The 72,089-nt window shown below is 40.4% G+C and overlaps 2 protein-coding genes and 1 long non-coding RNA gene across 8 annotated transcripts; all 3 read left to right on the top strand.

Moving 5' to 3' along the window:
* The first annotated feature begins 214 nt into the window (after positions 1–214).
* Positions 215–835, top strand: LOC103695764 (uncharacterized). Its single transcript, XM_008777173.4, has one exon. It carries the CDS (start codon positions 215–217, stop codon positions 833–835), a length of 621 nt encoding a protein of 206 aa, XP_008775395.4.
* Positions 836–4,306: 3,471 nt separating this feature from the next.
* Positions 4,307–5,213, top strand: LOC149751076 (uncharacterized). The gene is made up of 2 exons (XR_016398926.1): positions 4,307–4,528; positions 5,125–5,213. It is a non-coding gene; the product is annotated as an uncharacterized LOC149751076 (long non-coding RNA).
* A 52,906-nt stretch (positions 5,214–58,119) lies between these two features.
* On the top strand, positions 58,120–61,937 carry LOC103718272 (uncharacterized). 6 transcript variants are annotated; one of them, XM_088712254.2, is made up of 8 exons: positions 58,120–58,815; positions 59,356–59,795; positions 59,893–60,107; positions 60,219–60,446; positions 60,537–60,629; positions 60,859–60,963; positions 61,057–61,475; positions 61,620–61,937. In XM_088712254.2, exons 3-7 carry the CDS (start codon positions 60,051–60,053, stop codon positions 61,306–61,308), a joined length of 735 nt encoding a protein of 244 aa, XP_088568380.2. In that variant the 5' UTR covers positions 58,120–58,815; positions 59,356–59,795; positions 59,893–60,050; the 3' UTR covers positions 61,309–61,475; positions 61,620–61,937. The 6 variants fall into 6 exon arrangements, with proteins under 6 accessions (XP_088568380.2, XP_089784299.1, XP_088568378.2 ...); XM_088712253.2 differs by having other exon boundaries at positions 58,512–58,815; positions 59,536–59,795; XM_089928173.1 differs by having other exon boundaries at positions 58,273–58,815; positions 59,356–60,107.
* The last annotated feature ends 10,152 nt before the right edge of the window (positions 61,938–72,089 follow it).

The raw sequence follows: 72,089 nt of genomic DNA, 5'->3' as shown, positions 1-72,089 counted from the left end.
GTGGGCCAAGTGAGGAGAGTGAGAGTGAGGAGGAGAGAGAGAGTGACTCGGGATGTGCGCCTAGGTGCGCCAATTCTCGTGCGGTGGGTGGGGACTTCTCCCAAATGCCTGGTGTGAGAGAAGGGGGGTCCACGTTGTCCGGGTTGGTGCTTTAGGAATCGTGCTACCGGTGGAGCATTTCAACAAACACGAGGTACTGTGGAGGATGGCAACGATGGGCCCTGCGGAGCCGGAGAAGATGGTGGCGAGCTCGGGTGACAAAGGGGAGCGAATCCTTCCAAAAGCACCCGAGAAGGGCCGGACATGGACAAATGTGGTAAAGGGCTCGTTGAGGATGCCGACATGGACCAATCACCAAATCACGACGGCGGAGCTGGATGCCCTGAAACGGCGCTTCACGGATGTGGTGGAGATCTCACCAGAGAAGATGGAGGTGGCCAGGGCGGCGTGGCATAATACCACGGTGATCATGCGTAGCCTGGGTCGTCGCATGCCAATGGAATGGATTAGTCGGAAGTTGCGGGTGGTTGGAAAACTCGACTATGATGTCGAGGAGTTCATGATGGCGGACGAGACCTTTGCGTTTCGTTTTCGGTGTGAGAAGGATCGGGAGGCGGCCATGGAAGGTGGACCCTGGCTGGTGGCTGGTCAGCTCCTGGCTATGGAGCGCTGGCGGCCAAACTTCGTTCCAGGGACCAATCAGTTGTGCCGGATGATAGTTTGGCTTCGGTTGCCAAGTTTACCGATAGAGTACTGGACAAAGGAGATGATCTGGGGTATCGTAGTGAAGGCCGGACGACCTTTGGCGCTGGACAAGGTCACCGACCATGGCTGAAAACTTGGATTCGCCCGTGTCAAGGTTGAGGTGGATGCGGGCATGCCGATCCGGCAGGGACTTTCATCCAGGTAGGATCTGACCTATATTGGTAGGCTTTTCGCTACAAAAACCTACCTGGTTTTTGCTACAAGTGTGCCCGGCTGGGGCACGGAGAGAGGGAATTCCCTTTTTCTCCCACGGCTCTGGCAATGCTTGGAGATCTGGGAGATCAGTGCTCCCAGCAAACTGAGACGGAGGAGCCCCTCCAGGAGCCGACATCTAAGTCGAAGAAGGGGGATGGTTTGGGGAGTCGGCTTCCCTTTGGCCCGTGGCTGACAACAACCAAGGTATGACAGCCGAAGGCGAACAAGCCGATGAAGAAGGCCACCATGACGAAGGTCGTCCAAACAACGCCGGTGCAGGATCATCCCCCTGAGTCGGGGCCGAGGTCTCCTATTGCTGCGCCGAACCTCCCTATGTCGCCCACGGACATGGATGGATGGCAAAAGCCCACTAATTTGGCTAGGAGAAGGTCGCCGAAGATGAAGGCAATGGGTGCACCGGTGATGGACACCGAGATGACTCAACTCGGTGTGGTGTTGGGGTCTGACCCAGAATCCGTAAAAGGGTCGGGCTCGACCATGTGTTTGGGCCAGCAAGGCGGAACCGAGCCGGGATGGGCCAAGCCAATCTCGGGCTTGCCCCTAACCAACGGGTCGGGCCATGGGGTAAAGGGCCAAGCTGTTGAAACTGGGCTGGCCCATGGATAGGGCCCCAGCCCATTGAAATGGGCCAGAAGCCCAGCTAAGTCGAACAGGGCATCGGGAGCGGGTAGGGCTGAGTTGACTCAGCTGCCCCGATCGGCTCATCGTCTTCCTTCGAAGACCCATGCCTACACTGGAGGGAGGAAGGTCGGAGGCACTTCCGGAGTGCCTCCCTTGAGGATGATAGTGGTATTTTGATGATTAATACAATGATTAAGAATATGTTACAAGTTAATTCGATACATCATTAATAAGTCTTGTCACTCTCGATACATTAGTATAATGAGATTAAGATGTATTTCAATGATTATTAATGAGATAAAATTTGTGATAGGAAAGGGATAGTGAATTCTAAATTTTAATTCGGCAAAGTTTCAAGTGAAACATACTCTTAAGTGGACAATAGTAGTTTTCATTGTTTGGAGTATGTAGCACTACCATGACATATATTCAAAATTGTTTAAAGGTTATTTCATTGATTATATGGATGAATCTAACCTTAAGTTGCAGCAAAGTGTGGATTGAGTCGACCCCAAGATTGATTGAGTCGACCCCGGCACATCAAGAAACCATCTCGCACACTTCTGCAAAAATGGCACGGATAAACAGTACTTGGGTCGACCCAAGCAAAGGATGAGTCGACCCAATCCTCAAGCCTCAAGAAAACAGTTCTCTGGAAACCCTGAGAGGGTCGACCCAAATGAAACTTGAGTCGACCCAAACTTGAGTCGACCCCAAGTTAACATGAGTTGACCCGAAGGCAATGACATTCAAAAATAGGTTCTCTGGAAACCCTGAGAGGGTCGACCCAAGTAGAAGTTGAGTCGATCCAACTGAACCTTGAGTCGACCCAAAAAATGTTGAGTCGACCCAAGTGAAGGAAGGCTGAAATACAAGGTTCTGTGGTTTCTGAGAGGGTCGACCCCAATGATGCTTGAGTCGACCCAAGTAAAAGTTGGGTCGACCCCAGTAAAAGTTAAGTCGACCCAAGCACGGGCAAAAGCATAACGGCTAGTTCTGCAGAAGTACTTTCAGACCTCCCAACAGTGAGTAACGGCTAGTTTTTGAATTCTAACCATTAAGGCTTGTCCAATGGATGAAGAAAACTATTTAAAGTGACACTATTCATCAGAGGAAACATCCTTTTGCAAAATATCAAAGCTTACACAAGAAAGACAAGTGCCCTAATCTTCTTCATCCAAGTGCTTCATTCAAGAGTCAAAAAGAAGTGGTTGAGCAGATTCCAAGAGATATTAAGAGCTCCATCCACCCTTGAAGAGTGAAGCATTCTTGACAAATAAGAGAGAAGTCTCATCAAGCGATAACTATTCTCTAAATTCTTCTTTGTAGCTTATATATGTTATATTTGCTCATCTAGGAGCTTCAACTTTCTTCTTTCTTTTTATTAATCACCTTATAAAGGTTTGTTGGTGAGCCCGCAAAACCAACAGTATAGGTTTATTGGTGAACCCGTAAAACCAATTGTGAAGGTTCGTTGGTGAGCCCGTAAAACCAACATAGGTTCTTGGTGATCCCGGAAAACCAAAATGTAAAGATTTTTGGATTGTGAGCCCGTAAAACAATCCAACTGTAATCCGCGGGATTATAGTGAATTCCCAAGGGGTCGCTTGGGGAGTGGACGTAGGTGCTTAGGAGAGCACCGAACCACTATACTTCTTGTATGTTTGTATTGTGCATTGTTCTAATTTCACTCACTCATCAATTGACAGAAGTAAGATAGTAAAAATTAAGAGAAACCAATTCAGCCCCCCCTCTTGGCTTGTCACCTTGGGCAACAAGTGGTATCAGAGCAAGGTGCTCATATAGTATTTGTTGATCTCACAATCAAGAGGCAAAGATCATGACAACCCAAGTGGGATGTTCTATGAGTGAGGGGCAATCCACAAATAGACCTCCTCTATTTAATGGCACTAATTACACATACTGGAAAGCTAGGATGAGGATATTCATTCAAGCTCTAGACTATGAATTGTGGTATATTATAATTAGAGGACCTCACACACCCATAATTAGTATAGAGGGCACTATCATTTCCAAACCAGAAATGGATTGGAATGAGAATGATAGAAGACTAGCACAATTAAATGCTAAAGCAATAAATGTACTTTACTGCTCACTAGATGTAAGTGAATTCAATAGAATATCTACATGCATCTCCGTAAAAGAAATTTGGGATAAACTTGAGGTCACACATGAAGGAACTAATCAAGTTAAGGAGTCAAAGATAAACATATTAGTACATAAGTATGAGTTGTTTAAAATGAAATCCACTGAGTCCATAACTGAAATGTTTACTCGTTTCACGAAAATCATAAATGGGCTAAAGAGTCTAGGAAAGTCTTATACTAACTCTGAATTGGTGCGAAAAATTCTCAGGTCTCTACCAAGAGTTTGGGAGGCCAAGGTAACCGCAATTCAGGAAGCAAAGGACCTCAATACACTGCAATTAGAGGAACTTCTAGGATCACTTATGACCCATGAGTTGACCATGAGGCAAAATTCAGAAGATGAGGTCAAGAGAAGAAAGACCATTGCCCTAAAGTCTACCACTCCAAAACAAGAAACTGAATCGGAAGAATCTGATGATGATGATGAACTTGATGAAGAAAGAATGGCTATGCTTGGAAGAAAATTCAGAAAATTTATGAGAGGTAAGAAGAGATTTCATAAAAAAAAACCCTTCTTCAAAGGTAGCTCAAGCAAAGAAAAGGGTAAGGACAAAGAGAAAGAAAAGAAAACACCAATTTGTTATGAGTGTAACAAGCCCGGGCATTTTAAGATAGATTACCCGGAATTAAAGTGGATGGCAAGAAAACTTAAGAAGAAGAACTTCATGGCTGAATGGAGTGAAAGTGAGGAGTCAAGTTCGGAAGAGGAAGATCATCAAGAGACGGCCCAAATCTGCCATATGGCCAATGACGATGAGGTAGATTCTGAACTTGAATGTGATTTTACTGTTGATGAATTACATGATTCATTTTTAGAACTCATGGAAGAACACAAAAAACTGATCAATAAAAATAAAGTTCTAAAAGAAGAAAATCAATCTCTTATCAAAGATAAGCTGAAACTATCTAATAATTATGAAACATTAAGTAGGAGACTCACAAATGAAACCAAGAATTTAATTGATGAAAATGTCAAGTTAAAAGAAGATGCTGAAAAATATAAATCCTTAGTAGACAAGTTTACACTTAGCTCAACCAAATTAAATATGATTCTTGATAGTCAAAAAGCTGTATATGATAAAGCTGGATTAGGATATAAAATAAATAGAAAACAAAAATACTTAAAGAGCATATTTGTAAAAGCTAAAAATGAAAATATAACTTGCCATTGTTGCAATAAATTAGGACATAAAGCATATGAATGTAACTATAGAAAGTCTAGCTACAACAAATTGAGTAACAATTATAGGCTTAAATCCAAGAAAGTTTGGGTTCCAAAAGGAACATCAAGTACTAACCTAAAGGACCCAACATAGTTTGGGTACCTAAAGCTCATTCTTGATCTTGATTGCAGGGGTGTCTTGCAGCTAATAAGGTGGATAAACGATGGTATCTAGATAGCGGCTGTTCAAGACACATGACCGGTGACGTAGACCAATTTGTTACCTTGGAGTCTAAGAAGGGTGGAGTAGTAACCTATGGAGACAATAGAAAAGGGTATATCATTGGAAAGGATAAAATTTTCATTACTCCATCTACCTTCATAGAAAATATCTTATTAATTAATAGTTTGAAACATAACCTACTTAGCATAAGTCAATTTTGTGATAAAGGGTTTAAAGTCACATTTGAAGCATCAGTATGCATAATCACAAATCCTAAAGATAATAGCATTGTACTTATAGGACAAAGGCAAAGAAATATTTACATGGTAGATCTTCATGAATTAGGCAAGAAAAATGGATTATGTTTAATTACTAATGAAGAAAAGAAAAATGAAACAAGTTGGCTTTGGCATCGTAGACTAGGACATGCTAGTATGGATTTAATATCAAAACTAGTCAAGAAGGAATTAATAAAAGATGTGCCAAAATTGATCTTTGAAAAGGACAAAATTTGTGGACTATGCTCATTAAGAAAACAAACAAAATCATCCTTCAAATCAAAGAATATAGTATCAACAACTAGGCCTTTTGAACTCATACATATGGATCTATTTGGACCCACTAGAACTGCGAGTCTAGGAGGGAAGAAGTATGGACTAGTTATAGTAGATGATTTTTCAAGATATACATGGGTTTCATTTTTGGCACATAAGAATGAAGCATTTTCAGCATTCTTGAAATATTATAATAATATCATAAATAAAAAGAAGCTCACTTTAATAGCAATTCGAAATGATCATGGAACTGAATTTGAAAATCAACACTTTGAAGAATTTTGTAATGAAAATGATATCTCACATCAATTTTCAGCACCTAGAACGCCTCAACAAAATGGGGTTGTTGAAAGGAAAAATAGGACCATGGCAGAAATGGCACGCACGATGTTGTGCGAGTCAAATCTTCCAAAGTACTTTTGGGCTGAAGCTATAAGCACTGCTTGCCATATTCTAAATCGGGTTTTAATACAACCTATAACCAAGAAAACTCCTTATGAACTTTGGAAGAATAAGAAACCAACCGCTAAATATCTTAGAGTATTTGGATGTAGATGTTTCATTTTAAACAATGGCAAGGAGGATCTAAGTAAATTTGATGCCAAGTCAGATGAAGGTATCTTCTTAGGATACTCCACATCTAGCAGGGCATACAGAGTGTTTAATAAAAGAACTCTTGCAGTCGAAGAGTCAGTTAATATCATATTTAATGAGTCTGATAGTGAGTCTGCTAGAAAAGAAAATATCCTTGATGATGATGCAGGAATTATTAACTTTGAAAAATTGAATCTTGATGACGTGCCAAATCAAGATAAGGAAAATGATCGCGTGCCACCACAATCTCAAGACTTGCCAAAGGAATAGAGGTATGCATATGGACATCCTAAAGACTTAATCATTGGTGATCCATCTCAAGGGGTAAGAACTCGATCCTCTCTCAGAAATTTAAATTATTATCTTGCTTTTGTTTCACAGTTAGAACTTAAGACTTATGAAGAAGCTGAAAAAGACACCAATTGGATAATGCTATACAAGAAGAATTAAATCAATTCAAAAGAAGTAATGTATGAACATTAACTGAGAGACCAAAGCATAACTCTGTAATTGGAACAAAATGGGTCTTTAGAAATAAATTAGATGAAAATGGGGTAGTTATAAGAAATAAAGCTAGACTTGTAGCTAAGGGATACAATCAAGAAGAAGGAATAGACTTTGAGGAAACATTTGCTCTCGTGGCTAGATTAGAGGCTATTAGGTTACTTCTAGCTTTTGCATGTTTCATGGATTTCAAGTTGTATCAAATGGATGTAAAAAGTGCCTTCTTAAACGGTTTTATAGAGAAAGAGGTATATGTAGAGCAACCTCCTGGTTTTGAAAATCATGAATTGCCAAATCATGTGTTTAGACTACATAAGGCATTATATGGACTAAAACAAGCACCTAGGGCTTGGTATGATCGACTAAGCAAATTTCTACTGAATAATGATTTTAGTATAGGAAATGTAGACAAAACACTTTTTCTTAAAAGAGAAGACAAAAATCTGCTAGTGGTACAAATATATGTAGATGACATAATTTTTGGTGCCACAGATGACAATCTTTGCAAAGAGTTTGCTAATTTAATGCAAGGAGAATTCGAGATGAGTTTAATGGGAGAACTAAATTTCTTTCTCGGGTTACAAATCAAACAAACTAAAGAAGGTGTCTTCATTCATCAAACTAAGTATACAAAGAAAATATTAAAGAAGTTTGGGAATGAAAATCACAAGAGAGTAGGCACCCCAATGAATCCCACTAGTAAGCTAGACAAAGATGAGAAAGGAAAAAGTATTGATATGAAACTTTATAGAGGATTAATTGGATCCTTGCTCTACCTTACTGCTAGTAGACCAGACATAGTGTTTAGTGTGGGAATATGTGCTAGATACCAATCAGATCCTAAGGAGTTACATTTAAGTGCTGTTAAAAGAATCCTTAGATATTTGAGAGGGACTACGAACATAGGATTATGGTACTCAAGAGACTCCTGTCTAGAATTGCTTGCCTACTCTGATGCAGATTTTGCTGGATGCAAATTAGATAGGAAGAGCACTAGTGGAACATGTCAATTTTTAGGAAATAATTTGGTATCATGGTTTAGCAAAAAGTAGAATTCAGTAGCACTGTCAACGGCTGAAGCCGAATATATAGCCGCCGGCAGTTGCTGTGCTCAAGTATTATGGCTTAAGCAACAACTAGAGGACTATGGAATTAAACTAGATAATATTCCTATAAAGTGTGATAATACTAGTGCCATCAACCTTACTAAAAATCCGGTTCAGCACTCTAAAGCCAAACACATTGAAATAAGATATCATTTTATTAGAGATCATGTGCAAAATGGAAACATTTGTATTGAGCATATATGTATTGAGAAACAATTAGCTGACATATTCACAAAACCTTTGAGTGAAGATAGATTTTGCATGCTAAGGAGGGAATTAGGCATATGTGATCCTTTTGATTGAGGAGATATAAAAAGGAGAAAGCTGTATCATGATACTCTCCTCCCATTTCTAAAAACCCATGAAACATTAGTCAAACTAGTTATCTATAGATTTCTAACTCATGTATCATTGTCCCAGTAAGAATTTGTAAGGATTGGAAGAAAGAAAAATTTTTAAAAAGGAAAAAAGAAGAGAAAGAAAAATTTCTGAACTTGGGTCGCCCCAACCCAGAATGGGGTCGACCCAACGTTGAGTCGACCCAAGAAAAATCTAGGGTCAACCCAACGACGGGACCCCACTGTTAAAAGGGGGGACTCGTGAGCTATCTAGGGCACTGTATTCTCTTTGTCCTCTTCCGAAAACCCTATTCTCCACTCTCAAATCTCTTCCAATCATCTCCAAACAGTAGATTAGAAGAAATGGGACCCAAGAGAGCCGTAGCCAAGCGATCCGGGAGGGTTTCACGGACCATCCGTGCGGATAGAGCTGCTACAGAGCCTTCTACAGTGCCTCCACAAGGTGAGACACGTGTAGAGCCTCCTCCTCCTCCCTCCCCTTCAGTCCAACTTGTGAAATTTGCGGGGAGACCGGTTACCACGAGGAGAAGGATCCACTCCGAGTTTTTGGATCAAGAAGAGTTCCGTTTGGGGGAATGGATCCGAAGGCAAGGATGAGAGTATCTTTGCTCCCTAGATGTGGTGATCTATCTAGGATTGGTTCGTGAGTTCTATGCTTTCCTGAAAACTGGAATGGGAGGGCTTATATCTGAAGTCCGAGGGGTAAGGGTTAGGGTTTCAGAAGAGAGTTTGAGTGAGTTGCTTCATCTCCCCTGCGAAGGAGCAACTCCAGAAAAGCCCGAAAATAAGTTGAGAGCCTTGCAGTTGATTCTTGAGAATGAAGACTTTGATTATTCAGAAATGTAATAGAAAGCTCTCTTTCAGCTGAAATGAGGTTGTTGCGCAACTTCATAGGTCGGATTTTGTTTCCGAAAAGCGGAAGATTTGATCTCATTTCTGAGCGAGACCTGGTCGTCATGGAGCACATTATTCAGGGCATTCCCCTGAACCTTCCAACTATGATACTCAAGCAGATGAGAAAGGTCATATGCAATTCCAGAGTCTCCCTGCCTTATGGTATGATACTCACCCTGATCTTCCGACAGCATGATATATCAGTAGAGGGAGAGATCTCCTGGCATCTACTATTCACTGACACATACACTGCATGATCCCTTATTCGCATGGGCTATGAGAAGGTGAACGGGCAGTGGGTACCTGCAGGAGCTGGGATTCAGGGTGATGCACCAAAGATTGGAGACCCCATCCCTGAGGATCAGGAGCCTACGGATCATCCTACAGCACCTTCAGAGGCTGGACCTTCGTCATCTGTTCCTGCGGGATACACAGATGAGTTTTGAAGTAGGATGACTGAGCTTATGTCAGCTCAGGCGAGGACTATCACTGATGGACTGATGAGCAGATTGGATATTATGACTGTTGAGATTAGCGATCTTAGAGAGCAGATAGGAGCTCTATGGAGAGAGAGAGAGAGAGGTTCATGGACCATCTGTGCCCCAGGCAGCTGAGTCAGAGATTTCGGCACAGAGTCATCCAGCACACCGAGCTCCATGCCAGACTCAGTCCCATCAGGCTCGACCTCCCCTCGCCACTTATGCTAGGAGGATGAGGACTAGATCACAGCCATTAGATACCCCCTAGGCTGATATTAGCATTATGATTAGAGCCTAGGATATGTATCTAGTTCTCATATGTATTTTGTGTTGATCATGTATTTTGTACTTTGATTGAGGAACATTGTATTTATTTTGTTTTGGCATTATTGTACTACAATGTTTATTTTGATCAATGAAACTGAAATGTTTGTTAATTATTGTGTCTACTTATCTATTCCCATGCACCTATTTGATGATAACAAAAAGGGAGAGAAGCAAGGAAAGAGAAATAAGTTGACAAACAAGTTGAAAATTATAATAGAAAAGGGTATACATTTAAGGGGGAGCAATTTGTAACAATGAAAATGTTAAAGTCTAAGATTTAAATCGAATTTCAGAATTTGGCACATAGAATTTTAGAATTTGGCACATACCTTTCACACCTCGATACATAATCTGAAACTCATGCTTTATCTCAAATTTTTGAAGTTTCATCTTTAATGAAATACAAAAAAAAGGGGGAGTAATTCAAAAGATCAAATTGGAAACATTTGGATGAAATAGGGGGAGACTTCACTCTCAAATTTGAAAAGCTGAAATTCGGCAACTTGAGCCTTTCTAAAACTAATTTTAAGATAAGTATCAATAGGCTCATACTCAATATTTTGTAATCCTCAAAAAGGGAGAGATTGAGGATGATAGTGGGATTTTGATGATTAATACAATGATTAAGAGTATGTTACAAGTTAATTCGATACATCATTAATAAGTCTGTCACTCTCGATACATTAGTATAATGAGATTAAGATGTATTTCAATGATTATTAATGAGATAAAATTTGTGATAGAAAAGGGATAGTGAATTCTAAATTCTAATTCAGCAAAGTTTCAAGTGAAACATACTCTTAAGTGGATAATAGTAATTTTCATTGTTTGGAGTATGTAGCACTACCATGACATATATTCAAAATTGTTTAAAGATTATTTCATTGATTATATGGATGAATCTAACCTTAAGTTGTAGCAAAGTGTGGATTGAGTCGACCCCAAGATTGATTGAGTCGACCCTAAGATTGATTGAGTCGACCCCGGTACATCAAGAAACCATCTGGCACACTTCTGCAAAAATGGTACGGATGAACAGTACTTGGGTCGACTCAAGCAAAGGATGAGTCGACCCAATCCTCAAGCCTCAAGAAAACAGTTCTCTGAAAACCCTGAGAGGGTCGACCCAAACTTGAGTCGACTCCAAGTTAACATGAGTCGACCCAAAGGCAATGACATTCAAAAATAGGTTCTCTGGAAACCCTGAGAGGGTCGACCCAAGTGAAAGTTGAGTCGACCCAACTGAACCTTGAGTCGACCCAAAAAATATTGAGTCGACCCAAGTGAAGGAAGGCTGAAATACAAAGTTCTGTGGTTTCTGAGAGGGTCGACCCCAATGATGCTTGAGTCGACCCAAGTGAAAGTTAGGTCGACCCCAGTAAAAGTTGAGTCGACCCAAGCACGGGCAGAAGCATAACGGCTAGTTCTGCAGAAGTACTTTCAGACCTTCCAACAGTGAGTAATGGCTAGTTTTTAAATTCTAACCATTGGGGCTTGTCCAATGGATGAAGGAAACTATTTAAAGTGACACTATTCATCAGAGGAAACATCCTTTTGCAAAATATCTAAGCTTACACAAGAAAGACAAGTGCCCTAATCTTCTTCATTCAAGTGCTTCATTCAAGAGTCAAAAGGAAGTGGTTGAGCAGATTCCAAGAGATATTAAGAGCTCCATCCATCCTTGAAGAGTGAAGCATTCTTGACAAAGAAGAGAAAAGTCTCATCAAGCGATAACTATTCTCTAAACTCTTCTTTGTAGCTTATATATATTATATTTGCTCATCTAGGAGCTTCAACTTTCTTCTTTCTTTTTATTAATCACCTTGTAAAGGTTTGTTGGTGAGCCCGCAAAACCAACGGTGTAGGTTTATTGGTGAACCCGTAAAACCAATTGTGAAGGTTCGTTGGTGAGCCCGTAAAACCAACATAGGTTCTTGGTGATTCCGGAAAATCAAAGTGTAAAGGTTTTTGGATTGTGAGCCCGGAAAATAATCCAACTGTAATCCGTGGAATTATAGTGAATTCCCAAGGGGTCGCTTGGGGAGTGGACGTAGGTGCTTAGGAGAGCACCGAACCACTATACTTCTTGTATGTTTGTATTGTGCATTGTTCTAATTTCACTCACTCATCAATTGACAGAAGTAAGATAGTAAAAATTAAGAGAAACCAATTCACCCCCCTCTCTTGGCTTGTCACCTTGGGCAACATCCCTGCCGCCGACGAGAGCCCCCAGCCGACTGATGACAGGCGGTGGCAGGCGGCACCCCACCCGTTGATGGAGCTGCTAGGACCCTGCGAGCAATGGACGGAACACCTGCGGTGAGCGGGACGGCGGTGGCAGGCGAGGCCCCATCTCTGCATGCGGTTGTGGCTGGCGATGGCGGCAAGGCTCCGGCCAAAGAGAAGGTGATGCAGCACCAGTGCGGGGGAAGAGGAGAAGAAGGAAGAACAAGAGAAGGAGAAGGAAGAATAGTGGAGGAGAGGAGAAGAAGAGAAGAAAGAACGTAGGGGAAAGAAAATTCCAAATCACTTCATTAAATCCTAATCATGAAAATAGTTTCCTATATATAGGGTCCAAATACACAACTTGCATAAACCCCCTTACACAACAATAAATCCTAATAAGCCCACAAATAACACAAATAAACCACAAATAAGCCCTAAAATGCAAATAAACTCAGAAATAAAATAAACCACAAATAAATCCCTAAATGCAAATAAATGCGTCTGGCTCAATCCGGAGGCTTAGGATCATCTGGATGAAGGGCTCTGATGTCCCCATCAACTAAGTTGATGCAGCACCAGTGTGGGGAAAGAGGAGAAGAAGGAAGAACAAGAGAAGGAGAAGGAAGAAGAGGTTGTAGAGACGCAGGAAGAATAGAGGAGGAAAGGAGAAGAAGAGAAGAAAGAATGTAGGGGAAGAAAATTCCAAATCACTTCATTAAACCCTAATCATGAAAATAGTTTCCTATATATAGGGCCCAAATACACAACTTGCATAAACCCCCTTACACAACAATAAATCCTAATAAGCCCACAAATAACACAAATAAACCACAAATAAGCCCTAAAATGCAAATAAACTCAGAAATAAAATAAACCACAAATAAATCCCTAAATGCAAATAAATGCGTCTGGCTCAATCCGGAGGCTTAGGATCATCTGGATGAAGGGCTCTGATGTCCCCATCAACTCCTCGCGGGTGAGAAAAACTCGACCCCGTCGAGTACAAGTCTGGCCGGCTGTCGTACTGCTCCAGAAGATCGGGGTCAAGGCGCTGCAACTGTGCTCTGGAAATCCACGTCACATCAGACTTTGGTCGACCTTTCCACCGAACAAGGTAACGTTGGTAACTACCATTCCTGATTGAAATAACCTGCTCATCCAATATATGTTCTATTTGTTCTCTGCGTGCATGAGATTTGGAAGGTGGTGGCTCAACAGCAGGTAAGAGGTCAGGGTGTCCAACATGGGTAGGTATATCAATAAAGGGGTCAGAAGGCATGAATATTAACTTTTTGTATGGGACTAAATCTTCAATATTAAATGTCGCACTAATCCCATAGTCATCAGGAAGATCCACAACATATGCATTCGAACTGGTTGTCTTTAATATTTTGAACGGTTCTGCACTACAAGTTTGCAATTTCTTAAACGTTTCCGAAGAAAGTCGTTCAAACCTAATTCTTATCATGACGTAATCTCTTTCACTTAACTCATTATAACGTCTGGTTAAATCAGCAAGGAATTTATATTTTAAGTTATTAAAGTGACTGCAATTGCTGATTTCTTGATGCGATGAATGTGGATGTGATGCAATTGATTGTGCAGACTCAAAGACTCTATACTGATGAGATATGAAAAACAGGTCTATGGGTTGCCTAGGTTTGTAATCATGCACCACCTCAAACGGATTTATGCCTATGGACTTATGAACCGAACTATTATATGCAAACTCAACTGTCGGTAATATTAAACTCCAGGTCCTAGCATATGCATTTGGGTTGAGCCTATAATGTTGAAGGTTGGGCAAAAATACTCCGGAAACTAGATCAATTGCGTGTTGGATATCACGCATCGGAGAAAGTGCATCCGGAAGATCATCAGGGACTACATCATTAAACTCCTCTAGAAGGAAAACTACTATAGGGGAATGTTCAAGATTGGACTCCACATGGGTATCGTTAGCTACAAGTGCCAATTCAGGTGACTGGCTCTCAATATCTGTCACTACCTCTTCCACAGTAGTGATGTGAAATGACTTGGTTGTATTTAGATCAATAGTCTCCCTTTGGGAATCATTTTGGACAAAATCTAATTCTATAGGTTCGTCTTCAAAGTCTTCTTCATAGTCTTCTATATTTGGTTCATAGACTTCTTCAACATATTCGACCTCTTGGCTCCTAACTTCTGGTTCAGTAATCAGGTAGGTCCTAATAGGACATTGGGATGCTATGTGGTCGAATTGTTGACACATTGAGCATTGGGTTTGGTGCCCAAGAGAATGGGGAAGGGTTACAGGTGGTGCAACCAAACCGATTTTAGGTTGGGCTGCAACAGGGATTGGCGGTGTAGGGGCCCTAGAATTTTGCCTGAGCTCACGGATCTCTTGTGTGAATTCTTTGTATCCAATCCGTATGGCAACGATCTGTTCCTTAATATACCTCAAAATGTCGGAATTCATGGTAGTTACAGGGGTTTTAGGTTGACTGAAATAGTACTCCATGTCACTATAGGTTGACATGCAATGATGACACTAGGTGATGATGTGAAATGCAGTGTCACTAATGAAACCCTAATAACTATGATGTAGGACCAAATTTGATGCAGGACAACCTACTAATGCAATCTACTATGATTTCAGAAATCAGCAAGTATCCACAATAATAACTTAAAATTTAAATGTTGCTGATTTTTACTTCGGTTATTCAGAATTAAGGATTAAGATTATTCAATTTAAGAAATTAGATTGCAATCAAGTAGTACAGTTGCTCTGATCCTAAATCAATCTGATCGAATAATGTTGAGAAACGTCCTGTTACTAGGGTGTGCTAATTTAATGTCAAGATTTAAAGGGTAAGAGGACGGGTTCGGAAGTGAAAGGTTCAATGTTCTGAATTATAACAGCAATATAAGTTTTCAAAATGTGGCTATCATGCAAGAGAACTAGAACATAATTAAATGAACAAGCCCAAGAAAAGTGGAAACCTATCACCTGTCGTGAAGTAGTCGACCAAAATTGTGTGCTCGTGGGCTGGGATGACGATTGGTGCGCGGCTGCAGCTGATGGACCCTTCAATTGGCTTCAATTTAGTTCTGATCACAGCACCTTGGCTAGTCTACCGGGCTTGTAAAATGAAGGAGAGTGGACCTGCTGAGTTCGTGAGATGGGATCAGGCCTCAGTAGTGAGGGCCTGCTGGCTTGGGCCTGTGAGGAGGCAGTGGGTGGCCCGGCCCAAAAGGGGCCTGTCTGGGGTCGATGGAGAGGTGCTCGGGTGAGTTGCAATGGGCGAAGAAGAAAGGGATGAGGGCCAGGGGAAAGGGAGGGCGGCGAGCTGTGGGTGAGGAAGCGGTGGTGAGTGGTGGAGGGGTGCGGCAGTGGTGCAAAAGATGGGGAGAGGAACACGGCGGGGCAGTCGGACCGTGAGGAGGAGAGGGCGGCGGAAGGAGGGCGGCGGGCGGCCTGTGGAGTCGGCCGGTGGTGAGGAAAATGGGAGGGGATGTACGATGAGGCCGTCGGCGTCAGCTCGGGCCCCGGCGGGATGGTGGCGTCGGCTCGGGCACCGGCGGCTCGGGCGGTGGACGACGGAGGAGAAGGAGGGGCTCGGAGGCGACGGCGCTCGGCGAGGGGGAAGCACCGTGAGGGAGCGGCGGCACCTCGGCGGTTCGGCGAAGACGGCGGCGGAGGAGTCACGACGACGGCAGCGGCGGCGGGGCGACGACAACAGCGGCGGGCAGACGATCGGGGAAGATGAACAGGTACCCTTTCTTTTTTTTTTTCTTTTTTTTTCTTTTTTTTTCTTTTTTTTTTGTGAACCCTTTCGGGTTCGGATTATCGGATTCGGGTTTTTAGAACGCAACCCGCTCCGATACCCGTTAACGACAGCACGTGCAATTCACGTGCACGATTTTTTTTCTTTTTCTTTTTTTTTTTTTTTTGGGACCCGGGTTACCGGGTTGTGGGTTAACGGGTTGAGAACTTACCCGTTACCCTGATTCTTTCTTCAACCTCCCGACGAATTCGGGAGGGCGTCGATCTTCGCGGCGGCGGCTGCGGGCGGGGCGGAGGTCGCGGCCGCGGCTCGGTGGCGACGGTGGCAGCCGATCTCGGGTTTCCCGGCGGCGGTCTTCTCTGTGGGCCCGATGCAGGCGGTTGGCGGCAGACGCGGGCGGCTCGGGTTGTAGCGGCGGAGGGAGGCGTTAGGGCGGCGACGGAGAGGGAGAGCGGTGTCCCACTTCCGGATCTGGCCACGGACGGCGGCCACAGGGGTCGCGGCCGAAAACTTCCTCCGTCAGGACCGTTGCCGCACGGTTGACACCAGGATGGCGGGTTTCCGTGGGGTCACGGTGACCTCCGGCAGCGAATCAAAGCGGCGGTGCTGGTGTTGTCGGCGGCGAGGGGTAGAAGCGGTGGCCGCGAGCGTGGTGACGGGTGGCCACGGGAACAGGGTACTGCAAAGGGTTTTTTTTTTTTTTCTCTGGTGAAAACCGACAGAAGAAGGGGGGGAGAAAACTGAGAGAGCCTGGTGAAAACCGAGAAAGAGGGAATGGCCCTGTTCTTCTTGAAGCACCGTGAGAACCGAGGGAAATGAAGGCTGTTGTTGGATCGGGGCTTTGGCAGCAGGGGCAAAACCAGCCTTGCTCTGATACCAAGTTGATGCAGCACCAGTGCGGGGGAAGAGGAGAAGAAGGAAGAACAAGAGAAGGAGAAGGAAGAAGAGGTTGTAGAGACGCAGGAAGAATAGTGGAGGAGAGGAGAAGAAGAGAAGAAAGAACGTAGGGAAAAGAAAATTCCAAATCACTTCATTAAACCCTAATCATGAAAATAGTTCCCTATATATAGGGCCCAAATACACAACTTGCATAAACCCCCTTACACAACAATAAATCCTAATAAGCCCACAAATAACACAAATAAACCACAAATAAGCCCTAAAATGCAAATAAACTCAGAAATAAAATAAACCACAAATAAATCCCTAAATGCAAATAAATGCGTCTGGCTCAATCCGGAGGCTTAGGATCATCTGGATGAAGGGCTCTGATGTCCCCATCAGAAGGGTCAGAAGGAGGTGCCGATGGACCTGCACCAACGGAGGGAGGTGATCTCAGCAAAGGTTTTATAGAGGGAGGTGGCTTCCTCATTGTGTCAGAGAAACAAGGGAAAGCTTGAGACGGAGGATGTGGAGGGAGCTCTCAAACCTCTAGCAGCTCCGGTAAGGCACTCCCCAGGTTCTTCTACGGTGGTGGTGATGAGAGGCATTCTAAAGGGCACGGAACAGGGCACTACTTCTCCTATTCAAGATCATGGGAAGGTAGCTGATTTGTTGCGGGTTGTGATTCAGGAAGGTGGAGAGTCAGTGGAGGAGGATAGGCCTCATGCACAGAGAGTGAGAAGCCCACGAAGGCAGAGCCAAACCTCATCCCACAGTGTTAAATGAAGATTTTAGCTTGAAATTGTAGGGGGGCGGCCAAGCCTTCATTCTTGTCGTCCTTCAAGAGCTTAGTGCAGCTTCATTGCCTCGAGATTTGCTTTCTTTTTGAAACACAGGTGTCCGGAGAAGGGTTGCGTCGTGTGCAGCGGCGCTTAGCACTTGATTGGGATTCCTTTGTAGTAGAATCTCCAGGCTTGTCTGGAGGTATTTTGATGTTGTGGAAGTGGGGGGTGGCTTCTGTAGATGTCTTTCGCAATGGTTCTCAGCAGGTTATGATGGTCATCTCGGAACCAAATGAACCTCCGTGGGTCTTGTGTGGGGTCTATGCTAGCACTGATTACCGAACGAGGAGAGTCCTTTGGGGCGAGCTGACCTGTTTGTTGACTCAAGGAGTTTCGACTATAGTGGTGGGTGATTTTAATTGCATTCTTAGTTCTAACGAGAAACGAGGTGGTAGGGCCTACTCTGATTTAGTGGACAGGAGGGAGTTTCGGAAGTTTTTGGATGAGACCGGCCTTGTGGACCTTGGCTTCTCCAGGCCGCAATTTACTTGGTGTAACAACCAGTTTGGACGAGCAAGAGTATGGGAGCGGCTTGATAGGGCTTTTGCATCTCCAGACTGGATTCAGCGATTTCCATCATACCAGGTTAGTCACCTTGCTCTGATTGCCTCAGATCATTGTCGTCTTTTGATTTCTACAGTTTCGAGCTTCAGTCACCATAGCCCATTTCGATTTGAGAAGCTGTGGCTGTCATACCTCCAGTCTTGGGAAGTAGTTAGGGGGCCTGGGGCATGTCAGTGCAGGGAGATGTCATGCAGAGAGTGTCGCGCAGATTGAAGCTTACTAAATGATGCCTTCGCAGATGAAATCGGAGGTTGTGGACAACATCTTTCGAAGACTAGAGGAGGTAGAGGGGTTGATTACAGATCTCCAAGGGAGGGAGGATCGAGATGGGGAGCTTGAGGAGGTTGAGATGGCAGACCTGCGACGTCACTTGACCTCTCATCACTCGTTACTGCATCAGTGATAAGTGCTGATTAATCTATAATTTAATATTCTTTTTTCAACACTTGTCAATGTTCTTAAACGGATAACTACTTATTTTACTACAAAATAGAACAATCTTTGAAATAAATTTAAAATATGGTAAGTAGTAAATAATTCACATGTCCTCGCCTTCCGAGCATACCAGCCAGCACATTTCAGTTCAATAACACTGGGTTCGAGCCCAATGCCCAACTGACATGCATGCACCCAAGCACTGTCCACCGTCCATGGCTCCCCAAGTGATCCAACGGTTCAGAAATTTCCATCTCTGCATCATGTTTCCAAACTAAGCAAAATAGGGGAGATCTTTGTTTTAAATCCATATATGCCCATTTTCACGATAAAATAAGAGCAAAAAAAAGAGTTTTTTTTTTCCTTGAAATGCTGAAAACACTGTTCATATGAACAGTGTTCCGAGATGATACTGTTCATATGAACAGTGTTCCGTGAAAAACATTGTTCATATGAATAGTGTTAAAAAAATATATATATGCCACTGTTTATCTTCTTCCTCCCGCAGTGCATCAGGGCCGTCCACCTTCCTCCCGTCGATCCCACGTCGATCCGCCGCTCGTGCCAGCCGCATCAACCGCGTGCCATCCACATCAGCCCGTTCCTCTTCCCAGCCGTCCGTGATCAGCCATCCACGGAGCATCCGGAGCCACCGATCCAGCCACTTTCTTCTTCAACCCTCCCGCATCCACACCAAATCTCCTCCGCGATCATCGTCCGTCCAGCCACCAGCTTCTGAATCCCAGAAATGGCGTTGTGACTCTTCCTCTTCCGGATTCCCAGCTCCAAGCGTGATCGGATCCTCCCAGCATCCTCGGGTGTTCCGCCATCAGCCGCGTGCAACAGCGCCCATAATCCCGCCTCCGTGAGATCAAAGACCGTAGACCACGTCCTCCTCCTCTCTGGGAATCAATCGCTGGGTCTTCGGCGAGCTATAAGAAGAAGACGGGAGGAAGAAGGAAGGGGGGGGAGCTCGGTTGAGAAAACAGGGGAGACCCTCTGTTTCGGTGAAAAGAAGAAGAGAGCCAAGAGGGAAGAAGGGAAAAAGAAATTAAAAAAAAAGAGAAAGGAGGGGGAAAGAGAATAGTTTTGGATATTTTGGGAATAATGGGAGGTGATCAATTTCATTTGAAGATGGAAGGTCGTTCGGAAGCCATGCGCAGCTAAACGTCTAGTCTAGGGCTGGATGAAGCCCTAGCAATGTATCAGGGCATTGTAGTTCTTATTTTTTTATTATTTTGGAGCTTGTTTAAATTCTTATTTTCAATGAAATATTCCTTTATGATATTTAAACTTTGAGCATGCTAGTTACTAATCATGTTTGCTAAAGTAGTCTAAGATGATCCATGCCTAGGAAGATGAACTGTGCTGCATCCTAGATTAGCATACTTAGGTAGACACTTCATGCTACACCGAAGATGGATCTTCCTAACACTCTTTATGCTTTTATTTTAAAAGGCTTGTAGCCAATTTGCATGCCTCTCCAAAAGATAAAAATTAAGAACACAGTCCCTAATGCAATGCTATGCGGTGGATTCCAAACCTTAGATCTATCTACTTTGATAAATTTCAATTCGTACTCATAGATTAATTTAGTTAAATCAAGTTAGCAAATTCTTCTTCGTAATTTATTTTTAAAAGAAAAATAACTTGTCTCCAATCCCTGTGGACCGACATCCGTAATCACTATCCTACAGGATACGTGCTATTACGTGGTTTATTTTTAAAATTGAAAGAACCGATCAATCAGCAGGAGATTTTTTGGAGGCAGAAGTCGAGGGCACAGTGGGTCAAGGAGGAGGACCGAAATACCAGCTTCTTTCATCGATCGACAATCATTAGGAGGCAAAGGAACATGATACGATCACTGAGAGTTGGGGCGAGTCAGCAGGTGGAGGAGGACTCGGCAGTGAGACAGGTGATGTTTGATTTTTTTCAGATCCAGATGGACGGAGGTGGGGGGCCCTATGGTTGGGAGGATGAAGGTTTTGTTGCCTAGCATTATCAGTCAGGAGCAGGGTGCGTTTGTGGTAAGTGAATCCTAGGTTCTTCGGTGTTTAGCATGCTGATTTTTTTTTTTTTTTTTGAAAACCATGGCTGAACTTGATCGGGTTGCCTACGTACCCCTTCATAAGGGGGATCAAGCCATACGTAGTTCTTTTTAAGTTTTAAAACGCAGCGGAAAAACCGAATCAAACAAGTTAATTCATGCATGCTTACTAGATCAAATCTAGAAATCAGCACCTTAAGAACATATAGGATTATGCCGGAATCGTTTAAACAATTATGCTAAAACTTTTATGCATGATTAACTATCAGATCTGAAACTTAAGAACTCTATTCCAATTAATCTCCGAATATCCATCGAATGGATTCTGGAGATATCTCCGTGAGGAGCCCCAAAAGAGGGTAAAACCTCGGGGAATTGGACCTAGACCTTGACACCATAATAAATGATTAATGCTAGATTAATACCTTTTATGATGGATGAAAGTTGTGAATCTGATTCTTGACTTCGCAGCCACGCACACGAATGGCCTCTACGAGAAGTACACGCGAAGTCCTGAAGGATCTTCTTCCGCAACAGTGCTAGCAGCTGCAGAACACTTGAAAGCTGAAATCTGCCCGCCGGAATTCAATCAACTCTTGATCAATCGTCTTGAAGCAGATAGAGATGAGGTTTGTAAGGAAAGTAGAGGACTCAGATCTGATCTTGAATCTTCTAGATATTCACCCTGAAAACCCTATCTAAAATGGAGAAGAAGAGGAGGAGGAGGCGGGTGAGGAAGAAGGCTGCAATGGATGTGTTTTTGGTGCCCATGTTTGACCCCTTTTAATGGCCTCCGAATTTTCATTCAAAATTCGAAATTTATTTTCAGAAAACCTCTTTTAGTTGGCACATGCAAAGGAATAGGAACAACCCAAATCAGATCTCAACCAAATCTGATTTAAATTCAAATTTTAAACACATGTGCAAGAGGGAAGGAATTTGAAATCCATGCGGCAAGGTAAAACACTTCATAATTTCGAAATCACCTCTTGAAATTCGAATTTAATCCATTCAAAAACTCAGACGCCACCTTGGCTAATGGTTTGAGTGATTAAAATCATTTAACACATTGCTTAATGTTTGAATTTAAATTCAAATAACAAACAATGTCGCCATGTGTCAAGCAATGGGTCCATGTGCCATGCAATAATTTTGGTTTATTTAAAATTCATGAAATCCAATTCCATATCACCAATAATTGCCACATCATCTGAGCCTAATCCCCTTGGGTTGCACCTAATCAAATTTGGTCAAACCCGAATTAAAACAAAGCAATTTGGTTGAACCCAATCTAATCAGGTCAGACCCTGATTGAGCTCAAATTGAATCCAATTCAATTTTGGCTCATGCAAACTCAATCAAATTGAATTATTACTTTGTGTTGGACCTAATTCAATTAGGTCAATCCCCAATTAAGAACAAATTAATTTAAAATTAATTTGATCAGCTTAAGTCTTTTTTTTGGTTCTGACCTAATCCAATCAGGTCAAAACCCTGATTGAGCCCAAACTTGAATCCAATTCAATTTGGCTCATCCTTAGCACAATTACTCAATCAAATTGAGTTTATTAGTAATTTAATTACTAATTAATCCTTCAATAATTACTTTAATTATTTTATAAGATAATTTGCCAATCAAATTGACCAAATTACTCCTGAATGATTCTTAATCATTCATCAGCTTTCTTGATCAATCAGGAATCTTCTATGCGTGTGACCTCATAGGTTCGAACCTAAGCCGGTAGTATAGAAACAATTTTCTACACTAATCGATGTGACCATCTAGCAATGGTACCCGACGTCCGGATAGGTCGAATATATGCGAAGCAAATATTCTGGAATCCTGAACTATGGTTACTGTATAATTCAATCCCTTTGACTCCTAATGCCAGGATGACTTAGAGCTCACTGTCAACCCTATAATTAGTACATCCATTATGTGATTAACTTTAGATATCCCGTGACTCCTCACTGGGATTACCCTGGCCAAGGTTTTGCTAAATTAATCACAAGACATTATCTCCTATTTTCAGGAGGGGTCAATTCCATCTTGACTCACAACTGACTACGCAAGTACTTGACTGCACCCAGTGACCTTCGGTCACTGAATTAGAAATTCAGGTAGTCCGGTACCAAAGTACAGTGATGTTGCCCAAGGTGACAAGCCAAGAGGGGGGGAGTGAATTGGTTTCTTCTAAATTTTTGGTGTTTAAAAAGGACTTTCTTAATTAAGTGCAGTGGATGCTTCCTTAAACTATTTGAATGATTTAAACTAGTGCAAAGATAGAAGATGATGCAAGAATAAACGTAAGCACAAGCACAACACAAACACAACAATATATAGTGGTTCGGTGCTCTCCTTAGCACCTACGTCCACTCCCCAAGCGTCCCCTTGGGAATTCACTATAATCCCGCGGATTACAGTTGGATTGTTTTCCGGGCTCACAATCCAAAAACCTTTGTTGGTTTTACGGGCTCACCAACGAACCTATACACTTTGGTTTTCCGGGTTCACCAAAAACCTTTGTTGGTTTTGCGGGCTCACCAACGAACCTTTACACTTTGGTTTTCCGGGTTCACCAAAAACCTTTGTTGGTTTTGCGGGCTAACCAACGAACCTTTACAAAGTGTTTGACAAACAAAAAGAAAAGATTCAAACTCCTAAATGAGCATATGAAACAATATAAACTACAAAGAAGAGTTAGAAAGTATTTATCGCTTTGAAGTGGCTTTGCTCTTCTTTGTCAAGGATGCTTCACTCTTCAAGGGAGGATGGAGCTCTTGATGCCTCTTTGAAACTGCTCAATCCCTTTCTTTGATTGTTGAATGAAGCTCTTGATGAAGGAGATTAGGGCACTTTTGTTTTCTTGTGTATTCCTTGATATTCCTTTCAAAAGTTCTTCTCTCTGATGAATAGTGCCCCTTTAAATAGTTTCCAACCTTCCTTGGACAAGCCCCAATGGTCAGATTTGAAAAACTAGCCGTTACTCACCTTGGGAAGGACAAAAAGTACATCTGCAGAACTAGCCGTTACTGTTCAGCCCGTGTTTGGGTCGGCTCAACCTGTCCTTGGGTCGACCCAACTTTGCCTTGGGTCGACTCAAACATTCCTTGGGTCGACCCTCTCAGAAACCACAGAAACCTCAATTTCAGCCTTCCTTCCCATGGGTCGACCCAACCATTCTTTGGGTCGACTCAAAGTTCACTTGGGTCGACTCAACTTCTTCTTGGGTCGACCCTCTCAGTAATTCCAGAGAACCATTTTCTGTCTGTCTTTCTGTCTTGCCTTTGGGTCGACCCTCTCAGGGTTTGGGTCAACTCAAGCTTGGGTCGACTCAACCACTGTGTGGGTCGACCCTCTCAGTAAATCCAGAGAGCATTCTTCTGTTGTGTTTTGAGGTTCTTTGGAGGTTGGGTCGACTCATGCTTACCTTGGGTCGACCCAACTCACTGTTCATTTGTGCCATTTTTGCAGGAGTGTGCCAGATGACTTCTTGATGTACCGGGGTCGACCCAATCAACCTGTGGGTCGACTCAAACCACACTTTGCTGCATTCTCAAGGTTAGATTCATCCAAATGAACAAGGCCATTTATCCATTTTCAATTAAACAAATATACTGAGAGTAATGAACTTATAAATGAAGTATCAATTTAACTTATAGCATGCTCTAGATAATTGCTTGTTAATCATCAAAATAACACTATCATCCTCAATCTCCCCCTTTTTGATGATTACAAAATAAAGAGTATAAGCCTATTGATACTTGTCTTTAAAATCAGTTTATAAAAGGGATTAAACTGCTGAATTTCAGCTTTTCATATATACTTGTGAAATCTCCCCCTATATCATTTAAATGTTGCCAATTTGACTCTTTGAATTGCTCCCCCTTTCATTTATAATTCATTAGTGATGAAACTTCAAAAATTTGAGATAAAATATGAGTTTCAGCTTATGTATCAGGGTGCGAGAGGTGCGTGCCAAATTCTGAATTTATATGTACCAAATTCTGAATTTTGATAGAAATTTTGATTTAATCAATTTCATTGTTACAAATTGCTCCCCCTTAGATGTATAAGCTTTCTTATATGATTTTCAATTTGTTTTACAAATTATTTCTCTTTCTTTCTTTACTTCTCCTCTTATTACTCTTTCTTTACTTCTCCCCCTTTTTGTTACTCTATTTACTCTAAAGATATCTTTACTTCTCCCCTATTACTCTTTCTTTACTTCTCCCCCTTTTTGTTATCATCAAATAGGTACATGGGAAAAGATGCAATAAATACCAAACTTCAAACTTCATTGATCAAAATAGGAACATTTTAGTATATCAAAAGCAAAAGCAAATACAATATTCCTCAATCAAAGTTTAAAGATGCATGATAACCACCAAATACATATGAGAACTAGATACATATCCTAGTTTCTAAACAAGATCGTGAGACTCTCCCGGATCGCTTGGCTACGGCTCTCTCGGATCCCATTTCTCCAAGATCTTGAAGTAATCTACTGTTTGGAGATGATTGGAGAAGATTTGAGAGTGGGAAATAAGGTTTTCGGAAGAGGACAAAGGGTAAACAGTGCCCTAGATAGCTCACGGGTCCCCCTTTTAACAGTGGGATCCCGACGTTGGGTCGACTCAAGAAACTTCTTGGGTCGACTCAACGTTGGGTCGACCCTATTCTAGGTTGGGTTGACCCAAGTGCAGTATTTTTCTTTTCTCTTCCTTTTTGCTTCTAAAAATTTTCCTTGCTTCCAATCCTTATAAATTCTTTCTGGGACAATGATACATGAGTAAGGAATCTATAGATAACAAGTTTGACTCATGTTTCATTGATTTTTAGAAATTGGAGGAATGTATCATGAGACTACTGGCTCCCTTTTATATTTCTTCAATAAAAAGGATCACATATACCTAATTCTCTCCTTAGCGTGCAGAATCTATCTTCACTCAAGGGTTTTGTGAATATGTCGGCTAATTGTTTTTCAGTACATATATGCTCAATACATATGTTTCCATTTTGCACACGATCCCTAATAAAATGATATCTTATTTCTATGTGTTTGGCTTTAGGAATGAGATATTAAGGATGTAAGCCAGAAGTGATCTCTAAATGTAGATTCCAAAGATATTTTTCAAATCAAGTGTAGATGGAATCTTTTTCAAGTTATTTCAAGGAGTATCAAGAATAATATTCAAAGAAGGCACGAATGAAAACTCAACATCTTTATATATATATATATTAAGTATATAACAAGATGAGAGCAATCTAATTAATTTTCAGAGTATAGTATAAGAGCAAATAAAGATCAAAACTTATATACTCGAAAAACATAAGATTATGTTGAATCCTTAATTCTTAATGACTTCAAAGTTCTTTCATGATATAAAAGTATTGGGGCATATATACCAAAACATGAATTTATGCAGTGTAGGATATAAAATTCAAGGCTTTGAAAGTTCTTTTAGAGCTCTCTTAAAAACTTTCTTTTACTCCTTTAAAGATCATAGCATCAAAATCAATTAAAATGAATTGGCTCAGGATTGAAACACCAAAGTGCAAGCCAATAAGAACTCATAAGTAGATTCCAAGATAAATTTTCAAAACTAAGACAGATGGAATCCTTTTCAATTAAATTTTCAGAAATAAATGATTTACCGATGAATACAGATGGAAATCCAACTTTCAAAAGATATTCAATGGAGCACAAAGTTTAATACCACTTTACATTTAGTATTCTTTGTCTCATCTTTAGATGCGAATTTATACGATTAAGTTCTATATGATCTCTCACTCTGAAATTTTCTTTCTCCCCCTTAATTAATCATTCCATTTGAGAGTTTAGAGTTTGAAGATAATTTTCAATAAAGAGATTGAGTATTTAAAGCTCCCCCTCAAAAGATGCATTTTCTTTCAAACCTTTTTTTTGTTCTTCTATAATATCAAGAATGTAGAGTGATCTAGAATTTTTCAAAATTTATAGCAATCACTCTTTTTAATCTTTCAAGAATAAATTATATTTCCTCTTTTTTTTTTTTGAATATGTATGAAAATATTAATCAGAAAATAATTCTTTTGAAGCTCAAATTTCTTTCAAAAGTAATTACATTTTCTTTCCTATAAGAATTATTGAAGTGAGTTGAAATATTCTAAGCTTTAGGATCATTAACTCTCTTCTTAAAAATAGCTTTTCTTTTTAATGATAGAAGCATTTAATTATGTAGGAGTGTATATTCAAAATATTAATTTCTTAGTCATAGTTTTTCAGCAATGTATATATGAAACACCATAAATCTTTTTAATATCAAAATAATATCATATGTTTAGAACCATTTATTTGCAATCAAGATCATTGAAAAACGCATCATTTAGACTAATTTTAATAAACTTATAAGATAGAAAATGATATGTTTCAGATGCGTATTGGAGCAAACAATCAAGGCATCAAAATTAATTCTATTTTTCTTAGACCGTAGTTTTCATCTAGGAATCATATTGAGTTATTCCTCAAAATGATGCAATCATTGAAGCATATAATGAAAGTTACAAAAATGCAATGATAGAAGCATTTTTTTAAAAATTAAGTTTAAGCTTTTATACAAAATCAGATTCTGAATTTCATAAAAATTTTCAAGGAGGCTTTCAGGATTATAATTTGAGATATGCATCTTCTACATTGTAGCTCATCTTAAATTATTAAGATTGAAAACACATATTTCAAGAACATTAGAGCACATCCAGAATCTTTGTAATTCATATTGAATTTTGGTACAAATTGGAGGACATTATGTACTAATGTTAGACAAGATAAAAGATAAATCAGAATCAATTCATTTTGCCTAATTTGCAAATTCAAATTATTCTTTTCTTTTATTTTTCAAAATATATTCATTAAGACAAAATGATGTTGTTGTTAGTAATAACATGTTTCAATCAAATTTTATAGGCATGAAGCATTACAAGTTATATTTAGGAAAGATCTTTGTTATTTGAATATTGAAAACACATAATTCATAACATCATGTTACATGCAAAACATAATATGCATTAAGTCATAACATCATGTATTAAAACATTAAGAGCAAGCATGTCAAGGATCAAAATTTATTCTTTTTAAATAAACTCTCCCTATTTATATATAATTCTACACTGATTTTATCCTAAAGGTGTGTTTTCAAGTGATCGAAACTTCATTTGGCTTTTCACAAGCTTTTTATATACTTTCATTTATCTTGTCATTCATTTCCTCATTTTTGAATTTCTTCCTTTAACCACTTAGTGAACATTCTAATCTTCATTTCTTTTGGTCTTACTTTTCTATGCTCTATACTCTATTTGCTCCCTATCCGGTGGAGTTGGAAGGGGCACGAGGTACTACCACTAGCCTCCCTCTTGTGCCGTCCCTAATATGCCCTACACCGAATAGTTGGGTCAAATAGTGTCGGGTACTACCACTAGCCTCCCCATTGACACCATCCCTATGATGAGCAATATAGAAGAGTTAAAATGTTCACTTCAAACTTTTCTTGTAATTAATTATGGATTTTATCTCTTCCAAAGGAATGTTCATATTAGTCTTACAAATGTGCCAAATATATTATGCTTGTTTTGCTTTTCCTAAAGATTGGAGCATTTGCCTTTACTTAGATTTTACTTTCCTTGAATAATTGTTCATTTTCTTTTCTTTATCTCTCCCTCTTTTTGTTATTCTCAAGTAATTTACATGAAAGAGCAGAATAAAGAATTAATCTAATATGCTGCATATAAATGTATATCATGCAAACAGCATTTTCATTATGCCCAATGATTCATAGCTTATCACAAGTTATTTTGAATTAGAGATTTGAGGCATAAACTTGTGTATTTCATGGTTATGCATTATATAGGAAAAAGTAAACTTCAATTTAATCACACCATTAAACAATTATCACTAGCATGAGAATGAAGCATGATATCAAGATGATTAGCAATTAAAGGTTTAATCATGCTACCATATAATTTCAGACTATTAATTTTGCTCAACTAACTCACAAGAGAAGAGTTTAGATTACCAGTACATTTAGCATTCTTCAAGCTAAATACCTTTTAGATTCTTTACACCCTTAGCTGAAGAAAATCTTCCTCTTTTTTTGTTTCCAAGGGAATGTTTATTGTATCTTTCATCGAGGTGTCCTTCAAGTTGAAATTTCTTGCTCACAAATCCTGTATCATTAGCAAAATCTTTTTCTTTTCTTGAAGGCAATTCATTAGGTTCTCTAGGATACAAAAACATTCATACAACATATCTCTTAACTAGATGACTCAACATGAGACATGACAATAATTGAATTTGAGTCACTTTACTCAAGAGATTGCCTAAATATAAGCAAGCACAAGTCACTTGAACTGACGAGATAACTTTATTAAATAATATGGTTCAAGGACACCCATGTGAGGCAATAAGAAGATTTATCAAAGTCAAACCAATTTCTTATTTTCAAAAGCAATTTAGCTTAGATTCTATTTGCTTAAGATAATTATCAATAAGATATACCAGTTAAGTTTTAATCAAATTATCTTAAATAGTTGTTTCTATCAAAATTCAGATTGTTACATAGAATCAAAGTGATAAACTATATTCTCAATAAAAGATCTAGTTTATTTTTCTAGATGACATACATAGCAAACTTTGACCTTGCGAAAATTAATCTAAGTGAACCAATGACAAGGACTTTTGAGATTAAGTCCATACTAGTATGAGTTGATTTTATATGCCAAAAGTGGTTTCTTTAATCTTGGTATTCATAGTGCATATATTTAAAGGCATACCAAGTATACATTCTCATGTCTATGATCAATAAGATAATACCATTGATAAAAACTCTCAATCAAGCATATAGAGAATTCATAGAGTTATTCTTAATAAATTGATTAATCATTTAGCAACTTATCCAGCAGTAAGTAAGGCATACTATAAAATGAAGTGATTTGATTATATTTTTTAAAAATATTACCTATATCACAAAATTGATTAATACCTCCAATTTATGTTTTAATTAGATACTAAGGCAAAGAGAATGATGAGATGCAAGGATTACTAATTTCATTATTCTTTTCATTTCAATTATTTTTCTAAAGTATATTTTAAGTTTCATTCTTTAATATATGTCTAGAGCACCCAATTTCTAAATTAGCATCTTTTGTTGGAGCCTTGAGTGCTAGACACACCTACAGAAAATATTCAGATTTTCAACTTAGGAACCCAAGCTCTTTTGGGTCCTTGTAGGCTAGCTATTATTGTTCCTTTTGGAACCCATATTTTCTTAATGGCTATTTTGTCCATAGGCTTGCAGATTTTAGGATTATAAGGAATGTATTTCTGCATACTCTTATTAAATTTAACAAACATCGATTTAATATAAGTAGATGATGGATTTTTAATTTTCTATTTTTGTTCATTAGGTTCATCAGATAAATTAGAATCCGTTTTAGGATAGATAGTGGAGGATTTAACACATATATCATTAAGGGATTTTTGTGTGTACCAAGATTGATATCCTAATCCAGCCTTTTCAAATTCAGCTCTTTGATTATTTATCATTAAGTTCAGTTTTTCAGAGCTGATAGTAAATTTTTCAACTATAGGCTTAAATTTGTTAACTTCTTTAGTTAGCCTTTCATTGTCTTCTGAAAGTAATTTATTATTTTTCTGAGTTATATCATAGCTTTCAGCAAGAGATAGATTTTTCTGATTTAGCTTTTTATTCTTTAAACTAAGCTTCTTATATTCTAGGTATAAATCAGAAAAAGCATCATGAAGTTCATCAAATGTAAAATCAGATTGAGTTTCAGCATGTACTTTATCTTGGAATGAGAAATCACTTTGTGTTCCAATACATACCTTATCTTCATGTGCCATAAAGCAAGGATTTTTAATTTCAGTTTGCTGCTCTTCTTCTTCAGAGCTGGTTGCAGATTCACTAAAAATGTTAGTGCATTCATATTTACCTTCAAGCATATTCCAGATTTCCTTAGCAGTTATGCAAAGAGATATGCTATTAAGTTCACTATCATCTAATGCACAATATAGAATATTCATGGCTTTTGCATTTTGCTGAGCCATTTTCTTATCATGATTAGTGTTTGTGTGTAGCCCGTTGACTATGATACTCCATAAATCATAGTCATGTGCTTGAATGAAAATGCGCATGCGTGCTTTCCAATGTGTGTAGTTTATGCCATTAAATAGTGGAGGTCGATCAATTAACTGTCCCTCTCCTAGGAAATTGTCTATTTGAGTTGTCATGATCTTTGGCTCTTTGACGGTTAGGTCAAGATCAAAAAGGCAAGGAATTATAGAGCACCTGCTCTGATACCACTTGTTGCCCAAGGTGACAAGCCAAGAGGGGGGGGGGGTGAATTGGTTTCTTCTAAATTTTTGGTGTTTAAAAAGGACTTTCTTAATTAAGTGCAGTGGATGCTTCCTTAAACTATTTGAATGATTTAAACTAGTGCAAAGATAGAAGCTGATGCAAGAATAAACGTAAGCACAAGCACAACACAAACACAACAATATATAGTGGTTCGGTGCTCTCCTTAGCACCTACGTCCACTCTCCAAGCGTCCCCTTGGGAATTCACTATAATCCCGCGGATTACAGTTGGATTGTTTTCCGGGCTCACAATCCAAAAACCTTTGTTGGTTTTACGGGCTCACCAACGAACCTATACACTTTGGTTTTCCGGGTTCACCAAAAACCTTTGTTGGTTTTGCGGGCTCACCAACGAACCTTTACACTTTGGTTTTCCGGGTTCACCAAAAACCTTTGTTGGTTTTGCGGGCTAACCAACGAACCTTTACAAAGTGTTTGACAAACAAAAAGAAAAGATTCAAACTCCTAAATGAGCATATGAAACAATATAAACTACAAAGAAGAGTTAGAAAGTATTTATCGCTTTGAAGTGGCTTTGCTCTTCTTTGTCAAGGATGCTTCACTCTTCAAGGGAGGATGGAGCTCTTGATGCCTCTTTAAAACTGCTCAATCCCTTTCTTTGATTGTTGAATGAAGCTCTTGATGAAGGAGATTAGGGCACTTTTGTTTTCTTGTGTATTCCTTGATATTCCTTTCAAAAGTTCTTCTCTCTGATGAATAGTGCCCCTTTAAATAGTTTCCAACCTTCCTTGGACAAGCCCCAATGGTCAGATTTGAAAAACTAGCCGTTACTCACCTTGGGAAGAACAAAAAGTACATCTGCAGAACTAGCCGTTACTGTTCAGCCCGTGTTTGGGTCGGCTCAACCTGTCCTTGGGTCGACCCAACTTTGCCTTGGGTCGACTCAAACATTCCTTGGGTCGACCCTCTCAGAAACCACAGAAACCTCAATTTCAGCCTTCCTTCCCATGGGTCGACCCAACCATTCTTTGGGTCGACTCAAAGTTCACTTGGGTCGACTCAACTTCTTCTTGGGTCGACCCTCTCAGTAATTCCAGAGAACCATTTTCTGTCTGTCTTTCTGTCTTGCCTTTGGGTCGACCCTCTCAGGGTTTGGGTCGACTCAAGCTTGGGTCGACTCAACCACTGTGTGGGTCGACCCTCTCAGTAAATCCAGAGAGCATTCTTCTGTTGTGTTTTGAGGTTCTTTGGAGGTTGGGTCGACTCATGCTTACCTTGGGTCGACCCAACTCACTGTTCATTTGTGCCATTTTTGCAGGAGTGTGCCAGATGACTTCTTGATGTACCGGGGTCGACCCAATCAACCTGTGGGTCGACTCAAACCACACTTTGCTGCATTCTCAAGGTTAGATTCATCCAAATGAACAAGGCCATTTATCCATTTTCAATTAAACAAATATACTGAGAGTAATGAACTTATAAATGAAGTATCAATTTAACTTATAGCATGCTCTAGATAATTGCTTGTTAATCATCAAAATAACACTATCATCCTCAAGTGAGTTGCTTGCTAGTCACAAGTTGCGGTCTCAGGTCAGAGGGCCAAACTTATACCCATATCCACTCGGAACATCTCTCGACAGTAGAGCGTTCCGGAATTGGTCACGTTTAGTGAAATGTACTTCTACACTTCACTTGTGTGGCATACCAGTGTCTCCACACTCCTTGGTTAAGAGGACAACCAACGTATATGTCACACAACGACCTAATCTCGATAATGTTGTCGTCCTAGTAACAACATATCATTTCGTCGCAAACAAGTTTAAGGACTCAAAGATAAATCCTCCTTTATCATAACATAAGTCCTAAGGACTTCATCATATAAGAGTTCATTTGAAGATGAAATGATGAATAATGCCAAATAACACTTTATTAATTTGTCAATTCATTTACAAAATTCAATCATCAATATGCTGACGATTGACATTTAGGATACAAATTCCAACAACTCCCACTTAGCCTAATGCCAATCGGCACAGTATCTAATACCCATCTTCGACTTGTGTTCGTCGAACTCTTTGATGCCGAGGACTTTGGTAAATGGGTCAGCCAGATTTTCTTTTGTGTCAATCTTCTGAAGATCAATATCACCTCGATCGATGATCTCTCGAACCAGGTGGTAGCGACGTAGAATATGCTTGGTCCGCTGATGTGCTTTGGGTTCTCTTGCTTGAGCTATGGCCCCAGTATTGTCACAAAATACAGGCACTGGACCATCAATGGAGGGTGTCACTCCAAGCTCGGTGATGAACTTCCGCAACCATACAGCTTCCTTGGCGGCATCAGATGCTGTGATATATTCTGCTTCACATGTAGAATCTGCCACTGTATGCTGCTTGGAACTCTTCCAGCAGATGGCCCCACCCTTAAGAGTGAAGATATATCCTGACACGCTCTTGCTATCATCTTGATCTGATTGAAAACTTGAATCAGTATATCCCTCAAGTTTTAAGTCAGAATCACCATAGACAAGCCACTGATCTTTAGTATTTCTCAAATACTTAAGGATGGTTTTTACAACCTTCCAGTGGTTGCTACCTGGATCAGACTGGTATCTGCTCACTACTCCTAGTGAGTATGCCACGTCTGGTCTAGTACATGTCATGGCATACATTATAGATCCCACTGCCGAAGCATATGGAATTCTATCCATACTCTCTCTTTCTTGAGGGGTTGTCGGACAATCCCTTTTAGAGAGGTTAATTCCATGGCCCATCGGAAGATAGCCTTTCTTGGAATTAATCATACTGAACCTCTTCAGTATAGTATCAATGTATGTGGATTGGGATAATCCAAGCAATCTTCTAGATCTATCTCTATAGATCTTCATCCCTAGGATGTAAGATGCTTCTCCCAAATCCTTCATGGCAAATTGAGATGATAGCCAAACCTTTATTCCTTGTAATGCAGGAATGTCATTCCCGATTAAAAGAATGTCATCCACATACAAAATAAGGAATATAATAACTGAACCATTTGCCCATTTATAAATGCAAGGTTCCTCTTCATTCTTAATGAAGCCATATGTTTTGATTACCTTATCAAAACGTATATTCCAACTCCGTGAAGCTTGCTTTAATCCATAAATGGATTTTTGAAGCTTGCACACTTTAGACTCATCTGCACATGTAAAACATTCAGATTGTATCATATACACTTCCTCTTCTAAATCTCCATTTAGAAATGCGGTCTTTACATCCATTTGCCAGATTTCATAGTCTAAATGTGCTGCTATCGCAAGCACAATCCGAATGGACTTGAGCATTGCCACAGGAGAAAACGTCTCGTCATAGTCAATACCATAACGTTGACGATAACCCTTGGCAACCAAACGGGCTTTATAGGTCTCTACCTTTCCGTCTGCGCCCCGTTTTCTTTTGAATATCCACTTACACCCTATGGATTTAATTCCTTCGGGTGGGTCAACTAATGTCCAAACATCATTGACCTTCATGGATTCCATTTCGGATTGCATGGCTCCAAGCCATTTATCATAGTCATACCTCTGCATTGCATCCATATATGTGATCGGATCCTCATCGTTTTCATCAAGTTCGATAGGATCCCCATCCCGGACCAAGAAACCGTAGTATCTGTCCGGCTGACGTGGTACTCTACCCGATCGCCTTAATGGTGCATCTAATATGGGTTCTGGATCTGATCTAATCAAATCTGACTCAACTGGTTCAGTAGATGGTGTCGGATCTTCTACATGTTGAACTTCTCTAAGCTCAACATTAGAGCTATTTGTTCCTTCACCAAGGAATTCCTTTTCTAAGAAAATTGCTCTATTGCTTACGAACAACTTTTGTTCTTCAGCAAAGTAGAAGTAATATCCTTTAGTTTCTTTAGGGTAACCAACAAAGAAACATTTGTCAGACTTGGGTTCAAGTTTGTCTGTCTTCAAACGTTTGACGTACGCCGGACACCCCCAAATCCTAAGGTGAGAGAGCATCGGCTTACGTCCAGTCCATATCTCATGTGGTGTTTTATTTACAGACTTACTTGGAACCTTATTTAGAATATAGCAGGCTGACTCAAGAGCATATCTCCAAAAGGATATGGGCAGATTAGCAAACCCCATCATGGATCGAACCATGTCTAACAGAGTTCGATTTCTCCTTTCTGACACACCATTATATTGTGGTGTACCAGGAGGAGTCCATTGGGAGAGAATCCCATTTTCTTCTAGATATGTCAAAAATTCACTGGAGAGGTATTCACCTCCTCGATCTGATCGAAGAGTTTTAATACTCTTTCCAGTTTATTTTTCTACTTCATTACGATATAATTTGAACATTTCAAATGATTCAGATTTATGTCTCATTAAATAGACATAACCATACCTAGAAAGGTCGTCTGTAAACGTAATGAAATATGAATACCCACCTCTAGCATCTGTGCTCATTGGCCCACATACATCAGAATGTACAAGGGTCAATAAATCACTGGCTCGTTCACCTTTTTCGGTAAAAGGTGATTTGGTCATTTTACCAAGAAGACATGATTCACAGGTTGTCAATGATTCACAATCATTAACATCAAGGATTTCCTCTTTACTTAACCTGTTCATCCTATTCTTGTTAATATGACCTAGCCTATGATGCCAAAGGTAGACATCCGTGACATTATCTATTCTAGGGCGCTTATTGGATTTATACATTACATGAACAGGCTGTGACAAAATGTAAATGCCATTACTCAGAATTCCATTCATTACAACAACACCATTCCAAATGACATTGCAATAATCCTTTTTTATTGATATTTCATAACCATTTTTGGCCAAAAGGCCTACATAAATGATATTCAATAGAAAACTTGGACAATAGTGACAATCACTAAGGACATTTACATGAGAGCTGAATTCAAGTTTAAGAATTCCTAAAGCTAGAACTGGAACTGGTCTTCCATCTCCAACATTCAGGAACCTTTCTCCTTCTTCAAACCTCTTACTGACTTGTAGCCCCTGCAACGAATTGCAAATATTAAAAGAACTACCGGTATCCAATACCCAGGTCGAATTATCACAAATAGAAAAATTGCAAGGTGTTATCATATAAGTACCTTGATTGGCAACTGATTGCCCACTTTTCTTAGGCCGGTTCGGATCGAGGGATGCAATGTAAAGAGGACAGTTCCTCTTCCAATGTCCTTGCTTCTTGCAGAAGAAGCACTCCGCCTTGCTCTGATCAGCCTTTTTATTCTTTTTCTGACTAGACTGAGCATGGTGCACCTGTTTCTTTTGGATTTTATTTTTCTTTTTTCCTTTCTTAAAGGAGCGACCCTTGGATGAACCTCCCACTAAATTCACCGTCTTCTTAAGAAGTTGGTGATCATTCTCAAACGTCCGTAGTAACCCCAACAATTGGTGATAATTCACTACAGGTTTCGTCATACGAAAATGAGTGAGAAAAGGACGGTATGATCCAGGCAATGAGTTTAGTATGGCATCCTTCCCCAATTGATCATGAAGGGGAAAGCCAAGAGAGCTTAGACGCTCGATCAACTCAATCATGTACAGTACATGATCAGTTACCGAGGTCCCATCTTTCATTCGGGCGCTGAAGATGGCACAACTAGTTTTGTGCCTCTCAACGTCGTCAGGAACCCCGAATGATTCATTCAGCACTTGAATGATATCTTCCGGCTGCGCATTCTCAAAACGCCTACTAAACTCATCACTCATTGCTGCCAACATGATGCATCGAACAGTGATCCGGTCACTGAGCCACTTCTGATAAGTGTCTCTGGCCGATCTTGATGCATTAGCAGCGGGCTGCTCAGGTGCTTGATCCGTTATCACATAAAGGATCCTCTCATGCTCTAGCACTATTTTCAGTTTCCTATGCCAATTATTGAAATTTGGACCAGTCAACTTGTCATTGTCCAACAATGAGCGAAGTGATAAATTAGTGGCCATTTCTGCATAAAAAGAAAATTTGGCTATTAGTATATGAATTGACTAAACACAGTAGACTTGGACTTTAGTCTAAAGATATTCCCACTATTTTATACAAATTGGTAGCCTCTACCTCTAATTCGAAAAATTACTCCTAATTCTTTAGTGGGCACTAGAACCCAATAGATCCCATATAGGCCCGAGTGTGGCTCGGCCAACCCATATGTACCTATTGGTAGGTTCTTAACCAATTGCTTCACCAAGCAACTTCTAGTGATGATTTTGCCCTAGGTTTTCCGGCAGGCGTGTGGCGCCTCCACCGAATACCCTAGTCAGGTCCAACCATTAAATGATAGGGTTAAGTCTAATCAACTAATAGACGACCAAGCCCGAGTGTGGCTCGGCTCACCTGACCGCCTATTGAAGGTACACTTAACTCATCATATATTGAATGACAATTCCAATGCTTGATAAGTACCAGGCGTGTGGCGCCTCCAATAATTATCAAAATATTGGACCCATTATCACCCAACTTAATGGGAGGCTATGACCTAGTTATCTCCATAACCATTTCATTTTAAGGACCTAATAATTTTAGAGAATTTCATAATTAGGATAGATGAGAAGATCCGGTTAGTCTAATTTCTCCCACTGACTTCACCAAATCAGATTAGACTCAAACCGGTTAAGGAGACACCTAAATCAGTCATACTGATTTTTCTTAAGGCATGGGCTAACTCGAATCATTAAGTGATCCAATCAAAATGTGATTGACCATGTCGGCCAGGTAAGTGAGATCGGTGGAAGGGATATGCCATTAACTCGACAAAGACGAATCAGTGCGAGTAGCTCCCAATTAAAAACCACCGGTCAAAACTGCCAAACTTACCTTAGACACCGACTGGTTAATCAATTTTGATTTGATTACTCAAATGACTCGGGCTACACCTCTGAGCCTAAATCAAGTTCCATCTTGGTCTAATCAAAGACATGGAATTGATCAATCTACAACTATTGTATTTAATCTAGAGTTTCCTTGACCTAATCTAGTTACTACTTAATTAGATTTGATCAATTAACTCTAATTTGACCATGTTTGATTCTAACCTTAGGTCTAACCCAATCCTAAGAACATGATTCAAGCTAACCCATATGCCCAAAGAATTATGCAATGTCAATTAATTGAGTTACAATTCTATTTCATAACACTTAAGTCTCAATTAAGTTTAGACTTATGAAAGTTTTGATCATTGCATATTTCTTTTTAATTACATATTAATTACAATCTTTCAGTTCTTAAAACACATTTTCAGATCTGAGTTTTTGTAATTAATCACATGTAATCAGATTTAATTCATGTTTAAGTCATTATGTTTTATGTTCATGCATTACATATACATAACAACATGAATTAATACAAACAACATACATCTTATGTATTTATTTTTTCACTTTTATTTTCAGATCTGATTTGTTCATTAAAATCAAAGATCATATGAATCATAAACTTTATTTAGATCTAATCTAAACAATATTATGATTTCAGATTTATTCATGTTACTAATCCTAACACAAACATGCATCATATGCATCCAAAATTTCAGATCTACTTAATCATGCATAATCAGCAATTAAATCAATCATAAAAAACACTTTAGATCTAATCTAAACATGTTAATGATTTCAGATTTAATTGCAAGAATTAAAACATAAAAATTTAAACATAAACCTGGCTCTGATACTACTGAAAGTGAATCCTAGGTTCTTCGGTATTTAGCATGCTGAATTTTTTTTTTTTTTTGAAAACCATGGCTGAACCTGATCGGGTTGCCTACGTATCCCTTCATAAGGGGGATCAAGCCATACGTAGTTCTTTTTAAGTTTTAAAATGCAGCGGAAAAACCGAATCAAACAAGTTAATTCATGCATGCTTACTAGATCAAATCTAGAAATCAGCACCTTAAGAACATATAGGATTATGCCGGAATCGTTTAAACAATTATGCTAAAACTTTTATGCATGATTAACTATCAGATCTGAAACTTAAGAACTCTATTCCAATTAATCTCCGAATATCCATCGAATGGATTCTGGAGATATCTCCGTGAGGAGCCCCAAAAGAGGGTAAAACCTCGGGGAATTGGACCTAGACCTTGACACCATAATAAATGATTAATGCTAGATTAATACCTTTTATGATGGATGAAAGTTGTGAATCTGATTCTTGACTTCACAGCCACGCACACGAATGGCCTCTACGAGAAGTACACGCGAAGTCCTGAAGGATCTTCTTCCGCAACAGTGCTAGCAGCTGCAGAACACTTGAAAACTGAAATCTGCCCGCCGGGATTCAATCAACTCTTGATCAATCATCTTGAAGCAGATAGAGATGAGGTTTGTAAGGAAAGTAGAGGACTCAGATCTGATCTTGAATCTTCTAGATATTCACCCTGAAAACCCTATCTAAAATGGAGAAGAAGAGGAGGATGAGGCGGGTGAGGAAGAAGGCTGCAATGGATGTATTTTTGGTGCCCATGTTTGACCCCTTTTAATGGCCTCCAAATTTTCATTCAAAATTCGAAATTTATTTTCAGAAAACCTCTTTTAGTTGGCACATGCAAAGGAATAGGAACAACCCAAATCAGATCTCAACCAAATCTGATTTAAATTCAAATTTTAAACACATGTGCAAGAGGGAAGGAATTTGAAATCCATGCGGCAAGGTAAAACACTTCATAATTTCGAAATCACCTCTTGAAATTCGAATTTAATCCATTCAAAAACTCAAACGCCACCTTGGCTAATGGTTTGAGTGATTAAAATCATTTAACACATTGCTTAATGTTTGAATTTAAATTCAAATAACAAACAATGTCGCCATGTGTCAAGCAATGGGTCCATGTGCCATGCAATAATTTTGGTTTATTTAAAATTCATGAAATCCAATTCCATATCACCAATAATTGCCACATCATCTGAGCCTAATCCCCTTGGGTTGCACCTAATCAAATTTGGTCAAACCCGAATTAAAATAAAGCAATTTGGTTGAACCCAATCTAATCAGGTCAGACCCTGATTGAGCTCAAATTGAATCCAATTCAATTTTGGCTCATGCAAACTCAATCAAATTGAATTATTACTTTGTGTTGGACCTAATTCAATTAGGTCAATCCCCAATTAAGAACAAATTAATTTAAAATTAATTTGATCAGCTTAAGTCTTTTTTTTGGTTCTGACCTAATCCAATCAGGTCAAAACCCTGATTGAGCCCAAACTTGAATCCAATTCAATTTGGCTCATCCTTAGCACAATTACTCAATCAAATTGAGTTTATTAGTAATTTAATTACTAATTAATCCTTCAATAATTACTTTAATTATTTTATAAGATAATTTGCCAATCAAATTGACCAAATTACTCCTGAATGATTCTTAATCATTCATCAGCTTTCTTGATCAATCAGGAATCTTCTATGCGTGTGACCTCATAGGTTCGAACCTAAGCCGGTAGTATAGGAACAATTTTCTACACTAATCGATGTGACCATCTAGCAATGGTACCCGACGTCCGGATAGGTCGAATATATGCGAAGCAAATATTCTGGAACCCTGAACTATGGTTACTGTATAATTCAATCCCTTTGACTCCTAATGCCAGGATGACTTAGAGCTCACTGTCAACCCTATAATTAGTACATCCATTATGTGATTAACTTTAGATATCCCGTGACTCCTCACTGGGATTACCCTGGCCAAGGTTTTGCTAAATTAATCACAAGACATTATCTCCTGTTTTCAGGAGGGGTCAATTCCATCTTGACTCACAACTGACTACGCAAGTACTTGACTGCACCCAGTGATCTTCGGTCACTGAATTAGAAATTCAGGTAGTCCGGTACCAAAGTACAGTGAGTTGCTTGCTAGTCACAAGTTGCGGTCTCAGGTCAGAGGGCCAAACTTATACCCATATCCACTCGGAACATCTCTCGACAGTAGAGCGTTCCGGAATTGGTCACGTTTAGTGAAATGTACTTCTACACTTCACTTGTGTGGCATACCAGTGTCTCCACACTCCTTGGTTAAGAGGACAACCAACGTATATGTCACACAACGACCTAATCTCGATAATGTTGTCGTCCTAGTAACAACATATCATTTCGTCGCAAACAAGTTTAAGGACTCAAAGATAAATCCTCCTTTATCATAACATAAGTCCTAAGGACTTCATCATATAAGAGTTCATTTGAAGATGAAATGATGAATAATGCCAAATAACACTTTATTAATTTGTCAATTCATTTACAAAATTCAATCATCAATATGCTGACGATTGACATTTAGGATACAAATTCCAACATGTGGGAGGGAGGAGTATATCAGATAATATTTTGCTAGCTCAGAAGATGATGGGAGGCTTATAGCAAGCCTCGAGGAGGCGATGTTTGATGGTAGTAAAGCTGGACATGTAGCGTGCTTATGACCGGATCCGATGGGACTTTCTTAGATGGGCATTGGAGAGTTTTGGCTTCCATCAGATCTGGATTGACTGGGTTCTCGGCTGCGTGCAGGGGCCTAGCTTCTCCATTTTGGTCAATGGTACGCCTTTGCCTTTCTTTCGAGCTACTCTGAAGCTGATAGTGTTGGGTTGTGGAGCCGGATCCATTCCCTTTTTCAAGACCCCTATGTGCACTATAGTGGTGGAGGATCAAGGGAAGACAAGCCGAAAAGAGTTCAAGAAGATTCAGAGTTGAATCAACAAAGAAAAAAACCTTCAGTAAGGTCCGGAGTCGACTCCAACAGACTTGGAGTCGACTCTGGCATGCAGGCAGACTTGGCACAGTTTTTTGAAGTCGACTCCAGATCCACAGGAGTCGACTCCCCAGTGTTGGAGTCGACTCGAGAACTCCAGGAGTCGACTCCCACAGGCGGACAGAGAGGCGTTTTCTGTGGACTGTTGCCGAGTCAACTCGCAGAATTGCGGGAGTCGACTCGAGCACGATTTTCATGCGAGGCTGAGTTATGAACCGGGTCCAAGCCAAGGTTTTTTTGAGCCCTAATCAAAATAAGAGATTGGGAGGTATATATAGACTTCTTGAGGGACACGAGAGGTATGCGGCAACCTAGAGAAACCCTAGAACTCATCAACGAGAGGTTCCAAAAGGAGATCCTTTGTGTGCATCAGGAAGACGACGTGTTGCTCGTTTTGAGAGAGATTGTTTGCTGTGAGAAAGAGAGTTTGTTCTCTTCTCTTGAATTTCTGTAACTTTCTTTGATCATATAGTAAAATATTGATCTGTGCGGCTGTGGACGTAGGAGCAAGAAACTCCAAACCACATAAACTTGAGTGTCTTGTGCGTTTGCTATTGTTTTTTGCCGTGTTCTTCTTTCTCCTACTATCCTTTACATTCCGTAATCGTAGGGTTGATCTCTAGCAACTGGTATCAGAGCTATCTGGTTCGAAGGAAAAAGTGGGAGCAATGGCGGCTGAAGAAGGCAAGGTCAAGATTGATAGATTTGACGGCAAAGACTTTGGTTTCTAGAAGATGCAGATTGAAGATTATCTATATCATAAGAAACTTCATCTACCTCTTGAAGGTGTGAAACCGAAAGACATGTCACAGGCCGACTGGGATTTAATGGATCATCAGGCTTTGGGAGTTGTTCGCTTGACGTTGGCTAGAAACGTTGCGTTCGACGTTGGCTAGAAACGTTGCTTTCAACGTTTTGGAAGAGAAGACAACAGCAGGTTTGCTGAAAGCATTGTCGAATATGTATGAAAAATCCTTGGCCTCCAACAAGGTGTACCTGATGCACCGTTTATTCAATCTGAAGATGAGTGGCCATCTTAGGGAGTCCACCTCAGTCCCCCGTAGAGGAGGTGTTCGCAAATCAGCTTTCGGCTGAAATGCGGCTTCTCCTAAGTATCATTTCTAGGACTCTCTTCCCCAAAACTGGTAGGTTTGACTTCATCTCAGAGAGAGACCTAGCTTTGATGTTCCACATACTCCAAGACACTCCTATCAACTTTCCTAAACTCATCTACAAGTATCTCTGTGAACCCCTAGACAAACATAGGTTGAGTCTCCCATATGGAATGCTATTCACTCTTATCTTTAGGGAGTTAGAGGTCTCTATCCCTGAGGGGGAACCCTCTTGCTCACTGTGTTTTACAGATCGCATGGGTGAGGGGACCTTCCATCAGATGGGATTCCACAAGGTCGGGGGAGTCTAGGTACGGAAACCATCCACATCCACACCGTCTGACCCTACCACTCATCACTCCCCTAGCCCTGACCATGACCAGGAGCACTATACAGATCTTCCCACTTTTTCTTCCACCTCTGGTCCTACCCATACTGAGCCCTCCACCTCCACTGCCCTACCTTCTCAGCAGCAGCCCCTGGAGGTTCGGATATCTTCTGAGCAGCTCCAAGAGTTGAGGCAGGAGATAGTGAGGGAGCTGAGGGATGATCTGCTGAGGGAGCTACGAGGTCCTCAGACTGCTCCCTCCACCGAGATAGTCCCCTCCTTGGCAGCCGTGGCAGAGATGACTGCACATCTAAAGGAGGAAATATCCAATGTACGAAGCCTAGTTCAAGCTCAATACTGGAACATGAGTGACGTCAAGGACGATACAAGGAAGATGCGAGACAGCATCAGACATGAGCTAAGCAACCAGAGTCAGGGTGCAGAGCGACTAGCTAATGCATTGATCCTCAAGCTTGACACCCTCCAGGAGAGTGTGAACGAGATTTTCTCGACACAGTCTAGAGTCACCTCGGAGATTCTCGAACAACTAGGAAACGTCAATGAGGGGTTAAGCATGGTCATCAAGCACACTAGACTGAGTACGGGAGCCACATCCTCCACTATAAAGAAAAAATAGTGTATTCTTAACTGTTTTTATGATGTACAGTCCCTTGAGGACTTCTTTTGATATGTAATCACACTTGTACTCAAATTTGAATTTAATACAATGAGTAGAAATCTCCTTTCAAAATTGTGCATTCTTGAGTTCTAATTCTGTGTCTTTTTGCTATGATGACAAAAAGGGGGAGAAAATATATAGATTTGAAATGTAAAGGGAATCACTAAAAAAAAAATCCTTAATGCAAAAAGTAATTTGTTCTTAGTGGATTCGATACCTCGAGGCTCATTATCTCTCTGTTGGGGCTTCTCAAGGAGTAATCTCCAGAATCTATTTAAGGGATATTCGGAGATTAGTTGAATCATACTCAAGAATAAATTATCAGATTTTCCCTCTAAAACTAAAAATTTAAGCTCAAAAGCTTCAAGACATTAAAAGGAAATTCAGAGAACCTAAACAAAATTGAATGTATATGTTGAGGGGGAGAATCTAAAATCTTAAGAAAGCAAATTGATTAAACACATATAAGCCAAATAATTGATTGCATGATATGAAGTTTTATATAATTCCAAATGAAAGGAGGAGCTTTAATTTCAGGATTTACCGTTTCATACCTTTCAATTTTGGATAAATTAAATGACTAGACATTTGAATTCATTTCAAAACTCTATTATAAATCTTCTCTTGGTTGAACAATTCACTTTACAAATACTCAATGTTTTATCATCATCAAAAAGGGAGAGATTGTGGAGTGATTGGTTATACCCCTATTTGATTTTGATGAGCTCAAAGCATTTAAGTATATTTTAAGTTATACTAATGAATTCAATCTAGAGTTTCAGGCAAATATATGTGAATTTATCTTTAAAAGCATCGAGCTGTTGTTCAAGATTATTCGGCTAAGTGTTGAACACAATTAAGCCAAAGTCTGAAGCTCGAGTCGACTCCGGAAGCTTGCGAGTCGACTCCAAGTGTTTTAGAAGTTCTGGCACATGCTCGAGTCGACTCCGGTACACTACGAGTCGACTCCGACTGAGAACTAACAGAAGGACAGAAAGTTGATTTTCAGACCCTGTCAGCGAGTCGACTCCAGAAAGGTTCGAGTCGACTCCGATGGTTGTCGAGTCGACTCCCAACGTTTCCGAGTCGACTCCTAAGGGTAACAGAAGAAAGACATAATGATGTATTTCAGACCCTGCAACCGAGTCGACTCCAGAAGGTTACGAGTCGACTCCGAAGTTTGGTGAGTCGACTCCTAGTTACGTCCGAGTCGACTCTCAGAGGAAAGCAAGACTCAAAGACAGAGGATCAGTTTTCGGGCTCTGAGAGCCGAGTCGACTCCAAGACGATCCGAGTCGACTCCGAGGCAGTTCAACTCCAAAGACAGAAGATCAGTTTTCGGGCTCTGAGAGCCGAGTCGACTCCAAGACGATCCGAGTCGACTCCAAGGCAGTTCAACTCCAAAGACAGAAGATCAATTTTTGGGCTCTGAGAGCCAAGTCGACTCCAAGATGATTCGAGTCGACTCGAGAAAGAAATGCAGAAAAATAGATCTCTGTAACCCTGAAAATGAGTCGTCTTCAGAGGGCCGAGTCATCTCCGGATATTGGCGAGTCGACTCCAGGTTTGGCCGAGTCGACTCCAGAACGGGACAGCACTTTAATTCAAATCCTGACCAGTAGGCGAGTCGTCTCCAGTAAAGCATGAGTCGACTCCAGCAACAGCCGAGTCGACTCCAGATCGAGCGAGTCAACTCCGACCCCAACGGATACATTGTCAGGAGTTGTAGATTGTGCAGAACGGCCACAAATTGGTGTCTAACGGCTAGTTTTCAATGGGGACTGCTTAAATAGTCAGAGTGAACAGTAGTAGATACTAAGAGAGCTATTCCATTCAAACAAAAAGGGATTTCCACCTACCAAAGGCTCAAAAGAGTAAATACAAGTAAAAGAAGGAAGAAGCGCATTGAACTCCATCCAACAAACTCTTTCCTTCTCATTCAAGGCTCTCCATCTGACATCAAATCTTTAGCATATTCAAAGAGGAGACTCAGAGTTCGAGAAGCCCCTTTCTTCCTCTTCCAAAATCTGTTTGAGGGCTTCTAACTCTTCTCTTTTCATATTGTTTAATATTTATTTATTAAGAAGCTTTCCTTGTAACTTTTTCCAAACTATTTTCTTACTTGATTCAATCAGGGAATTGAATCAAGGGTTATAAGATTTGTCGGTGAGCCGAAGTTAAAAACCAACGGTGTAATGGTTCGATTGTGATCCCGGGAAAACAATCGGATGGTGCTAGTCGGTGAGCCTGTGAAAACCGACCGAGTTCGTTGTGATTTCGTGAAAACAACAAGTTGTGTTGTGAACTTGTAAAACAACCGGCTGTAATCCTAGAGATTATAGTGAACTCCCAAGTGAAGCTTGGGGAGTGGACGTAGGAGCAAGGGTTAGCTCTGAACCACTATAAAACCTCTTGTGTTTGTAATTGGTTCATTGTCTCTTCCATCCTCTCCACTCACTACTACTAGTAATCTAATTAATCTGCCTGCAATAATCTTAATTAGTTACTCATTAAGTTTTAATTTGCAATTATTACTTAAAATCCAATTCATCCCCCCTCTTGGGTTGTCTTCTTGGGCAACAATGTTATCATTAGTGACCGGGGTACACATTTTTGTAACCGTTTCTTTGAAGCATTGATGAGGAAGTATGGGGTGGTGTATAAGATTTCTACAGCTTACCATCCTCAAACAAGTGGGCAGGTAGAGCTTGCTAATAGAGAGATGAAGCGTACTTTAGAGAAAATGGTTAACCCCGAACGGAAGGATTGGTCATTGCGATTAACTGATGCGCTTTGGGCATACCGTACAGCTTTCAAGACCTCCCTAGGCATGTCACCTTATAGGCTTGTTTTTGGTAAACCTTGCCACCTACCAGTAGAGCTAGAACATAGAGCCTATTGGGCTATTAAGAACTTTAACTTTGATTTACCTGAAGCCGGTAAGCTTAGGAAGTTCTAGATGACCGAGTTAGAAGAGTTGCGAAATGAAGCTTATGAAAATTCTAGAATTTACAAGGCTAAGATGAAGGCATTTCAGGATAGAAATATCCTTAGAAAAACATTTGCACCTAATCAATGAGCATACTTATATGATTCTAGGCTTCATAAGCACCCTGGTAAATTACGATCTAGGTGGACTGGTCCTTTTGTGGTAAAGCATGCCTTTGAGAATGGAGCGGTAGAGATAGAAGACCCTCGAGATGGTCGGGTGTTTAAGGTAAATGGCCAGAGACTCAAGCCGGTCCTTGAGAAAGAGGTTCCAGTAAAGGAAGATATTCTTCTCACGGACCCCATCTACGAACAGTGATGCTATGCTCACGCAGGTACTATTGGAAATTGTGTCCTAAATCCAATCAATTATTGATTGTAAATGTATTTGAATCAATTATAAATAACATGGTATTTATTCATCACCAGAACATCTTCACAAACTCCGATGTGATGAAGTCCTTAGGACTGCTTTGAAATATGATTTTGTCACACAGATCCTTAAATGTTCATGACCATATGATATACTATTAATAGGATGATAGTATTATCGGACGTAGGTCATTGTGTATCATATTTATTGGTTGTCTTCCAAACTAAAGAGTATAGAGATACTAGTATGGTATACACGTGAATGGTAGTGTACGTTCATTGAACATGACCAATTGACAGACTCTCTCTTGTCAAGAGTTGTTCCGAGTGGATATGGGTATATGTATCCTTTAGATCTGAGATTGCAACCGGTGGCTTGCAAGCAACTCACTGTACTTTGGTGCCGGACTACCTGAATTTTTAATCCAGCGATGGAAGATTTCTGGGTCCAGTCAAGTACTTGTGGTAGTCAGTTACAGATCAAGATGAGATTGACCTCCCTTAGAAATAAGGATGAATGCCTTGTATTTTCAATTAAGTAGTACCCTGGCCAGAAAAAGTCATATCACTATCACTTGACTTATTGAATTGAAACATATTTTCGGATGGATCGTTTCAGGGTAGACAGACTCTGAAGCCATCCTGGGCATTTTCTGGTCAAGAGGATGAATTATGCGGTAACCATAGTCCATAGGTTCTAGAATGTTGCTCTGCATCTATTTCGGCTTATCTAGATGTCGGATCCCATTGCTAGATGGTTACATCGATTGGTATAGAAAATGTTCCTGTGCTACCAGCTTAAGTTCCAACCTATGAGGTCACACGCTTTGAGGCTTTTTCTGGATCGATCATTTCTGGCTGAGAATCATGAAAGGGTAAAATGATCAATATGATTAACCGTTATACCCTGAGCAAATTGTTGCTCATATTGGAGAGATCAATTGGTGATTGGATCACCAATTAGACTCAATTAGATTGAGTGGAGGAAGTTAGGTCAAACCACAATTGACATTGAATGTGATTCGGTGTTCAATTCCCTTGGGTTCAAGTCAAATCAGATTTGACTAGCTAAAAGGTTGATTAGAACCCTTTTTCTTTATATAGGGTTGGGACCATCTTCTTTTCCCCTTTTGCCCTTTGGTAGGTCCCACCTTATGTCCTTATGGGCCCCACATCTTGCTTGAGTGGGACCCACACCTCGTGATGCGTGTGAGGACTGTATACTGGATGCATCCTAGCCCTATGGTAGAGTTCAAATTAGATTTGTACTCTTTACAGGACACCTCACACCTTGGATTGGTTTTGAGCTTATCCATCCAGCCTGTGGGGCCCGCATCCTGGACATGTGGCATAGTGCATGTGGACCACCTCCACCCTACAGGACACCTCACATCTTGGATTGGCTTATCCATCCAGCCTGTGGGGCCCACATCCTGGACATATGGCATAGTGCATGTGTGCCACCTCCACCCTACAGGACACCTCACACCTTGGATTGGCTTATCCATCCAGCCTACGGGGCCCGCATCTTGGACATGTGGCACAGTGCATGTGTGCCACCTCCACCCTCCAGGGCACCTCACCCCTTAGACTGAGATTCTTTCTCATAGCCATCCAATCACACTTCATGAGAGCTTTATAGGCCATCATGAGCACCAGGACACGTGGCATCATGCATGTTTGACATGTGGCAAGTGAGCCCCTTTGTTGGACTTCCTCTCCCCCTATAAATAGGGAAGATGGCTGCCATCTTTGTAAAAAAAAAAAAAAAGATCTGGCTTAGAGTATTTGGTGTTTTGACACCGGTTGGAAAAGAGTGAAGTGAGCTTTGAGAGTTCATGTTGTAAGAAAAAGAAAGGAAAAAAGAAAAGATTGAAGGAAAGGGTAGCTAGTCCTCATCCTCCTAGTTCTCTCCCTCTCTCTCGGCCACCTGCTGCATCCCTGCGAGCTAGCACTCCTCAGGACGCCGGTTGATCCAGAGGCCTCGCGTGGATTACTTGTAGAGGCCGGATGCTTGTGCGGTTGCGGAGCAGCAAGCTAGAACCAACGTGCTGAAAGATTAGTGTTCTGTTTTCAGTTTTTGGAGTTGAGATTTGATCTCAATTCAAGAACACATACGATGTAATCCATGCATGAATATTTTTATCACATATCCTGCGGATTCATCTGGGAATTTCGTAGGATTGGATCGGATCCAAAGTTTGCAATGGGCTTTTTTGAACAGCCTTGTTTTATGCCGCTGAAAATTATTTTCAAATTGCATACTTTCACCTTAATCGATGAATCCTCGGCGCATACGATGCTCGAATTCCCTTCAATTGGTATCATAGCTCGTCCAGGTGCTTTGTGATATCAAAGTTTTCATGCATGTGTGAATTCGAGAGAGAATTATTTGGATTTGAAAAGGGTTTCAAAGCCTGAATCGGTTTTCTGTTTCACAGTTGCTGTGTACAGTTGTCGACAAGTTACATTTAGTGGTCGACAACTCTACAGTTGAGCCGACTTAGTGGTCGACAAGAATATCTTTCAATTATTAACCTCTGATTGTATTTGTCAACAAGCCTGATATAGTTGTCGACCCCTTCTTCACAGTTGTCGACAAGTCTTCCGAAGTTGTCGACAATTATGCTACTGGTCAGATTTATATGAAATATAATCTTTTGCATATGATGTAGTTAGATTATTTTATTTCATGATGTTATTCATATGATGAATAGACATGTTTGTATGCATGTGAAAACCATTTAACTTGAACATTAAAAGGGGTTTTAATGATTCAAAGTTGTAATGCATGCAAAACCAAGATAAGACATGAATAATGCAATACACTTAATTGTGAGTTAAGTATTGATATAGATCCTAGATTTTAAATGTGATTTAAACATCTAAGACATTGCATAAATCATGGGGGTAATGGGTTATCTAAATCAAATCTGGTTGGGTTAGACCCAATGGTCAAAATCAAAATATGGAAGAGTAACTGGTCAAATCTAATTTAAAATGTTTACTTTGGATTCGATCAAGGTAACTCTTGATCTTTGCAATAGTTGTAGTTGATCAAGTCCATGTCTCTTGATAAGACCAAATGGATGTTGATTTGGGCTCCGCGGTTGAGCACTGAGTTTTGATATTGATCGAATTGAAATTGATGAACCAGTTGGTGCCTAAGGCAACTGTTATCAGTAGGTTTTTAATTGGGAGCTACTTGCTGGGTTTCGGTCTAGTCAAGTCAATGGCATACCCTTCCGCTGATTTCACTTACCTGGCCATATAGGTGAATCTCTTTTGATCAGATCTCTGATTTACTCTTGTTGACCCATGCCAAATAAGGAAATCGGTCGAACCGATTTAGGTGCACTGACTCAAACATGTTCTTATTAACCTCTGATTTGAAGAAGTCAGTGGGAGGATCAAGGTTAGTCAGCAATTCCTGTTTCATAAAAATCCTCTAAATTATCGGGTTCTTAAAAATGGTGTGGTTAATGGAAGATGACTGTATCATAGCCTCCCATTGCGTTGAAATGATAATGAGTCCAATATGTTTATGATCATTGGAGGCGATACACGCCTGGTGCTCATCGGCTATTGGGATTGTCACTCAATTAATGTTGAATCGGTTGCATCCATTAAATAGGTGGTCAGGTGAGCCGAGTCACATTCGGGCTTGGTCGTCTACTGATGTGATGAACTTATTGCAGCAAGTTGATGGTTGGATCTAACCAAGATTTTCAGTGGAGGTGACACACACCTGCTGAAGTGGCCTGTGGCAAAAGAATATTACTGGAAGTTGTTTGGTGAAACAATTGGTTATGAACCTACCCTTAGATACAGATGGGTTAACCGAGACACACTCGAGCCCATCTGTAGTCTATGTGGATTCCGGTACCCACTAAAAAATTAGGAGTAATTCTTCGGATTAAAGTAGAGGCTATTGATTCATACAAAATGGTGGGAGGATCTTTGGACTAAAATCCAAATTTTTTGATTATATTGATTCATTTACTGATTAGGCTTTGTTGTCATTTTTTGTAGAAATGGCCACTCAATTGTCACTTAGGTCATTATTAGATAATGATAAGTTGACCGGTCCCAACTTTTCAATCTGGTTTAGAAAGCTTAAGATCATCCTGGAGCACGAGAGGACCATGTATATAATTACTGATCCAGCACCTGAATTGCCTCCTGCTAATGCACGGGTAGCAGTCCGTGACGCTTACCAGAAATGGGCGAGTGATCGGATCACTGTCCGGTGCACTATGCTAGCGGCAATGAGCGACGAATTCTCGCAGAGATTCGAGAGTGCTCAGCCGAACGAGATCATTCAAGTGTTGAATGAATCGTTTGGCGTCCCTGATGACGATAAAAGGTATAGTACCAGTTGTTGTATCTTCAATGCCAAACTCAGGGAAGGGGCCTCTGTTACGGACCATGTACTGTACATGATCGAGTTGATAGAGCGCCTGAGCAAACTCGGCTTTTTCCTGCATGAACAATTGGAAAAGGACGCGATTTTGAATTTCCTGCCTGATTCCTACCGACCATTCCTCACTCATTATAGAATGACAAAGCCTGTACTCAACTTTCATGGTCTTTTGGGGTTGTTGCAGAATTTTGAGAAGGATAACCAGCTCAGGAAAGGGCCGATTAATGTGGTTGGTGGTGGGGCAGGACGTCGTCCCTTTGGGAAAGAAAAAAAGAAAAATAAAATTAAAAATAAAAGGAAGAGAAAGGTGCTAAGTGTCGGGACATCTTATCAGATGATAAGAAAGCAGGCTGATCCTAGAAAAGCGGTGTGCTACCATTGTCACAAAACGAGACACTAAAAAGGAACTGTCCTCTGTATGTAGCCACCCTTGATCCAAACAGGCCTAGGAGAAATGAGCAAACAGTTGCTAGGCAAGGTACTTATATGATAACTCCTTGTAATTTCTCCATATGTGATAAATTGACCTGGGTATTGGATACCGGAAGTTCTTATAATATTTGCAATTCATTACAGGGACTGCAAGTCAATAAGAGATTTGAGGATAATGAGAGGTTCCTGAATGTTGGAGATGGAAGGACTGTTCCAGTTCTAGCATTGGGAGATCTTAAGTTAGTTTTCAATTCTCATGTAATCGCCTTAAGTGACTGTCACTTTTGTCCGTCGTTCTTAATGAACGTTATTTCTGTAGGGCTCTTAGCCCAAAACGGTTATGAAATATCAATAAAGAATCGTTCTTGTAATATCATTGTGAATAGTGTTATTATGGTTGATGGATAATTAATAAATGACATTTACACAATATCACATCATGTTAGTGTAATGTACACATCAAATAAGCGACCCAGGATAGATATGTCTCTGATACCTACCTATGGTATTGCCGGCTAGGACATATTAACAAGAACAGGATCAACAAGTTGGCCAAGTTGGGTATTCTGAATATTAATGATCTTGAATCATTTCCAACTTGTGAGTCTTGTCTTTTTGGTAAAATGACCAAATCACCCTTTACTGGAAAAGGTGAGAGAGCCACAGATATTCTAGGACTCGTACATATGGATGTATGTGGACCTATGAGTACAAGTGCCAGAGGAGGGTACAGCTATTTCATTACGTTTACAAACGACTTGTCTAGGTATGGGCATGTGTTTCTTATGAGGTATAAGTCTGAGTCTTTTGAAATGTTCAAATTATACCGTAATAAAGTAGAGAAATAAACTGGAAAGCATATTAAAATTCTTCGATCTGATCGAGGAGGAAAATATCTCTCCAATAATTTCTTGACATATCTGGAAGAGAATGGGATTCTGTCTCAGTGGATCCCTCTTGGAACACCTCAGCATAACGGTGTATCTGAAAGGAGGAACAGGACTCTGTTAGACATGGTCTGGTTCATGATGGGTTTCGCTAGCCTGCCTTTATCCTTTTGGGGATATGCTCTAGAACCTGCCTGTTATATCTTAAATAAGGTTCCTAGTAAGTCTGTGATTAAAACTCCACATGAGATGTGGACTGGGCGTAAGCCAGTGATAACTCACCTAAGAGTTTGGGGGTGTAAGGCCTATGTCAAGCATTTGAAAGCAGATAAGTTGGAATCCAAGTCTGATAATTGTTTCTTCATCGAATATCCAAAAGAAATCTTAGGGTATTACTTCTATAATACTGATATGCAAAAGTTGTTTGTCTGTAATAGGGCTGTTTTCCTTGAGAAGGAGTTCCTTGGTGAAGGAGCAAACAGCTATGATATTGCACTTAATGAAGTTCAACGTATAGAAGAATCAGTACAGACTAAAGAACCGAATTTGATTAGATCAGATCCAGAACCCATTATAGAGACATCCATGAGGCGATCCGGTAGAGTACCGCATCAGTCGGACAGATACTATGATTTTCTAGTCCAGGACGGCGAACCTGTTGGTCTCGATGAGAACACAGAGAATTCCGTCACCTACATGGATGCTATGCAAAGGTCTGATTCTGAGAAATGGCTTAATGCCATGAAATCCGAAATGGAGTCCACTGAGGTTAATGATGTATGGACATTGGTTGACCCACCTGAAGGAATCAAACTGATTGGGTGTAAATGGATCTTCAAGAGGAAGAGAGGCGCGGACGGAAATGTGGAAACCTACAAAACCCGTCTGGTTGCCAAGGGATTTCACCAACGTGATAGCATAGACTATGATGAGACATTTTTTCATGTGACAATACTGAAATCCATTCAGATCATACTTGCGATAGCTGCACATCTGGATTTAGAGATTTGGCAGATGGATGTTAAAACCGCTTTTCTGAATGAAGATTTAGAGGAGCAAGTGTATATGATACAGCCTGAAGGTTTTATTTCTGCAGATGAGTCTAAGGTATGCAAGCTTCAAAAGTCCTTATATGGACTAAAGCAGGCTTCTCGAAGTTGGAACATATGCTTTGATACGGTGATCAAGACGTATGGCTTCGTTAGGAACGGAGAGGAACCTTGCATATATAAGTGGGTAAATAGTTCAGTAGTGATGTTTCTTGTACTATATGTGGATGATATTCTTTTAATAGGGAATGACATTCCTGCACTATAGGGAATAAAGATCTGGCTGTCATCACAGTTCTCCATGAAAGATCTGGGAGATGCATTCTATATCCTAGGGATGAAGATCTATAGAGATAGTCTAAAAGGTTGTTTGGGCTACGTACATAGATACTGTGCTGAAACGGTTCAGCATGGAAAATTTTAAGAAAGGCCATCTTTCGATAGATCATGGAATCACTCTTTCTAAAGAAGATTGCCCGACAACTCTCCAAGAAAGAGAGTGTATGAGTAGAATTCCATATGCCTCTGCTGTGGGATCTATTATGTATGCTATGACATGTACTAGACCAGATGTGGCGTATTCACTAGGAGTAGTGAGTAGGTACTAATCTGACCCAGGAGAGAGCCACTGGAAGGTTGTAAAGACTATCCTCAAGTATTTGAGAAATACTAAGGATAAGTGGCTTATTTATGGAGATACTGAGTTGAGACTTGTCGGTTATACCGACTCAAGTTTTCAATCAGACCGTGATGATAGCAAGTCTGTGTCTGGTTATGTGTTTATCCTATTAGGTGGGGCCGTGTGCTGGAAAAGTTCCAAGCAGCATACCGTGGCAGACTCTGTATGCGAGGCTAAATATATTGCTGCATCTGATGCCGCCAAAGAAGCTGTCTGGTTACGGAAGTTCATTGCTAAGCTAGGAGTTGCACCCTCCGCTGATGGACCAGTCCCACTATACTGTGATAGCACTGGGGCCATCGCTCAAGCTAAGGAACCAAAGGCACACCAGCGCACCAAGCACATTCTGTGCCGGTATCACCTTGTTCGTGAGATAGTAGAACGAGGTGATGTTGATCTTCAAAAGATTGACGGGAAGGATAACTTAGCCGACCCCTTCACTAAGGCCCTCAGTGTAAAGGAGTTTGACCATCATTATTTGAAGATGGGTATACGATACTGTACTGATTGGCTTTAGGTCAAGTGGGAGTTATTGAAAATTGTGTCCTAAATCCAATCAATTGTTGATTGTAAATGTATTTGAATCAATTATGAATAATATGGTATTTATTCATCACTAGAACATCTTCACAAACTCCGATGTGATGAAGTCCTTAAGACTTCTTTGAAATATGATTTTGTCACACAGGTCCTTAAATGTTCATGACCGTATAATATACTTTTAATAGGACGATAGTATTATCGGGCGTAGGTCATTATGTATCATATTTGTTGGTTGTCTTTCAAACCAAAGAGTATAAAGATACTAGTATGGTATACAGGTGAATGATAGTGTACGTTCACTGAACGTGACCAATTGACGGACTCTCTGTTGTCAAGAGTTGTTCTGAGTGGATATGGGTATATGTATCCTTTAGACCTGAGATTGCAACCGGTGGCTTGCAAGCAACTCACTGTACTTTGGTGCCGGACTACCTGAATTTCTAATCCAGCGATGGAAGATTTCTGGGTCCAGTCAAGTACTTGTGGTAGTCAGTTACAGATCAAGATGGAATTGACCTTCCTTAGAAATAAGGGTGAATGCCTTGTATTTTCAATTAAGTAGTACCCTGGCCAGAAAAAGTCAAATCACTATCACTTGACTTATTGAATTGAAACATATTTTCGGATGGATCGTTTCAGGGTAGACAGACTCTAAAGCCATCCTGGGCATTTTCTGTCAAGAGGATGAATTATGCGGTAACCATAGTCCATAGGTTCTAGAATGTTGCTCTGCATCTATTTCGGCTTATCTGGATGTCGGATCCCATTGCTAGATGGTTACATCGATTGGTATAGAAAATGTTCCTGTGCTACCAGCTTAAGTTCGAACCTATGAGGTCACACGCTTTGAGGCTTTTTCTGGATCGATCATTTCTGGCTGAGAATCATAAAAGGGTAAAATGATCAATGTGATTAACCGTTATACCCTGAGCAAATTGTTGCTCATATTAGAGAGACCAATTGGTGATTGGATCACCAATTAGACTCAATTAGATTGAGTGGAGGAAGTTTGGTCAAACCACAATTGACATTGAATGTGATTCGGTGTTCAATTCCCTTGGGTTCGAGTCAAATCAGATTTGACTAGCTAAAAGGTTGATTAGAACCCTTTTTCTTTATATAGGGTTGGGACCACCTTCTTTTCCCCTTTTGCCCTTTGGGTAGGTCCCACCTTATGTCCTTGTGGGCCCCACATCTTGCTTGAGTGGGACCCACACCTCGTGATGCAGTAGGATGCATCCTAGCCCTGTGGTAGAGTTCAAACACTACAAGAAAATACACTTTCAGCGACCACGTTCGGCGACTAAATGAATAGTGGTCGCTGCAAATAAGGCTATCTGCGACCAACATCCTTGTTAGTTACTGAATGATTGTCCTACACCGACTAAATGCATATTTGGTCGTGGAAAATCAAAACCAAATTGGCGGGGTGGAGGTAAAACTTTTGGCCACTAAAGTTTGGTCGCTGAAAATTAGGCTATTTGCGACCACCATCCTTGTTAGTTACTGAATGATTGTCCTACACCGACTAAATGCATATTTGGTCATGAAAAATCAAAACTAAGTTGGCGGGGTGGAGGTAAAACGTTTGGCGACTAAAGTTTGGTCGCTGAAAATAAAGCTATCTGCGACCAACATTCTTGTTAGTTACTGAATGATTGTCCTACATCGACTAAATGCATATTTGGTCGCAGAAAATCAAAATCAAGTTGGCATGAGTCCAATATTTCGCGCGGGCTGGAGGTAAAACTTTTGGCGACTAAATTTTGTCCTTAAAGATTCACCTCCAGTGACTAACAAAAATTTAATCCAGAAAAACTTTTACGAATGGCGCCTTTTTCCGATAAAAAAATTGGGCAGAAAGTTTGAATTTTTTAGTGACCAAACTTTTGGTAGTGGAAGATTTCCGTAAAACCGAACGATGTTGCACTAGCCCCTGTAAGATGCTAATTTCTAAGTTCAAAAAAAAACTGCTTATTTTCAAACGGTGTTGTTTAACATCTTAATTCACTTAGGCATATCCTCGTCTCTTCGGTTGAATCTCAATCCCACAACTTTTCTTCATACTTAAATTCTTTTTTATTTTTATTATTATAATATAATTTTAAAAGCTCGAGCTCGGTGCTTGACTCCTTGTCAAATAAATATACGGATCGACAGGATACGCGGCATGCGGACGTGGGAACGGAAATCCGCTTAGAAATATATAGAATTCTTGGACATCCTACGGGCATGATATTTTTGAGTAATTATAAATTAAAAAAAAGGTAAAAAGAGAGAAATCTAAAATGAAACTAATTAAGTGTGCTTGCCGCCCCACCCAGATACCTTCGATAGCCCAAATCTCAATCGCTCTCCAGCCATTTTTCTTCAAATTTTTCGGTCTAAAACTACTAACCCTATATTCAATCTACCATTGAAGTCAAAAGGAGCGTATTGTTCTGGATCTGCTGATAAACATGACCAAAAGCTTAGATCGGACCCCATTCTGCCAGTTAGTACCATTCAAATTTGAGAATTCATATTCCAATTATTTTTAAACACAACGCTACATGGCTACAATGGATGTGACCTTCAATGCTTACCATTAATGCTATTAATTATATCTATAGGAAGAGAATTTTGTTTTACATTCAAAGAATGATGGCTTTTCATATAACTTATTTTCAAATAACTAAAATTCGTAGAATTTATGCCTCTTGTTTTCCTCCCTTCTATATCTTTTAGTTAGTGGGCATTCTTCCATGGGTTTAACACTAATATGACCACAATTAAACCATTTGAAACAGGGCAAAGAGTTTGTAAAGGCTCTTTTTGGAAAGAAAAAGGTTTGGGACCTTTTGTTTTAGATTTTGATCCCAAATCGTAAATAAATTCTCAGCAAGATTAGATAGATCTAGCAGAATTCAACTCCACTTTGACCCCCCCCCACCCCCCGCCCCCCCCCCAATGGCTTCTATCGTGATTCCACTTAAATAGCTTATCATATCCCTTTTTTTATTGTTATTGCATCTGGTTTAGATTTGGATCTAAAACTAGATAACCAATAACTATTGTTATTGGGGTATTGGATACTAAAATCTTAATCAGCTCCCATTATGATCCAATATAAAATTCCCATTGAACAAACTTGCCCCTAATTGACCTCCTTACATGGCCGAAGAAATTAGCAAATGGGAATGGCACCAGTTGGATTTCTTCCGCTAGGGTTCCAGATTCACCTCTCTCACCGTCGGTTGATCCAGATTTGGGTGGAAATGTCGACGATGGAGCACCTCTTCATGCAGATTTTCAAGCGGAAGAACTGGATCGAGGACCAGCAGGCAGCAGATCAAGTCCCACGTGCAATCTCTGGCCTACAACCTCCTCGCCGACGGCGCCCATCCTCCTCCTTGGCTATGGGCCATGGACTCGGCTGAACCTGGTTGCCCTAATATTGAAGGTATTCGATTTCTTTCTCCCTCGCGTTGGGGTTTCTAGGATTTTGAGCCAATCCGATTCTTTCTGGAGAAGTTTCTAAATTTCTTCAAGATTTCTTATTACTGAATCGAGAGTTTGGGATTCAGGGTTTTGTTGTGAATTTAAAGGAAAGGGGGCTTTCTGGTTTTTGATTTGAACTCATTGTAGCTTAAAGGTTTCTTGAATTTGTCATAGGGTTTTCATAGGTTCAATATACTACTACGAATTTAAAGCTCTGGCATTCTGGTTCTTTCTTGTGTTTTACTTGGTGTCTGGAACTATGGTATTGTGTGTTTCCGGTGTAGTATGTCTTCCTCCTCAGATTCTTGAAATATTGGCCATAATTAGCTTGAATTGTTTCCGATAGTTGCCCGAGAGTTCTGATTAATATGTATTTAGCGCTGATTATTGTAGAAAGCAATCCTTTTTCTTAGTTCCTTTTGTAGGGTAGGTTTTAGGTGCTTGATCCAGGAATGTTTTCTTTAAATCTTTAATTTTTTGCTCATGTTGCACGGTTTTATAGGACAACTTGTCCTCTGGGTTACCGGAAGCCACAAGTATCGTTAAGTACTCAACACTGCTTGATTTTGTTCAGCACTGGATTTGGACAGCCGTCTATACCTCTCTGAGTACCGCTAACAGTTACGGTCATTACTCTTCAAAACTTGTGGTGCTTTGGATTCATAGTTTTATTGTTTTTCAGAATAATGCAGGAATGCATCGTTGAGAGCTCTGCTGTGCTGTAGCACAGACCAGTGTACCACAGGATGTGCCTCTTTTTGGATTACCTTTTCCCTAGCATCAAGGTTTTAGGAAAATGCAACAGAGTTGTGACACCCATTCTTTAAGTTTGATGAGTGTGTAGCTATTGGTGGTCTGCTGCCTCGAGTGAATCAGCAACGGATGATGGAGCATGATAGAAATGTGATCTAAATGCATCTGTTAGCCTAAGCCTTTATCCAGGTGCAAGACACCCAGCTTTGTATTGAGCCACTTTGTCGCACCATCTGAGCTAATAGTATGAACCTTATCCTTTTCTGTGCATGGTGATCCGTGTCAGGGGTGAAGCCAGACTGACCAGGTTTGTGCCTTAACCATTCCATACCATCGAACGTGACAACCCCCGTAAAAGCCAGAATAGTGGGTTAGTTGTTGAAGGGGACCACGAAGGGCAACCGATTGACTTCTACGGTTACTTGCAGCAAGTATTCTATATTAATGACACTGCAGAGAGACGTGGCAATTGGAAAGTTGTTCAAAGATTCAAGCATCGAGGTATATGGGATGTGTCACAGATGAGTGATTTTAGAACCCAATGATGTTGATTTAGGTACTTGTACTAGTTGCATTGATCATACTACATAATGATTTTACTTATGTTTTTAGGACAAGTTCAAAATCTCGGATGATTATCATGGCAATCTAGTAGCTCAGCAAGCTGTCCACAGAAAATGCTACAATATTCACAGAAATTGGAGGCACAATATGAAATTGCATTACAAGCATCTTAAGAACGTCTTACATGTGGACCCTTATAGTCATCCATACGAACATGTGACTCAAGAGGATTGGTGCCACTTAATTGACGATGTGTGGAAAAGCAAAGAACATAAGGTAACTTACATATTTAGTGCTTCAGAGTTTATAAGTAAAATATTTGATCATAATGTTTTTTTTAGATTTTTAATTTGTATTTTTTTGAAGGTGAGATCAAAAGCTGGCAAAAAGAATAGGAAAAAGCTTGAGTACAATCATTGTTCAGGATCTCGGTCATTTGTTGCAACAATGACTATACCGGTAATATGTTTTTGAGTATGTACTGGCTATATTTTTAGTGAACTGCCTGTGAAACAGTCTATGGGATAGTTTTGGCTATTGTAAAATAGACAATTTGCTGCAAGTAAATTTTTTATTCTAGTTTGCTACAAGTATATTTTTGGAATTCTTTTATGCAAGTAGATCTGACAGTTATTCTAGTTTTCTTATTATGTAGTGGCTATATGCTAATCTAAATTACACTTTGCAGCCGGAGTTTAATGGTTGTGAAAATCTTGAATTTCCAGAATTTTATAAGAAAACTCATACCAAGAAGAACAAAGAGTGGATTGATCCTATTTGCGCCGTGAAACATGTAGGTATCTAAAATCTCAATAATCATTTAAATTAGTTTCTGCTTTTGCAAGTTTATATACATTTAATTCTGTTGTTACCTTTGCATTGACAGTCAAAGATGTTGAGCTTGCTAGAAGAATCTTCCCAATCCGGTGTGCGATTAACATCAGAGGAGATGCCTAGGCAGGCACTTGGAAAAAGGAAGAGATACATTTTTGGATTTGGGGTTGGGCCGAAGCCCTTTTTATCTTTTTCCACACCTAGTCGTGTGTCACAAGACCATATTGGGGAGTTGCAGAAACTTAAAGCTGAGATGGAGGAGATGAAGATGGAGCGTGAGGAGCTGCGGAGGCAATTGGAGTAGGAGAGGAGAGAGCGTGAGGAGGAAAGGAAAGAGCGAGAGGAAGAACAGAAGCAAATTGCACATTTTACAAGTTTGGTGACAGAGTTCTTAAAGGAAAAGACTCAAACGCACAAGTCATCTATCCATCATGATAGGGCCATGTATTCAACTGGTGGTACAAATACTCGGTATGTATTCTCATTTATATTACGTAGGTTATTTAGAGATTTTGACCAAATTAAGCGAAATGTCATTGTGAACTTATACTTGAATTTTAGTTTATTATTTTTCACATGTGGTTATTAATTGTGTATTCTTTTTTCCTTTCTCAGATACATGGTAGAGTTATGAGCATGTGAAATCTAGTTTTTGGTACATGGATAGCTTTTGTTCAGATGATCATGGTGGAGTTGTCTACAAGCAGAATCCAGTTTTTGGTATAAGAATATTTTTGTCTACATGATGGTTGTTTGGATGAATAGCAAGATCAGATATTTTGGAATTTTTAATTTACATTTTGATGTGTTTGGTGATGATTATCACCTTAACATATGGTATGGATGAAACATTGTGATGTATGGTTAATAGGTATGCTTGACTTTAGACTTATAGATGATGATATTTATAATAAATGATTATGGATTCTCCAACATTGTGTATACTTCTATTTGGATGAGCAAATGTATTGTGCAATATGGATATTGGATAAGCTGTGTTGGTTGTACTGGATTTGGAACGAGCCCAAAAATAAATATTAAGCTTATAATTTGAATTGTTAATTAATTACAGGTTAATACTTTCTGCCACCAAAAAATTTTCGTTGCCAATGCATTCTAATACATTCTACGACCAAACTATTGGTGGGGGAAGATAGACATTCAGTGACCATTTTTTTTGGTAGCGGAAGATACATTCCACGACCAACTATTTGGTCGGCATTGCAATTAGCGACAATAGATTTGGTCGCTGAAAATTTTCTTCGGCAACCAAACGTTGGTCGTTGTTGGTGTACCTAAGGTGACCACACAATATTGGTCGCCAAAACCTTTCAGTGACTAGGGTTCGGCGACGAAGGGTATGCCAGTCGCGAAAAGGTTTCGGCGACCAAATATGGTTATTCGGCGACTAGAATCTTAGTCGCTGAATATGTATTTTCTTGTAGTGAAATTAGATTTGTACTCTTTATAGGATACCTCACACCTTGGATTGGCTTTGAGCTTATCCATCCAGCCTGCGGGGCCCGCATCCTGGACATGTGGCACGGTGCATGTATGCCACCTCCACCCTACAGGATACCTCACACCTTGGATTGGCTTATCCATCCAGCCTGTGGGGCCCGCATCCTGGACATATGGCATAGTGCATGTGTGCCACCTCCACCCTACAGGACACCTCACACCTTGGATTGGCTTATCCATCCAGCCTACAGGGCCCGCGTCTTGGATATGTGGCACAGTGCATGTGTGCCACCTCCACCCTCCACGGCACCTCACCCCTTAGACTGAGATTCTTTCTCATAGCCATCCAATCACACTTCATGAGAGCTTTATAGGCCATTATGAGCACCAGGACACGTGGCATCATGCATGTTTGACATGTGGCAAGTGAGCCCCTTTGTTGGACTTCCTCTCCCTCTATAAATAGGGGAGATGGCTGCCATCTTTGTATAAAAAAAAAAAAGATCTGGCTTAGAGTATTTGGTGTTTTGAGACCAGTTGGAAAAGAGTGAAGTGAGCTTTGAGAGTTCATGTTATAAGAAAAAGAAAGGGAAAAGAAAAGATTGAAGGAAAGGGTAGCTAGTCCTCATCCTCCTAGTTCTCTCCCTCTCTCTCGGCCACCTGCTGCATCCCTGCGAGCTAGCACTCCTCAGGATGCCGGTTGATCCAGAGGCCTCGCGTGGATTACTTGTAGAGGCCGGATGCTTGTGCGGTTGTGGAGCAGCAAGCTAGAACCAACCTGCTGAAAGATTAGTGTTCTGTTTTCAGTTTTTGGAGTTGAGATTTGATCTCAATTCAAGAACACATACGATGTGATATCCATATATTTTTATCACATATCCTGCGGATTCATCTGAGAATTTCGTAGGATTGGATCAGATCCAAAGTTTGCAATGGGCTGTTTTGAACAGCCCTGTTTTATTCCGCTGAAAATTATTTTCAAATTGCATACTTTCACCTTAATCGGTGAATCCTCGGCGCATACGATGCTCGAATTCCCTTCAGGTACGTTTCTCTTTTTTCTTGTCTCTTTTTGTTTTTCTTTATTTTGTCTTTGTTTCAGTTTTTGTTTTTGCTTGTTTTGTTTTATTTCGTTTGGTTTCCTTAGTTTAATTTCCAGATTTGCCAGCTTCCTATTTTTACCATGGATTTGTGCTCCGCTAATCAGGTGACCTCTATCCTATTTTGTTTCCTATTCTTTTATTTCCATACATTGTGGACAATGTTATGTTTTAGTTGGGGGAGGGTAGCCTATGTGTATGTGTTTTTGCATGACTTTGCTTTAAAACAAAAAAAATGATTACAGAATATTTTTGTCGGAGTCAATTTTTCTATCTTAGTTACGCTATTAAGATACCCTTAGAATTCTTTTTTTATGCATGCATCTAAGCCTTATGGTTTGATGGATGTTCAATGCATACAATTAGAGAACTCTCAAACTTAAGTATTTACGCATTTGTGAGCATTAGAGAGAGAGAGTTCATCATGTTCAGAGACTTGTGGCATGCATTCATTGATTCTTTTGAATTGGTTGCTCCATTGGAAATTTTTACTACACAGTTTGTGGTATGTTGGTTGATTATACTTTGGAGATGATGAAGGTCAATTTAGGATGAACGTTTGAGCCTTTCAAGCTAACCCATGTTTTATCCATTAGAAGCCGTTTTGAGCCCGAAAAAAAAGAGCCCTTTCCTTTGTAAACCCATATGTCCTTACCCCCCCTCCACATTGGAGTTGAGCCTAAATTATTATATCTTTCCTACCTTTTACTTTCAAGTACATGCTAGGGATGATAAATGTTGGTCCGCAAATAATGAAGATAAGAAAGGGGATGTACTATGGTGGTTTCTCATTGGTGCTAACAGGTTTGTTGAAATGGATTCCACGATTGCAACCAAAGGTTGTGTTCAAAAAAAAAAAAAAAGAAGAAGAAAAAGAAAAGAAAGAACCAAATCAACTCCACTAGCAGCTCAACTTTCTATTACCACAAGTCTCGAAAATGTCTCAGGCTCTAATCTCCACTCTGAAAATGGTTCTATTGGTTCCTAAACCGCTTGTCACCGGCCAGTTCAAAATGCCAGTATGAAGTTGTTGATGAAATAACCAAGTACCATGGTTGAATAACCCACATGTTTAGCCTAATACAACCAAAATGGTATGACTAGCGTGAAAAAAAAAAGAGAGGTACAAGCGGTTTGAGGGAGTTGTGCTTGATGTTATATCTTGTGAAGACCTCTAGTATGTACTGGAAAGTTCTTTTGAATTCTCTTATCCATCCTTTTATTATTTTTATTTTACTTAACTTTAGCCTCATTACAACCTTTTATTATTGACCTTTTTGATCCTAAGTGGATTTGTGGTAAGAATGGTTGAGTTCCCAATGGTTGGTGATCCTATCATAAGATCAATGCTTGTTTGTTGCTTGTTCATGAACACTTGCCTTCTCATATATTTGTCTGAACACCCTTCCTTAACTCCATAAAGAGATCCCTTACACCAGTCTACTATTGAATATTATACCTGTGAGATATGGAGTTGAAGCTTTTGTTTGAAATATTCTCGACATTGTATATGTCAGGATCGGTGGTAAGATGGTTACGGCTTAGATTGCACACACACACGAATTCTGGGAGTTGCTCTTGATGGACTGATTTTGATAGTATTATTGATCTCTTGCAAGTACTTTGTTTGATATACTTGAATATTATTGCTTAGCTCATGCAAAAGCTGTCTACACTGGATTGGATATAGTCCATTCTTTTTCTTCGCTTAAATTGCTAGGAACTAGCAATAAGCTGGTTGGGAGGTGTGATAGGTGCATGAAAATGTACCTTTTAATACTACCAATTTAGGCTAAATTTTTAAGACTTAAGCATGATTTGGGTATTTTTATGATACTTTTCTAATATGAGCTTTACTTCACAAAGTGTCCAAGTCTTAATTGATTTCGGTGATTTTATTGTAGAAATGGAGTTAAGGAGATTGAATATCCCATTGCAGTCCGAATGAAATAAAACTTGGTGAAAATGAAGTAGACATGTTGAGGTTTCATTTGCATCAAGAATCAGATCAATTGGAGCTCCAGAGAGAAAGTTATGAGGTTGCAAAGTTAGGTTTCCCTAAACCGTCAACCTGGGCCCTGATAGATCAGACCTTTGTATAGTATTTTAATGATTTCAGGAGCTACAGAAGTTCAATTGAGCTGATTCAAATTTTGTTGGAAACTAGACTTCCAAAGCTTTCTAATGAATATAAGAACAGAAAATTTGAAGATCAGATACGATCTGGAGAGCCTCCCGAACTTCATGCTGACGTTGGTGCTCGAGGGTAAAGTCGGAAAAACGCATGCAAACGTGTCTAAGTCATGTTTCCTAGGATTTTTAGCCCCAAAATCATATATATACTTGGAGGAGCTCGCCGTTCTGAGGGAGAAAAGGCTGCATTACGAAGAAATCATCAAGAGGAGCCAAAAATTCATGGAGAGCTAATTCTTTGGTGAAGCTAGGGAAGAACTCGCTTGGATGATGGTAATTTCATTTATATTTGATCTATGTAATAGATTCTCATGTTGATACAATTCTTGTTTATCATCTTCATCAATAGATCTTTTCTTGTGTTGGGATCATCTTGAACTGATTTTTTTCATAGATTCAGCCATGTCTTTTTCTATAGAATTGTTGAGGTGCTTGATTATATCTAGATTTGATTGTTTATCTAGTTAGTGTGATTTTTTGCTGAAATATTACCATTGGGTATGTTTTTATCTTTGAATCTGAGTCTAATAGGATAACAATTCTTGGTTTTAAAAGTGGAGAATGATTTTCTATAATTACCACTAAATATTTTGATTGTAATGCTATATCTTCCGATTAGAGAATCTGGTGCTATGATCTCTAATTGAGTTATCCAATGGATCAAATATGAATGAAATTACCCGATTCAAGTGAGAAATTTCTGATGCTTTGCTGCCATTAATTCTGGTCATATCTTTTTACTACTACAATCTAATTGTCAATTTATTTTTAAACATTCACATGACATTTTACTGCTTTGATATTTCTCCTTAGTTTTGTAGTTTCTTTTAGTGTTTCTACCTTCTCCCTGTGGAATCGACATCCCAATGTATACTGCAATAGCCGCGTTATTCTTTGGGCGTAATCAGGAGCTTCATCAGGGATGTCCTTTGTCTCCATACCTGTTCATCATCTATTCTGATGCACTATCCCGTGCTTTACATGTAGCATCCGAGAACCGGAAGTTGGCTGCTTACAGTCCAGCCCCGGGTGCTCGCCCCATTTCTCACTTACTTTTTGCAGATGATTGCCTGCTACTGGCCAGGGCGAGGGTGAGTGACGCACGAGCCCTCCAGAGGGTATTGATGGAGTATTGTACAGCGTCCGGGCAGAGAATCAATCGCCAGAAGTCATCCATACACTTCAGTCCGAGCATGGAGCGGAGGGTCAGATGGGAGATCAGGGCGATATTGGAGATGTGGGAGCAGGAAGGGGCACTGGACTACCTGGGAGTCCCCATCACAGGGAGGAGGCTGCGGATGGCGGAGTGCTTCACTTTGGTGCAGAGGGTGCAGAGCAGGCTCAAGGGTTGGAGAGCCTCGTCACTCTCTATGATGGGCAGGTTGACGCTGGTCAGGTCCGTTCTCTGTTCTATGCATGTTTACATTATGGCCCATACTATTGTGCCGAAGACGGTGCTGGTGGGGATAGAGCGGCTTATGCGCAGTTTCCTATGGGGCTCCTCTGGAAGGGGCCATAGGGTACATTTGGTGGCCTGGAAGAGAGTTTGCCTGCCTCTGAGTGAGGGTGGTTTGGGGGTGCAGTCACTACTGGCGAGGCATGAGGCACTCCTGGTGCGACGAGCAGTGCAGATTGTTCTGGAGCCACATGGATTTTGGAGTCAGGTCATGGTAGCGAGATATGGTTGGGCAGGCTCAGCCGGCCAGGTGGTGGGCAGCCGGAGGACATCTTTCATGTGGCGGGAGGTTGGGAGGTATATGCCTATGGCTCTGGCACATACTAGGTGATTGATTGGTGACGGACGGAGCATTAATGTGATGGAGGACCCTTGGGTGGATGCACTTCCGCTGAGGCTGTGGCCGACGATGATCAGCAATGAGGGGACTGCTGGGCTCTGAGTGCATGACCTCCTCATGCATGGGGAGGCAGAGTGGGATGACGACAGGCTGGGTCAGTTATTCGGAGAGCACTTAGCAGAGCGGGTGCGGGCTCTCCCCGTCCCGAGATCAGTAGGTCCAGATGTTAGGGTATGGAGCACCACTTGTAGAGCCAAAGTCAAGGTTGGTGATGTTTATCGGGTTATTCAGCAGGAGTCGGAGCTGGGTAGGGACTGTGGCTGGGTATGGAGGTTTGGGCTACACTAGAGGGTTGCATTATTCCTCTGGAAGGTAGCCTGGGACTGTCTGCCGACGAGCTTGGCGCTGAGCCGACGTGGAGTTAGCATTCCTCCTTTGTGCCAGTATTGTGAGGTAGACGAGTCAGTGGACCATGCACTATTCTAGTGTGTCTGGACGAGGGGGGCTTGGAGGTTGTCCGGGATTCCAGAGGTAGCTTGGAGCCGGAGGGATTATTTTCTAGAGGAGATCCGGCGTTGGTCCAGTTCCCCCCAGATAAGTTCTGTGGCTATTAGGGCGTTATGCATAGCTTACCAGGTATGGATAGCCAGGAATGCTCGAGTTTTCGGCGAGCCTAGCCTGTCCCCACGGTTCGTGATGGAGCGAGCTCGGGCACAGGCAGCAGAGTTCCTTCATGCAGATTCGGATCATAGACTTTTGACAGCTCGGGACACCTGGGCCCCTATACTGCTTCGACAGCCTCTTATACGGTGTTTTTCACCTGGGAGCCCCCACCCTCAAGCTTCCTCAAGGTCAATTTTGATGACTCAGTCCTGAACGGAGGCAGGAGGGGAGGAGCAGGTTTTGTTATCAGGGGTCCGAGCTCCAGCATGGTGGCAGCAGGGGGTTGTCAGATCTTTGACACCTCTGTCCCAGGGGCAGAGCTGCGGGCAGCTTGGATGGGTTTACGGTATGCACGACATGTACTTCAGGCGAGCTCCATCCTCCTGGAGGGTGACTCGGCCATAATGATCAGCTGGATCCGGAGGGGCCCTCATAGCGATGAAGGGGTTCATCCTTTGCTCCGTGATATATGGTTGATGGTGAGGGGGGTTTACTTTTTAGGATCTGCATGTATATCGTGAGGCAAACAGGACGGCGGACTGGGTGGCGGCGTATGTTGCGAGCCACTCAGGAGGCACCCTATGGGTTGGTGAGGATGACTTGCCCGGTGCATTTCGGAACCTTTTATTTGCAGATTCTGGTGGATGTATTCATATCCGTATAGTATGAAATGCCTGTTTTTAGTGCAAAAAAAAAAAAACCTCAACACATATATATATATATATATATATATATATATATATATATGCATTTAGGCAAGAGAATTTATCAAAGAGCAGCGGAAAATCATTATGGTAGACCGGTTGTTGAAGCACCTGTTGCATTTATTTGTTACTCCTAATGGAAAATAAGCAAGCCAAATAATTGATATCCCATCAGCATCAGGTCCATGTCATTTTAAGAATACTGTTATCATACTTGCAATTGAAGCAACAAGCTCCATAAAATTTTGAAATTTAAACTACCGCATCACGGGGACTGCACCGCCGGTTAAGCTAATAGGGGTCTCGGATCTATGTTGGTGGTTGTTAAAAGAATAGGGATCGGGTGACGAGCGATCCTGTACATCTTCTGACATACCGAAAAGTGCTCAACTACTTGCTCTCTTTTGCCAAATCACCGACAACTTTTGCTGTCCAAACTTATGACGTTACCGATCAAGTCAACCCGTTATGGCAAGTGCAAGGGGCATCTGAATTACGGATTCCGATGGCCTGGCCCCTCTATTATATGTATCCGTTAACCTATTTGTCGCCATCGTCATTAGTACCGGCTTAAACTGTTGGGGATACCTATTAGTTAACGGATACATTAATGAAGTTAGTTGCGGAGACCGGGACCTTGGCCTGCTGGATCACAAGGCCCGGCACAGTCCAGATTAATAAGACCCTAGAGCGCGGAAGTCCTCCGATACATCGCAGAGCGATGACATGTCGACCCCGCCGTTCACGCACGCATCTATTGATCACGTCTCAGACGCTATGACAAGGAATGACGTGTGATGATGAATGACGTGTGTGACGCCACAATAAAAAGTCCAGGACAGCCTGACTGGAATCGAATGGATAGGATTGCCCTCAAACCTGTGATCCTTGTTATCTTCCCTATCCGCTTCGAGTCGTTCCCAGTTCCCAGCTGCTGAGCTGAAGCCTCTTTCTTCTCCGGAAGTGCCGTGATTTTCTTCTCCAGCAAATCCTGCAGCACTTGCTCAATCTTAAACACAAAGTACTAGCATAATTCTTTTCTCTTATTTTACTCTTTTTTAAAATATTTTAACATAGTATTAGGGCAACCGATCACTTGATCTGCCGTCAACATCTTTTAAGCCTTTGCTATGGCCATCGTTGCCGCGTCTTATTACTAATTTATCGATCTCTGTTTTTTCGTGAATCAACACATTAAAATCCTCTATTTTCTGGTAGATTCGCGAATCCTTTGTTTCCTTACATATCCTCTATTTACTAGTAAATCAAAATTCAAAAAATCTCATATTCTGTAGTAGATCTGTATATCCTCTATTTTCAGTAAATTAGGTTACAAAGAACCTTTATTTTCTAATGAATCCACAGTTTCTCTCTACTAGTTTTTTTCTCAACTTCAGATCTTCAGTCGTCTCTCTTCGCCATTGCTTGGCCTCTTTCTCTTCATCTTCGATTTTATTTGCTTCCTCCAGCTCCTTCCCCATCTAGTTCAAGGTCTCTTGCTTTTCTTTTATAGTGCCTCCATCTATGAGGATCGTTGCTTTCGGTTGCCTTCTTACTAAGCTCTATCCTTGTTGCAATTGTCATCTTCTATATGTTTTCTTGATGCCACATCATCAGATAAGTCAATCAGCCATATCGGCAGATACGTCAATTTGCTACATCAATTAGACACACCAATTTGTTATTTTTGTAGTAATATCAGTAAATGCATTAGTCTGCCATGTAACTTAGCTACGTAAGCATTGGCAAACACATCAGTTTATTATATTAGCTTCCTGATCTGCCACATTAGTTTGATAAATCAGTCCATCATATCGGGTTCTGAGTGTTATTATGTCAACTCCTAATATGTTGCATCAGCTTTTGAGCTACTATAACTGCTTGTATTTTGTCACACCAAGCTCTATGCTGCCATATCAGCTTTTGATCTATCACTACATTAGTCTTTCCTAGTCTATTATGTCAACTTTTGAGCTGCTATTTTAGCTCTTGATCTAGTACATCAATTTTTAAGCACATTCGTGATCTAGTTTTCAAACTCAATTTGGCGCCTATGATACAATCTTGAGTTTAAGAAAGAATGTTAGCATAATTTTAAAAATCACATAACCATCTGTATCAACCTATAATATTTTTTTTTTACTAGTATGATTGTATATCGGGCAATATTATTTTTTTATTAGCATTATCTTGATAGAATAATTTTAAGGATATAACAACTTATATCAGCAACACGACGGAAATCTTGAGATCGACGAGATCTAAGAAATTTACAAAACCACTGGTGCATGTCCACCAGCGCTGGAGGATTCTCATTTTATTATTGTAGAAGAAATATTTTTCCCCTTTAAACGCCAGCGGAAGCGTTTCAAAAATATGATAAAAAATTATCAAAGTCAGCTGCTCCGGAATCAGCAGCAGCGGAGGTTCTCTTACCAAGAGTGCAGTAGAGTATCAAAGTTTTCCATCCACATATATCCGTGTGTGTGTATATATATATATATATATATCTTATCACTGTTGTACTGTTGTACCGTTGTATGATTCATAGTTCTCCTACAGGTAATACCGACACGGTTAGAAAAAATCAATGCAACTTGAAGCTTATTTAAATAATTAAGTTAAAAAATTATAAAATTTATAAATTAAGCCAGTACAATAGTAAAATAATAAAATTATAGATAAAAAAATTATATTCACCAATATTCAGAAGTAACTTTAGAGTACACGAATCTGAATTTATAAAAAAAAAAAAACTGCTGGTTGTACCAGCTTATTAATTTATAAATTATATAAGATTTTCAGCTTATTCATCTAAATAGATTTTTAGGAGGATAATTTATAAAAAAAAATAATGCGGCTGTATTCAAAAAGCTGTTTAGGTTGGAGATTCTACCGTATGTGTACATTTCCAGCATTGCGTTTAGGAGCGCCCACAGAATTAGGCTTTCGCTCCTTCCCCGGTATCAAAAGCGGACCGCAAGGTGCGGTGTGGTGTCAACCGGACTCGGGAGGAGCCCCGCTGTTGCGGTACTGCTGTCATTTTCGATTAATTTAAAATTAATTGCAACAGCCGTAATTTCCCGGACTCATCTGACATTCTGACGTGCCCGGCTATCCTGTAGCGCGGGTCCATCGATTGGTTCGGTTTCCTTTCGGAGCGCTCTA

This window comes from Phoenix dactylifera, chromosome 17 (genome assembly GCF_051530095.1).
Source record: "Phoenix dactylifera cultivar Ajwa chromosome 17, Ajwa_hap1_PhDact_Kaust_v1.1, whole genome shotgun sequence".
NCBI lineage: Eukaryota > Viridiplantae > Streptophyta > Magnoliopsida > Arecales > Arecaceae > Phoenix > Phoenix dactylifera.
Note: the sequence above shows the minus strand (reverse complement) of the source record. Positions and strands in the feature narration are given on the sequence as shown.

Excerpts from the sequence above, each read along its gene's own strand:
- LOC103695764 (XM_008777173.4), top strand. The coding sequence starts at position 215 with ATGGGCCCTGCGGAGCCGGAGAAGATGGTGGCGAGCTCGGGTGACAAA.
- LOC103718272 (XM_089928172.1), top strand. The coding sequence starts at position 60,051 with ATGACACTGCAGAGAGACGTGGCAATTGGAAAGTTGTTCAAAGATTCA. Across the intron at positions 60,108-60,218 it reads TCAAAGATTCAAGCATCGAG|GACAAGTTCAAAATCTCGGA; the intron begins GTATATGGGATG and ends TTATGTTTTTAG. Across the intron at positions 60,964-61,056 it reads CTATTTGCGCCGTGAAACAT|TCAAAGATGTTGAGCTTGCT; the intron begins GTAGGTATCTAA and ends TTGCATTGACAG.